A 71,410-nucleotide genomic window follows, 5' to 3' on the forward strand; every position below is an offset into this window, starting at 1 on the left:
GTTCTTTTAAAAGATGTATACATGATAATCTAGTAGTAGAAATAACACTGACTCATACAAACTCAATTAGAAAGGGACAAAAAAGGTAGAAGTAGGAAAAGAAATGAAGAACGGGTAGGAAGGCACGCAGTGCAGACATACATCAGGGAAAAGGTGGCAGCTTTATTAAGATCAGCAGAGGCCTCAGACAAGAAGTATTGCCACTGATAAAGAGGGCTATTACATTGTGATAAAGGGCTCCGCTCTCCAAGAAGACAAAGCAATGAATGATTTTATGTCTATAAATTCAACATCTTATCGCAAGTGGATAAATTTATTGAAAAACACATCTTAACAAAAGTAGAAGAGAAAACAGAAGAAGTCAAAGGGCCCTTGTCTAATCTCAAAATGGAATTCATGATTTAAAATCTTTCAATAAGGAAAACCCCAAATTCAAATAGATTTATTGGCTAGTTCTACCAAAGAGTTGAGTTTTTTCTTTCTCTCTCTCTTTCTCTCTCTCTCCCTCCCTCTCTCTGTCCCTCCCTCCCTCCCTCTCTCCCACCCTCCCTCCCTCCCTCTGTGTGTGTGCTATATGTGGGTGTGTATAAGGTTCACAGTGCCCTTGTGTACATGGGAGGCAGAGATCTGCTCCCCTGCTCTATCACTTCCCACCATACTCCTTGAGAAGTTACCCTCCTGTCTCTGCCCCCACACAAATGCTGTGGTTTCAGGCGTGCATGATCACACCTAGGTTTTTACTAGGGTTCTGAGGATTTGAACTCAGATCCTCATGTTTGGGCAGCAAGCACCCTTACTCTCCAGTCCCTGTAATTCTACCAAAGCTCTAAGGAAAGACAAACTCACATCTTCTGAACACTAAGAAAACTGTTGTTTGAGGCCAATCTCACTCATGAACATCGACGCAAAAATCCTCAACAAAATACTGGCAAACCATATCCAAGAACACATTAGAAAAATTATCCATTATAAAAAAAAAAAAACACGAAAATTGTTGTTTGAGAGTAGAGCGTCCCTGCAAGCAGAGTCTGATTGTGGCGAACCAGGTGCAGCCACATGCTTGCAAGATTATCTGGAGGCCAGAGCAAGAAAGCAAGAGGATTGATGGCGAGTTCCATGCTGGCTGGGGCAACAAACACAAAAGGAGTCTGATAAGATATTGCAAAGAAAGAGAAAAATATAGACTAGCATCTCACGTGAATGAAGATGCAAAGCCCTGAATACAACCGAATTGAATTAGAAATCCAAGATACTAGTCTGTGCAAAGGATAAATATCACTAATTGGAACTTAAACTGTGATTGATTATTTGTGCATTATAAATGAAATAGTGACCAGGCAGTGGTGGAGCACGCCTTTAATCTTAGCACTCCAGAGGCAGAGGCAGGTGGATCTCTGTGAGTTCGAGACCAGTCTGCTCTATAGAGTGAGTTCCAGGACAGCTAGGGCAACACAGAGAAACCCTGTGTGTGTGTGTGTATATATATATGTGTGTGTGTGTATATATATATATATATATATATATATCAAAGCCCAAACAAACAAAAAGAAAAGCCAGGATGTATCAGAGTAAATTATTGAACAGGACCTTAAAAGCAATGCTAGTGGATGCCCATACCCACCTGGGTAACTGTCATTAATAATATAATAATTAATATTAATTAATAATAATTAATAACTGTCATTATGAACATTATTAACTTGTCCATGTGGTAACACCCAAATTCTGGGATGAGTTGGATGGGGCTGGGCTTTATGACACTGGGTACCCAGGAAGATTTTCACTGTAAATTAACAAGTTCACTGCAAAACATATATACTATGATTAGACTCTGAAAGCCTCCAGGCCCTCACCATGGGATTACATTTTTAGAAGCTTGGTCTTGAGTTTGTGGTTCTGCGGAGCATTTTGAGGTGGCGCCGGACTATTAGAAGCAGGCCACTAAGGCACCCACTATGCCCAGCCTTTCAGTGTTATACCAGCCCAGTTCACGTGAAGAGCCACCACTACTAGCTCCCACCATCGTAGTTTAGGCTGTCCTGCTGTCTCTTTTAATTTAACCCGTGTCTATTCATCTACGTTTTGCCTTGGGGCTTTTTACATTTCTTTCATTCTGTGTGTCCTACTTTCCTGCTTCTTCCGTGTCTGTCTTTCTGGTTCTGTTGTCTCTTTTTCTTTTTCTTTTTTTTCCTTGAGCCTAAATTCCTTCTCCTACTTATTCTCCCTGCCCAGAAGTCTTGCCTATATGGCCTCTTTCACTATTGAACTCTCAGCTTTTTATTAGACCAATCAAGTGCCTTAGGCAGGCCAGGTAAACCAGCAACACATTTTTACATAGTTAAACAAAAACTCTACAACATAAATAAATGCGACATATCTTTACCCAGTTAAACAAGTATTCTGAAACATAAACAAATGAAACACATCTTTGCTTAGTTAACAGATATTCCATAACAAACTTCTGTTTGCAGTGCTAGATGGTATTCTGAGTCTGTTGAGAGAAGTAAAGTAACTTTGTAAAACTCTCCTATAGATTTCTGTTAAAACCCCTGCATTCCTTTACCCATGCCATGCTTTCTGTGCTGTTCAATTAATACAGAGGCACAACAGATAGACACAGAACACACAAGCACCCGGGACAGACAGATCAGATGCACTCAGCAGACAGATTATAGATAGACCAGTAACTACAGACAGACAAAGGCATAGGGAGAGAAGGAGAGAATTCAAATTTGGCCTCACCCTTTGTCAAGCTGATGCAGGAGGAAATTGCTTTGTTGTTGTTCCTTATTGAGACATCAGAATATTTTGGTGCCCTCTGAGGTTGTCTTTAATGGATTAACTGATGCTCCAGGGTCCTCTTCTGGGCATCTGGAAAGCAGGGATTATAGAGGACTATCAGGCCTACTGGGCTTTTATGTGCATTCTAGAGGCCCAAGCTCCAGTCCTTGTGCCTTCCAGACAAGTGTTTTATCCACAGAGCCTTCTCCACAACCCTTGAGGTCTATTTCTAACAAAGGACTTGCCATCTAAACTATATAGGGCCTCTTACAATCAGTAATAGGTTGATTCAATAACCCTAAAATGAGGACGCCGGAATGACAGTCAACAATTGAGTTGACACATAGGCAGTAATATTCTGCTGTGATAGGCTGACCACAGCTTGGCAGTTAGAAGAAACAAACTTGGTGAATCTCAAAGGCTTTGTTGGTGATGAGGAGAGAGAGACACACACACAGCTTAATGCTGCCATCCTCAACAGCCTGAGAACTTCCGCCAGACTCTTAGCGACCTGAGTTCAGGCCCAATCAGGACTCATGCCTTCAAAACTGAAAAGAATTTCAGGACTAACCAGTCTAGAATTAGAGTTGCAGAGTTTGTTGAAGACATTTTTTTAATATGGATTTAAGCACAAAGAAAGACAGCCATATCCAGGTGGGTATGGGCTCTTCAAGGGAGAGTTGCAATTAATGGTCTTAATTTCAACCATGGATGCTTTTTTGATGACTCTTAAGTTGCATATTGAAAGATTGCCAAGGAACCCCTCCCTCTCCTCCTCTCCCTCTCTCCCCCTCTCCCCCTCTCTCCATGCCTTTGTGTAAGATGATACCAGTGGCTCCAGAAAGGCCTTGAGTGGAATTGCAATTCTACACAGTAAAACCAGAAGCCACTGGGGTTGCACAAGGGTGTCTAGTACATGTCCTTTCCCCACACATGGGGGGTTCTGGTGAGATTCCTAGGAAATTGTAGGTTTACAGTGGGGAAGGGAGAAAGGCCTTAAGCAGTTGGGAATGATTCTGGCATTGTTCCCCTGCTGGTGACAGGCTTCAACCAGATTCAAGGATCTGATTCCCAGTTTCCCTTCACGTGTTCTCAAGACTTCCCTTGCCTTTCTACCCCACCTCAACGTAACTTTGGGTAAAAGACAACAGACACACAAGAGTACCTCCTCTAGGTCTCTGCACATGGGGCTTGTCGGAAAGAGTAATATGATGTAAATGACCGGGCTGGGGGGGGGGGGGCTTACCTGGGAGAGGCACAACCCAAGTCCTCCGAAGGGTGACTAAAATGGTAGAGAGGATGGTGCCATGTGTCCCCACTGCCTGCTCCCATATGTATATGCCCAGACAGCCTGCATTAAGTAGGCACAGTAACTAATGAGCAAGTATTCACAATAACAAAACAGAGGAACTGTGATAGCGTACTGTAATGACAGCCATTGTGTATTTCTAGAAAATTTAGCATCTTCAGACTATGCGTGACTGCCGGTGCCACAACAATGAAGAGGGAAGTTCTGCTGTGTTAAAACTCCCGGAGCTGCACACGCAAAACCTACGCAACCCTGTTCTATGTAAATTACGCTTTTGCTTTATTTTTTGAAAGAGTCAAAACATCTCGGTTGTAACAGAAAGAAGCAGATTATAATAACATGACCCAATTTCATCACCTTCAAAATAGTCGAAGTGATACTCCTTCCCCATGGTGGGTACTCAGACATGCACATGCAGACACACATACACACACATACATACACATGCACGCACGCATACATGCACACACACATCAAGAGGATCAGGAGGGAAATTGTGGAGGGTTTATTTTTCTTCATAAACTCAGAATTATTGAACACTTTAAAACCTATGCCTATATAACTGATAATAATAAAGACTGGAGAAATGGGGCGTGGGGCGTGTATGGGGGGGTGTCAGCTATAGTGTTGTGAGCTCCACCAGAGAAGCAATGGCTTTCATTTCCAAGAGGAAGTTACTGGTGGTGAGTGAGCAGCAGACCTCAGCCTGGGACTGTCCCCTTGCTGTGTTCTTGTCACAGCGGCACTCCTACCAGTCAGGCATAGAGGACAATGTGAGAAAATCCTGGAAAAGCAGGCATTCCGTAAGACAGGAGTGGAATTGTGACAGCAATGGCCTGTGTGCCCTAATTACAGAAGTCACACTTCCACTCACCCCCCCACCCCACCCCCGCTACAGATGCAAAACCAAATTCCACGTTGTCTAATTAACCAACACACAGACACACACACACACACACACACACACACACACACACGAAACTTTCCAGGAGAGGTAGGTGTGACTCAGCACAATCAAGGAGACCCCCCCTCCCCGCCCTTGCCAGTCCCCCCTCCCCCCAAGCTGTGCCGCCCTGCCAAGGGCTCCCAGGCACGCCATTTTGTTTTCACACATCTCTCCTTTCAGGGCTGGCTTGTAGTATTTACAGAGAAGCCAGCCCGGTAAACAGTTTCACACAATGAGGTGCGAGAGTTGATAGGGTCCTATTCAGCCCTGAACTCCCCTGATGAGCTGCCAAAAGTTGTTATGAATGGCCGGGCTGACAGGGTGATGGCTGATAGAGGAAAAACAAACAGCTCGGGCAATTCATGAAAACACCCAGCGCCAAGACAGATCCGGTGGCGAGTGACAGTTGAGATAATGGAATTCTGGAAGCATCTCTTAAGGGGTCCTCTCCACACAGTCATTCTGCTAATAGATTCCCCTTAATGTATCAGGAGCTTCAACTTACTTCTACCGAAATTATTTATGGTGATGTCTGGTGGGAAGAGCGGGCTCTGGACTTCTGTGCTGTGGCCAGTTCTCACTTTTTCCAGAGCAGCCAGAATCTTAGGAGATGGAGACCGCTGCCTGCCATTTAAAGAAATAAAATATCCTATTTGCAGTTTGATTACCAGATACATCTCTGAGGCATTCATCTCTCGTTTATAAACCATTTGCCGCAGACCTTTGATTAGAAAATAAATATTGGCTTACACACTCAACTGCTAATATTTAAAAAAGAGAACAGTCTTAAATGTGGTTGATGTCAATTTTCAAATTGCAGCCCATTTTGTGTTCATTTCCTTAAATCAGGCGTGGCGAAGCAAGAAAGTATCAATTTGTTGATGCTTTGCTTTTGTGCCCGATGGTTTTTCATGAAACGCATTGTGGTTTCTGTGAAAAAAAACAAAAAAAAAAAACAAAAAAAAAACAGACCATTTCTTGGTGTTTTGGGAAGCAGAAAAATAAAGACGTATATTGGACTGCATATACACGTATTTAAATCCTATCAGGTGAACCAAGAGAGGGGGAAGGGAGGAAAGAGAAGGAAGCAGGGGACAGCAAGCCTGGGGGCAATGGTCAAGGGGTGTTGTGTGTGTGTGTGTATAAGAGAGAGTGTATATGAGAGAGAGTGAATGTGTGTAAGTGTGTGAGAGTGTGTGTGAGTGTGTGTATAAGAGAGAGTATGTGTAAGAGAGACTCAGTGCGTATGTGAGAGTGAGTGTGTGAGAGAGTGTGTGTATAAGTCAGTGGATATGAGTGTGAGTGTGTGCGTGTGTGCGTGTGTACCTATGTGTACCTTGCCGTGTGTGTGTGTGTGTGTGTGTGTGTGTGTTGAAGGGCTGAGGCCAAACAGTTGTCGAAACATGCAGAACCTGGATCCTATCAGCTGCCACCCAAATCAAAACCCACATTTTAACGGGAACCCGGGTGATTGACACACACATCCAGCCTTTGAGAAGCTCCATAATTGACGTGGCTGCTTCTCTTCCAGTGTTTACGGTTGACAGTTGTGAAAGCTTGCAGCTTATCACGGTCCCTGTTTCACAAAGAGTTTGAAACGGTGTCACAAGTTAGTATTTCAAGCTTTTGCAAAGTCAATTATAATAAGTCTTCATTCAATCTTTTTAAAATAATTTTCTTCTCTTTCTCTTAAGGTGTCTTGAGCTTTCTGGGCCTCCTGGGAAGGTCCTCCTCTTCCTCGGCCAATTCCCTTTTACCCTGATCACCACATTCATCAACCCGTGGCACAATGCTAGGCCCCATGTCATCCTGGCATTTAAAACACAGAGCAGGTAATAATGATATGGTTTCCATAACAACCACAAAGACACTACGAAGTCCTGTCTTGACTATAGAATCAATTACTTAATTGTATGGAATTTTATTTGGTTTTGAGACAGGGACTCTTTACAGAGGCCTGGCTGACTTTGAACTCACAATCCTCTAGCCTATGTCCCTTGTGGGCTGGGACTTGTGGACTGCACCCCCACACTTCAGCTCAGGATCAACTATTTAACTATTACGTTGTGCAACTGAGTATCTTAAAGGAGAGCTCAAAGCCTCCTCGGAAGGCAGACAGCCAGGGAACCCTCACGCATGCACGGGGTGCAGTCAGAATCTACCATGAGAGACAGTGGCTTTAGACTTTGTGTTCGTTAATTTCTACAGAGTCTTTCTTAAACTTGAAGGAATCTGGAGATCTAATCCAGCTATCAACCAGTTTCTTAGGGACTGTCAAATTTAACCACATCTAAATTTCAAAGTTTATGGCCTAAAGCCAAAAGTTATCAGGGAAAACATCTGCGATTTATAGTTATTAGAAGGATCTGTCGCCTTACCTGAAAAGGGGTTGCTTGTTTGAGTGTGATTTTTTTTTATTGCATATATTCATTGTGCAACACAGTGATGATTTCCTTACAGGAGCTTTATGTATGTATATAATGTTCTTCAATCATATCCACCCCCACGTTATCCTCCAGTCCCCTTACCCCACTTATTCTGTCCCCAGATAGGGTCCCTCCTATTTGAACAAGTCCTGCCCTCCTCTTCTTCCTTTCCCTCCTCCTCTGTACTCTGCATGAGAGAAAGCACACTATATTTCTCTTTCCTGGTCTTCCTTCGCATGCTGATCTCCAGTTCCACAAACGGTATGATGGTCTTCTTCTTTATTCCGACTCAAACCCCACCGTGCACAGACCCTGCTTTTCTGTGTCCTCTCATCTCCTTCTGGGCATCGAGACTGATTTCACAATTGTCTGCCTTCGGCTAGTGCAGGGTGTGCCAGGGTACCCCGCTCCTGCTGCACACCCTGGAGTGGTACAGCTGGGTCATATGACAACTCTAGCTTTAGTTGTGACAACCTTCACATTGCTTTCCAGAATGGCCATACTAATTGACTGTTTCCCTAACAGATTCCACAGTATCCCTATCCTTGCCAGCATTGTTATCTTAACAGTTGAGTTTATATACGTAATTCATTCAGGAAAAGGCAGGTCCAATGGGAAAAAGGACACTTTGCATACAGAAACAAAGAAGACAAACCGAAAATGAATACATGAAATGGTGCTCAAATTCATTCATAAAGATGACGCACCAAAGCAAACATGGCAGAATATCTTAAGGCTGGCATTTCATCACAAATGATGAGACAATATCAGCTGCAGGCAGAAACAGGCTCTCTCCTCCTCGCTGCTGGAACTGGGCTGCTCTCAGCACGCGGAAGGCCGGATGGTCACTTCTATCAGAACAGAGGATGTGCCCCGCTCTTTACCTCAACAGTCCCACGCTGGGAATTTAATCCAGGAAAACACTTGCAAAAGTGACCAGAGAGGAGCAGGGCTGTAAGAAGCAACAAGTCAAGAGCTGAGCAGCCTATGATGCGGCAACCCAATGAAGGGGAGCGGTCTCTGCCAATGTAGATCCAACCACCCTGTGTGCTTGGCCTGGCTGCTCTGTTTATTACACATACAAAGCAGTAAAGCAGAGACAACTTGCTCCCTTTAGATTAAAAATGCATACCGACCAGTAGGTGATGGACACATTTTTCCAGAAAATGCTTCAAAAGAACCGGCTGATATTGCTCCCTTTGTGATGAGGGAATAGCTTGGCAGTGAAGGGTAGGAGAAGATGGTCTTATTTTTAATGTTTACTCTACCTTTTCCGTTTTCTAGAAGTGTATATGTGACAGAGGCCAGCAATGTCTTGGCACTGAGCTCTTGAGCCGTGTTGTCTTCAATCCCAGCTATAATAATATTAGGAGAAACTCTCTAGAGAGAATTTATTTCCCTCCCCAGTGTTCATCTTCATCACTGAATCCCTTCCAGCAAGGAGACTTCCCACAGAGCAGCAGACATCCTGGAGAACTTTCTCCAGGGGGCACTCAGATTGAGGCAAGAGAATCACAGATTCCTGGTCAGTCTGAGGTACAATAACATAATTTAAGAGAGAGAGTGAAAGACAGAGAAACACAGAGACAATGTATAGATAGGGTGCTTCCTCTAACGCAGGGTTCTCCACCTGGTGAATTCCCTGCTCAGAAAATGGTCCAGCCTGTGTATGTGGACAGGGACATAAAACAAACCATCTGGTTTTTTTTTTTTTTTGGAAAAAGAAGAGTGGGTCACGGGTCACCAATCACCATGGTCCCAGAAGTGAGTACTTTTGTTTTCCGTTGCACTGCAGGAGGGTTTCTGTTTGTTTGTTTGTCTACTTGTTTGTGTTTGGTTTTGTTTTTCAGAAGTGGGTAGTGGGGAAAATCTTGAATGAGGATTGAACATCATCTGACTATTCATTAATCTACCCTCCACCCGTGTATGACTGGTAAGGAGAGAGAAATCAAAGAAAATTCCAGTGGGATATGCCTGCCAGGACTCTTTAGGGACTTGTAGCACTGTGGGCTTCAGAGCTTCTCCATGTCCTAGCAAAGAGGTAAGAGAAGCAAAGATAAAGGCGGTTTTGCAGTTAGAGATTGAGATGCAAGTTCCAGACCAGTGTGTCTTTGAAATCGTGGCCAGGAGACTTCTCTCTGAACCCCATTACATGGCCAGGATAGGCAAGGCTCTGCTCTAGTTCTAAGCAACTTTCTGGTTGTCAGTGGTTATATGCAATACAGGTTTAATCAACTCACATGAAGTCCCTTGTGGATGGCCGTGTACTAGGTGGCCATCCTCCCTGGGGGGGGGGGGGGTTATTTACTGACCAGAACTAACCATGTGGTCCCCAGCTATGTATTCCCACATAAGGGTGTCAGAGAATGAAATTGTCTTGTGAACCGCTGAAAACAAAAGCAAAAGGAACCTGTGCAACAAAACTGGGCTATTGTTGCCACATTTAATATCCTCATCTGCAAAGTGAGGTGATGCCCACCCTACAGTGTACTAGGAGATTGACATAAGGATTCATGAAAGAGGGGCGTAATATACAGTAGACACTCAAGAAGCAGTTATTCTCACTGACACCACTGACTCTCTCCCGGAGAGAACCCTGAAGTTACTCAGTTCGCAGTCCACAGGCCTGGGTGCCTCATCAATACCCCAAACCCCAGAGGCTTCTTGAAGAACTGCTGGTCCTCCATCGGGGCTGGAAGCCTGGGAATGATGTTTCTAATACCAGTAAAGAATCAGCAGCAGCAAGGACAGACAAGATAAGATAATGGAGAGAAGGCCAGGCTAGCAACGGGCAGATTTTCTTCCTTCGGCCATGCCCCTTCAAACAAAACAATCAGAACAAAACAGAAAGGAACAGGCTGCTACCGGAAGCTGCCACCCACATTTTCAGGGTAAGACTTCCCACATCAATTAAGGCAGTTAAAAACATTCCTAAGTGTGGCTCCCTGCTCAGGTGATTCTAATTTGTGGCACAGCCATCATAAGGGGCTTGTTAAATGTGCCCTGGGCTGCAGACACCCAGTGGTGTTGTTAGTGTGCCTGTCAGCATGCCTATGGCCATAGTGGCTCTCCATCATGTGAGACAAGACACGCAGGAGAGCCTCTGGGTGTCACTGGACACTGGGACTCAAGGCAGAAGGGCCTGATCACCTGTCCCCAGCCATCACGTGAATGAAGGCCTGTCCTAACACTTGCCTGGATGCTCACCAGCGGTCAAGGAAAGCCAGCAAATTCCAATGCTCCACACTTAGAGGAACTCAACCATTTGACGGCGGTCATAACAGAAGTGTCTGCTAGTTTCTTCTTTCTGCTGCGTTTCTGTAAGGGGATTGATCCGCAGAACTGCCACCTGGTGGCGTTGCTTTACCCTTAGGTTGGACCATAAGCTGGTGTGTGGACTGGGAGAGTCGGTGGGACATGTAAATAGGCTATGATTAAATTTTAACTCCTGACTCAGAGATGAGAGGCAGATAATTGAAGGTTGGGAACATAGCTCAGGAGAAGAGAGTCTGTCTACTGCATCCAGAGCCATGGGTTCAATCCCCAGCATAGCCAATAAAGAAACAGAATCTACCAGGATGCGTGGGAATTTAAGCTATTCCACCCACACTTGGCTTCTCCCCACCATTTCCATACTTGGCTTAAGCTGTCCACACAACATTCCCTGACTCTCCCATCCTGTTATCCAATCAAACTCTCAGTAGGCCACCAGGCCCTACCTAGGATCTGTAGCCCTAGAAATTACAATGTCTTCAAAGTACCAGGAAGTAAAAAAGTTGTTAAAGTTCATATCTTCCAGTCAGAGCCCCATGAATAAGAATAGTTCATCCTTCCATGCCTTTATAAAAGTTCTGGGGTTTGTTTAGGTTTTTTTCGTTGTAGCTGCTGTTGTTTTTTTGTTTTTTGTGTGTTTGTTTTTGTGACAGGATTTCTCTTTGTAGCCCTGGCTGGCCTCAAATTCACAAAAATCCACCTGCCCCTGCTTCCTAAGTGCTGGGATTAAGGTGTATACTTTCATGCCCGGCCTGAAAGTTCTGTATTTTCTATCGGGGTCTACTAAAAGTAAATTGTGATTAAAAAAATATATAAAGTTGACCCACTGGTCTTCATCAAAATAATTTATTGGTTAGATCATTTATTTTTGTTGGCATATAAAAAACAATAGAAATATTCAGACATACAAATCAGACAGTCCACTAGCTAACTACAGATGACGAAGCATCTTTAATTGCTCCTTGTTCATCTGATTTGCCTTCAGTTTGTTCTTAGAAACAGCAGATGGGCTCACAGAAGCTGTGAAAGCATGCACACACCTGCATAGGTTCAAGCAGGGGTCCCAGTCGTGGGGGGTGGACAGGTTCCCATCGCTAACCGAGACGCTATTTTCAAGTGCTAGTCTAGGGCAAAGGAGGAACCAGTCTCCTCCACTCAGGTCTCACTGGGTACCTTAGCCATGCCTCAGGGCTGGTGCCCAGGAGCAGTTGGCCAACACAAAATGAACTCAATGCGATTTTTGTAGACTTTTTGACTAATTTTGCTTGCACATACATGTTTTTGTCTTCACAGTCTCTTGATTGTTTCTTTCAATTTTTGTTTGTGTGTGTGCTTCCTGTTTTTGTTGTTTTGTTTTTGTTTGTTTTAAAGAGAGAGAAAAAAACAACTTGGAAGTTGGGTGGGTAGGGATGTGAGGAAGATCTGGGAAGAAGAGAAAATATAGTTAAAATATATTGTATGAGTAATTTTTTTTCAAATAAAAAAAGTTTAAAACCAAAACAAAACAGAAAATGAAGAGCAATGCGGGCTGCTTGCCAGTGTGCGCCTGCACAGCTCTGTGGGCTCTGAGACACCCTTCGCCAGCATTCCGCTTGCCTGACTTGGAGCTCAGACCAACACATGACTGCATGGCCATTCCATCATTCCATGGTGACCAAGAACATTTGGGAACCGGTTTTAAGGGCGTAATTATCATTTTTTGTGGTCTTTTAGGAGTTTGAGAAAAAACTTTTGGCAGCCACAACAGCTATCATGTCACCTAACTCCAAGAAAAAGCCACTTGCATGCCCAACATATGTTATCCTCGGGCACTGGTGGTCTGATTCGCAGGGCTGGGCCCCATTTAGGACAGCGGGCCAGGGCATTAAAGCCTTTTGACGTACTACACTGGCCTCTGACACGCTGCCAGTGTAACATTTAAAACTGTGATAGTATATGGGTCAAAGAACGAGCTCATGACACTCACAGATGCTAAGACGGAATGCTAACCATCATTTGATGGCATCTAAAATTGTATCCTTCTCATAACAATGACAACACACACACACACATAGTAACCAATAAACAAACAATACTGGAAGCCTACCGTGCGTAGCCATGGTTTTGAGCAGTTATGTGAGTAACCCCAGAGTCCCCACTGAACAGTCCCTATAAGGCAGGTGCTATTAGAACCCTTAAATTACAGACGAGAAAACCAAAGGCCCAAGAACTGAACTCACCAAACTTGCTCAACACAGGCATCTCCCATGAAAGCCATCTGGACATTTGAATATGTCTCTTTCAAACTCACTCCATAAATCAAATTTTACTTCTGACATACTTTGTGACGAGGAAGCTCTGAGTAGATGCAAGTGTGCTAGGCTCCCGCACGCCGGTCACCAGGCTCGTCGTTCCCTTCAAGCAATCTCTATTTCTTCTTTCCTAAAGCGGGGATAAACTCATTACAAGACTCACGAGTCTTCAATGCTAGCGTGGGCTGAAGTGTGTCTCCCTCTCTGGTGTTGAAGTCACACACGACTTCCATCGGTGACAGTCTGAAGACCGGGTCTTTCAGAAGGAGGTTAGTCTCAAGGGAGACCCTTACAGTGAATGTTGACCTAACCCATTGAGGTCCTTAGAAAGTGAGCTGGACACAGTGCAGGATGCTGGGGACAGAGCTTTCTGTAAGCCAAGGAATCAGACCTCTAGAGAGACCAACTCTTTTAACCTCCACAACTGCGAGGGATCAGTATCTGTGGCTGAGACCACGCAACTCATGACTTTTGGGGGAGGGGCGTGGAGTGGGGAGCAACTCTCACAAATGAATACATACAGTCACATTGAAAGTAATGGCCATGACAACGAGCAACTGCTCCTTTAATGGTTTCGCTGTTGCTTCAGTTGTGAATAAAAACACATGTGACAGAACCTTGAGTTTTGACTTAAAAGCAGTATGTCCTGTGGTATTAAAACACAATCTGAAAAAGAATGTTTCATGTCCAGCCAATAGACTTTTTGTGAAACTTCAGCCGAAGGACTGAATGCTCTCAACTCTGAGCTAATAAGGTCTACCTGCATTGGCTGAAAGCCAGTGTCCGTAACAGCCTGATGATGTCAGGAAGTTGAGTTCGCATGTGACTTCAGACCCTTTCCACTCTTGCAGCTCCTGCAGCAGACACTGTAAATCCAGGCTGTGCATCAGCATCAGCCATGTTGACAGTAACGCTCAAGTTAGGACATGCACACAGTGGAGCTATCTAGGCATGCGTCCATGTAACTGAGGAAAGAGGAGGACAACAGACATTTTCCCGGACAAAGCTACCTAAGATGGAGCCACCATGTAAATTTCTCTAAAGTAGCCAGTCCCATGGGTTTCCTTTTGTGTTGAGAAAGGTTACAAGACCACATATAGGCTCAGAAAAGTCCAGTGCACTGGATTAGGGACAGCCTGAGGACAGGAGGCTAGTGGCAAATGAACTGCATCATCCCCATTCTGGAAGGGGGACACTGGCTAACAAGACTTTGACCCCCATCCTCTAATTAAAGGTCAGCAAAGCTCAGACAACTTGAGTAGTGGATGTAATTCAATCCCTTGTTAGCTCTGCTGAATCCACTAATTTTCCGTATGTGTATATTTCTTGTGACATTTAAGCTTGTTATTTGAGAACAGAAGAGAAACCACTAAGCCATCAAAGGTCATTTGCTGATTGCTTTCCAGGTTACTACACAATTTGAACTCACTTAATAATAGAACCCCAGATACGCAGAGGAAGGCAAGTCACCACAGCAGGTTTTGGGTTGCCGTACAGTAAGTCTGAGGCTCACATGCTGGGAATCAATGGCTTGGTGACTTATAGATGCTGCCTAGCACTTGAAAGATGTGATTGTGGATACATGAGGACAAGCCCTAGAAGATGAACCCTAGTGTTTGAGTCAGGGTCCTTTATACCCAAGCTCAGTTTGCTTCTGTGTCAGGAACTATACCAATTGACAGGGATGCATCAGGCACCGGCTCCTCCATGGCCCACCATAAAAAGTAGCTCTGAGGAGGAGTCACCAGCATTGTTTCCAAGGCACCAAGTCAAAACATCTATGTAAAGATGTTGAAGAGTCTGAGATTGCGGGAATAAGCCCTCAAGGGTCACATTGCCTTGCACGGAGAAACCACCAGCTCAGCTCTAACCAGAGTCCACCCCACAGGCCAAAAGGTGGAAGTAGAGAGACAGTGGCAGAGAACCGGGCTCAAGTCAAGCAAGGGGTAGAGGGAGAGCCCAGCCCTTTTCTCACCAAGGTCACTGAAGAGCCCCACCAATGGTCAACTCATCCCCCTGCCTCAGGCAGACAGAAAAGGGACCTTAGGGTTTTGGCCTGCTGTGAGCATCATCCTGGATTGTCAACTTGATGGAATTTAGAATCACCACAGAGACAACCTCTGAATACATCTGTGAGAGTGTCTAGTGTAGGTTAACTGAGGTGAGATGCTCCATCTTAGATGTAGGGGTCCTGGACAGAAGGAAGGGAGAGAGAAATAAGCAGCCCCAGGCACCGTTCTCTGCTTCTTGATTTTGGGACACCGTATGAATGTCCTCTGTTCCTGTTGCCAGGCCTTCCCAGTCACCAGAGGCTGTGTCCCCTCCAACTATGGCTCAAAACAAATCCTCCCTTTGCTTGCTTTGGTCAGGCATTTTGCAGCATCTAGAAGAGCAACCAACACATTTATGGTGCCTATGGTAGGGAGCAAAGTTCTCACAGAGACGGGACCTGAAGATCTGTCAACAGACCACAGTTAATAAGAAGTGAGTCTGCCACCACTCCCAACCCCAGCAACCACGGCTCTGTTAGGCTGGCTGAAGGGAGTTAATTCACACAGCAGCCTTTTGTCATGCCAGGGACTGAACCCAGAGCTTCCCAAATGCTAGGCAAGCGCGGTGTCACTGAGCTGTGTCCTCAGAGCTCCTTCCACAGCTTCATTTTGAGATTGTAGTTTATGAAGTGGCCTACGCTGACCTGGAGCTCCTGCTCTAGTTTGGTCAGGCCTCAAATGTTTGATCCTTCTGCCTCAGTCTCCTGAGCAGCTGGGACACAACTTGAACCCCAGGCCTAACAGGTAGCTACTTTTTGTACTATGTTAAAAAGTTGAAAAATTGAAAGAAGTCGGTAGTACTCTTTTAAGTTGTCATCTAAAACGTAAAAGCAGAACTAAGTAAGAATTGTGTCAAATTATTTTAACACAGGAAACTATCCAGAAGACTTTAAAAGTCCTTTTCTGTTCTGAAAACTAGCAACAGTCAAACAGACAAAGAAGACAAGCTAGCCACCAGTAGGACTTCAGAAATCATGGTATCCACACAGCTTACATTTCTAGCAGCCTCCTCTATGCTTCCCAGCAGAGCATGCTCAGGGCGTATTTTCTGGTGTTCTGTAAGCAGTACCTCCGTAGACCAGCCTTGCCCACCAGCAGCAGAATGGCCATGCTGTGGGAAAGGCTCAGGGAAGTTGTTCTCTTCTGAGAGGCAAAGCTATGTACTTCTCTGAGGAACAAGAGCGCTGATGCTAACTCAGCATCGCTGTGTCTCGTCTCTAGACATCCCAACTTGAAACTAGAGTTAGCGATGCTTCAGCATGCTGCTTCCAGACCAGTGCAATCTGCCGGTCGGATGCTGGGGTGGGTTTCTGGTGTCTTATCTGGAGAAGCCCTTCAAATCCCTACAGCCTTCAGCTCCTTTATGACTCTAGGAACCAGAAAGTGCCAGGATCGAAGATGAACCCAGACAACATAAGGGATGACCCTATCCATTCCCGTTTTTCTCCTCTGTAGCCCAGGAAGGCTTTGGAAGTCACACAGTCCATTAAAGGTGAAGGATGACCTAGCTGCAAGGACAGCAGGTCAGCCGCTCAACACAGGGCCACAGGCAACCGCGATAAATGCCACCAGGATGTGGAATCGACTTCCTTTGATTTTATTCCCTCTGCCCTCAAACGCTTTTGGTTGTCAGGAGCTGTGGGACTGGAGGGAGGGCAAGGAAGAAATGTCTATGGCTGTAGTTAAAACTGTGCTTCACACTGAAAACTCGAGTCACGTTTTTATCTATTCTGATCTACTGTTTCTATCTGTGTTCCATGACCATGATGGGCGGTGTGGAGGGCACAAAGAGCAGTCGGAAAGCTGACCACTGGGCCATTAAACGTCGTCCATTCCTTTTCCATCAGGAGGAAAATTTGTTGTTCAGATTCTTTGTCCTGGAGACAAGGGTTGAGTGTGTATGTGGCAATGATGTGGCCCGGCCTCAGGCTCCTGTATGCCCTGACAAGCTCTACAGTAGACCTAGTCCTATGGCTGTTGTGAAGAGCCCACTCCAAAATGACAGCACTCAGTGCCACTAGCAGCTGCTTGGTGGCTGCAAACACTGCGTTTCCACCACCTCTGCTCAGTGCTGACAGGAGGGGATACAGATGGATGACCTTGTGGATGGCTTCTCCCTCTGAGGTACCAGGCCCTTGACACCAGTGACCTGGTGCAATTGGGTGGTAGGGATGTAGAACTCTCAGCTCCTTCTCCAGCACCATGTCTGCCTGTGTGCTACCATGCTTCCCGCCGTGATGCTAATGGGCTACATCTCTGAACTGTAAGCCAGCCATAATTAAATGATTTCCTTTATAAGAGTTGCTGTGGTCATGGTGTCTCTTCACAGCCACAGAACACTGACTAGGAAACCACCTTAGGAGAATTTAATATGAAGTCCGTGCTACCCAGGGAGCAGGTATCTGCATACAGTAAATGCTCAACCAATAAGAGATTTTACTGCTAACTCTTTGAGTCAACCTTCTATGTCCACAGGCAGTCCCTACACAACCCCTATGCGAGGAAGGCAAGCTTGATTGTTTTATTTTTGGTGGCACTAGAGATTGAACCCAGAGCCTTTTACATTCTAGGTAAGAGTGCTCCCACCGATCTGCACCCTAGCCTTGGAGTTCAAGCTATTAATAGGCACCGGAATGTGAAGTCGCACATTGATGACAGTAAGGCGATTAAAAATTAGTTCCATTGCAGTAAAACAGACAACCTAATGGGGAGCACAAGACCCCATTTCCGGGCTGTTGGTTGTTCTCTTTCCTGGGGTGGCACCTGTCTGGCTCCTCATTCCTGAGTCAGTCTTTTGGGTCTGCCCTATCCTTCCCACAGGGGGTGTTTATTGAGCTACTGTATTGTTGTGTATTTAGCACCCTGAGAATAGCACTTTCCCAAGTCCTGGAACCTTCTCCCGAGGCACATGCAGGCCAGATGAAGAAATATGTGTCACACAAGCCTAAATATGCGTACACAGTGAGCTGGATGTACCGTGACTATGCAGGGTGCGTGTGTGTATGTAGTCAGTATGGCTACAGAACCCACATGTACAACTGTCCAATTCACACGCTTCCCATACATTGTCTATCCATGTAGATACAACACGACGTCAGCTCTTCAGAGACAAGGTCAGGGATCGGTCTGTTGGTGTTTCATCACCATGGAGATAATGCCCAGAGACACACTGGGATAGAAACAGCCACCTGAATGTTCTCAACACTAGATAGCTCTGGCCAAACAAGCATTTTCTCTGCGCTCTGCCTCTGCCCTTGCTTCCTAGGTGCTCACAAGATCCCGTCCAGGCTTCCCTGTGACTGGTTTTCCCCACACAAGCATGCCGAAGCCTCAGCTGGCATTCCAGAGCCCTGGGGCCGTCCTCTCTGCACCGGCTATGGTCCATTTTTCTAAGAGCACACTGCATCTATGGCCATGTGACTACGTCATGATCTTCCATGCCATAAAGCAGAGGTCTCCGCCTGCATTTCTGGTTTCTCCTATAGACTCAGAGCCCTGCCTGGGAGTTTTGGCTTTCCCGGCTTTTTCCTGGCTCTACACTACGCCCGCATTGACTTATTTGTGTAGCTCTAGTATTTGTCAGCTGTTGTCCTAAACACTGCCACCTACTTCGGTGATAGAGACTACTATGACAGCCCCATACCTAAAGCCAACGGGAACCTGTGCAAATTAGGGAATGACCCTCCCCCCTTGCCTCAAGATGCTTTGTTTGTATTTGCTTAGAAGTGGTCAACACAAATGTACACAATTTTACCATGTCCACAGTACAATGGCTGCCAATGTAAAAAGGACAACAGGAAAGGCATTTCTGGGCATTAAGCCATGCAGTTAGTGGTGGCCCTGACTAGTGAGATATGAGGGCTCTTTCTTCTTTGCTACTCTCCAGTAGGACTGAACTATATGATGCATATTCTTTTTTTTAAATATTTATTTATTATGTATACAATATTCTATCTGTGTGCATGTCTGCAGACCAGAAGAGGGCACCAGACCTCATTACAGATGGTTGTGAGCCACCATGTGGTTGCCGGGAATTGAACTCAGAACCTTTGGAAGAGCAGGCAATACTCTTAACCACTGAGCCATCTCTCCAGCCCCCTATGATGCATATTCTATCCACACACATGAAAATAGCTCTGCTTCTGTTGAGACTAAGATCCGTTAAGTTATGTTACAGGGCGTGGTGATAGTGTTTGATTAGCACGCATGATGTCCTGGGTTTGATTCCCAGAATCACAAAATTATACACACACACACACACACATGTATATATGGAGAGAGAGATATCAATGAACATTACACAGACATAACATGTATTAACATCTATAGATTTTATTTTCTTCAAAAACTTTCACTGAGCAATTGATTGAATTTATTGTAGGTGTGTGATTGTGTACACTGTTAAGGCCAGAGGACAACTTTCAGGAGTTGGTTCTCACCTTCCACCCTGTTGCTGCCAGGACTCTTGTGCCTGCTGCTCTCAGTATTCGGGGTGACTGGCCTCAAGCTTCCAGATGACCTCTGACCTCTGCCCCCTGTCTTCCCGGAGGAGTGCTGGGATTTCCCGTGCACGGCGCTGCATCAGCTCTTCACACGGATTAGGAAGACTGGCTCCTGCTCTCACACTTCTCCAGTGAGTGCTTTTACCTGCAAAGCCATGCCCCAGGCTCATGTCCTTTACAGAGAACCCCTTTCTTTTTTATGAGGTGGAGAAGAGTGGAGGCATCACCTAAGCAAATAGTTGAAGCTAAAAAACATCTCGCGCCCTCCGCGGAGGCGGACAGAGAAGAACTCGCATTAAATGTGTTGATCGAAAGGACATAGACTGGCAGGAGAATCTACAACAGGCCTGGACCCATCATAGACAGCAGAGTCAGGGGAACACAACACAAGACTGGCCCACAGAACAGCAATCGGAGGGATGGGCTCTGACTGGCCTTCACGGAAACAACTTGCCGTGGTCGCCACTGAGATCGGAACACGATTGCTAGACAACTGCATCCCTGTTCAGTTTCCCCATCGACTGATGGAGGGGCAGAAGGTCGCAGGGCCCCTGAGACTGAGTGAAAGCTCAACAAAGCATGCTCGGCTCCTGAGTCAGGAAGAACAGATAAGAGTTCACTCACTCCTGGGGTTTCCAAAAGTTTAAAATTTTCAAAACAAATTTTGTAAAAACTGTTTTGGGGGACTTGAATAAACATATTACCTGTGTAGGGATAAGTAGGTGTGGTATACTAGGGACATCTAGTTTAAAAGATGGGTGATGAAATAATCAAGTATATTCCAGGACCGTTCTGTGAGCAAGAGCAGAGGCTTCAACATATCAGACATTAAATCATGGGAGGTGCAGGGACCAGAAACAGAAGTAACTGGGCACCACATATATTTAATCCTCTTTTCTAACCACTGTAAAGTTATTACATAAAAAAATAAAAAAGCGGCAATGAGGATGCTACTAGATAAAAGACATCAAAAGTATTTTCAAGATTTATTTTATGTGCCTGGGTGTTGGCCTACATGTAAGTTTGTGCACCATGAGCATGCAGTACCCATGGAGGCCAGAAGAGGGCAGTGGATTCCCTGAATTGGAGTAACAACCACTACATGGGTGCTGGGAATTGAACCTGGATCCTCTAGAAGAGTAGCCAGTGCTCCTAACTGTTGAGCCATCTTATCTAGCCCCTCCTCCAAATGATTTTAAAGGAAATCATTTCATTAGGCAAAAAGCAGATGGAGAACTAATGGGCTGCCTCTAGAAAGCAGCTTAGCCTGAATCCTACAAATGGAATGATAAAAGCTGAGCTCAATGAAAATGAAGACCCAGGATAAAGAGTCAGGTATGGGGTAGAAGGGGGACCAGGGCTAATGGTAGGGGACACGGGGCATCTGCCTGCACGTAGCAGTAACACTCCCAAGTCCTGCTATGTCTTGACAACTATCCCAAAAGAGGACATTAAACGAGAGGTCCCAGAAGTGGGTGCCTAATGAACACGGGCTGACAGGACAGGCCCAATGCACTCCAGGGTTGTTGCTTGTGAGAGAGTCTCAGTTGGTAGCCCAGGATGGCCTCCAGTTTGTGATCTTCCTGCTTCAGCCTTTCTGGGGCTGACTTTCCAGGCTCATGGCACCACACCTGGCCCAGGATAATTTGTGGTTAAATAAGGATTTGGTATTGCAATTATTATTGCGCAAATAAAATGTACTGTTGGGGAATGTTTCAATACATCCATGACCATGCTTTGGGAAAATCAGAGCTAATAATGAATGTCCTTGTTTCCATATTTTGTCACTTCCTTGTGCTCTATTTCCCCCAAGGCACCATCTAGCCTGTTCCTGCTCCATGACAGTCTGTCCTTGTGTTGTAGATGCAGTATCCTCTTATTTCTTGGAGGTTACTGAGGTTTTGCAGTCTGTGTTCTACAAATCCCATTTCCTGCGTGTTTGGGCCTTTCTCTCCATATTGGACAATCTCCTTAAAGAGCCGTGTGTTTATTGGGTACAATCTGTAAGAGGAATATGCTACTAAAGGGAATTTGTAAAGAGTTGCTTCTAAGGAGAAGATGAAGAGGGGCTGAGGCAGACACATTTTCTTTACAAACCTCCCAGTGGTACTTATTGTCAACTAATTCATCATATTTTCTTTGATAAAAATAAAAATGGAGAAAAAAGAAGGGCCAACAAAATGGCTCTGCAGGTAGAAGCGCTTGCCTAAGGCCTGAGTTTCTTCCCTGAAATCCACAATAGAAGGCAAGAACTGACTCCTGGAAACTGTCCTCTGACTTCCACACATACCAGGAAATGCAAGCCCCTGCATTTACACACATAAAAACCACACTAGGAAAAGCACCTGCATTCACACATGCATAATAACAACCCTAGGAAATGCACCTGCATTCATAGTAACAACTCTAGGAAAAGAACCTGCATTCACACATGCATAATAACAACCCTAGGAAATGCACCTGCATTCATAGTAACAACCCTAGGAAAAGCACCTGCATTCACACATGCATAATAACAACCCTAGGAAATGCACCTGCATTCACACATGCATAATAACAACCCTAGGAAATGCACCTGCATTCACACATGCATAATAACAACAGAAAATGCACCTGAATTCACACACACACACACACACACACACACACACACACACCAGTAATAATGCATTTATTTTTAAAGCAATTGAAACACCAGAGTATACTAGAGCCCAAGCAGGTATAGCAGTTGCTGTTCAGAAGACGAGGGTTTTCCTTTTTGATGGAGTGAAGATAAACATGGAGGTGACAAATGAGAAAGACCCAGATCACTGAGAAGCCATCTGGACAGTGACTGCTAGCAGGATGGAGTCTGCAGTGCGCCAGACAAAGTGCCTGAAACACAGAAGTCAGGGAGGCACGCGCTGTAAAGACTGGGCGCTCAACCCTGAGAGTGAATGTCTAGGTTTGCACCCGGTGGGAGGCCCAGAAGGAGAAATGCAATGTGGACAGCTCATTGCCGGGGGCCTAGGGCACAGGGAGAACTAACTCCACTCTTCTGAAACAGGAAGGAAAGGAAATCAGCAGGCAGTTTCCAGCCAGGAGTGCCACGGGCACAGCTTTCCTCCCCGCAACCAAAGGGGACAGAGAGAGCCGAGGTGCAGCAGTCATGGGAGCCTCTGCCAAAACAACGCGGTGAAAGAAAGCCTGTACTCCTGAGAGAGAAGTTCAGTACCAGGGCTTGACTTAAGCAGATCCACAGTAGTTTTCCTAAGCAACACAACACACGTTCTACTTAAACTTTGAGTATTGTGTATGTGACACGGGTGAGCGCAGGCATGCTTAGGCCGCATCAGGTGTGCGGAAGTCAGACGACAACTTTTGGGTGTTGGTTCTTACTGCATCCTGCACAGCATGGTCCAGGAAGTTCGATTGGGTGACAAAGGACAGACAAACATACAGAAAGACAAACGTACAGGAAATCGGGGATGGTGTGGGCTGTGCTGGCTCTGAGACACCTACCATTCAGCCTAGAGACCCAGTGAGTTTATGATGTATAGTAAAAAGAGGAGGGATCAGCGCTTCTCAGTAGGAGGTCGCTACTGTAGGGGGGGGACAGTCTCAGGCTGTAAACATGCAGGAGGAAGCAGCTGTGGTCGGTGCCTCACACAGTCAACTTTCCTACCCAAGCTTCCAGAGGATCCACCGCCCTCTTCTGGCCTCCACGGGTACTGCACACACATGGTGCACAGACATGCCTGCAGGCAAAACACTCATACATATAAAATAAATAAAAAAGAATGTAGACACAAGCACAGGTATCAAGGACATTTCTAAATGAAAGTTCTATGTAGAACTTTATAAGGAGAAGTTGAAAATCTTAAGTGGATTTAAAAAACTTTTAAAAGAATTTACAAAACAGAATAGTATTTATCCTTTTTTCTCTAAAACTGAAATTTGCATTGATTCATTGACTCAAGGATGGGGAGGTGGCCTACCGAGTCAGGACTAGGATACTACTTCGTGGAATCAACACGCTATTTACATCCCTCAAGCAAAGCCTCGGGCAACTTTAAAACACTGTTTGCAGATTCTAAAGGCCATCCCCAAAAAGGGTTAGAAATTAAAGTTTCTTTTGAAATAGAAAAGTGGATTTCCCTGAATAACAGCAAACCCCACACCTGTGTATGGACTCAGACACCCAGGTGATTAGCCCGTCTGGTGGGAGTTGGCCTGGAGCATTCAGAGGGAGGAGAGTCAAGAACTAAGAGTCTGGGTTTCACTTTCATATCAACTTTTTAAGCTTTGGTTTTTGGAGCTGGGTCTCACTCAGGGTGTGGCAATCACCATCTCATCAGTGTGAACCGCCCGCCTACTGTGCTGTGGTAACAAATCACCACACTTCAGACCCTGTCTTTCAGAATCAAAGGCACTGGCCAAGTTTTACTTTCTTCAGGAGAGTACGGAGGGTAAAGTCTTGTCTTCTTCAGTGGTAGTGGCTGCCTGCAGTCCTTGGCTTGAGGCCCCATTCTTCAAGGTGCAAAGCCAGAGGGCTCTGCTGAGTTTCTCATTCTGCAACTCTCAAGCGGCCTCCCTCACCTCCCTTTTCCACATTTACCAGTCCTCGCGATTACTCTAGGATCTCCTGGGTAATCCGGAGTAAGCACCCTGGGCAGATGTGACCTCAGTGGCCCTTGCCATTGGTCGGTAACCATCCTCAAGGGTTGTTTTATTATGTAGCTCAGGGTGACCTGAACTCACCAACCTCCTGTCTAGCTTGGGATTCCTTCACCATGCCTGAAAGAGTGCACACTACTTTTATAAAGTTAGATGCACACAACAGACATCATTTTAATGAGACTAGACACTTGTAACAGAAAATGGACTGCTACAAGGCCAGGCAGTCTACAAATGGAATATTCCAGAAGAACTGGCTATCAAGACAGAATACAAATGGAGCTATAACATTTGATAAAGGTGTATTTCAAGCTATGAAGGAGAAAGGAAAAACAGTTCACAAGAGGAGGCTGCAGAGGTCACTGCAAATCAAAGACTTGGTTTTCATCCATTCCAAATATACTGAACATCAATACGATAAAAACCCAAAAGAAATTAATAGTGTGCAAAACTATACAGGAAAATGTGTTTGTACCCCTAGGGTTACAAGGTTTCCTTATATCTCAGTCCACAAAGCAAATCTTGGTAATGTTAACATAAAATGAAAATAAAGGCGACAGACTGAAATCTTTTGAAGGAAGACGTGATTATCTGTATTAGAGACATCCAAGTCTCAGCCTGTAAACCCAGCTATGGCGCGGCTGAGGCAGGGGCGGGGGCTCCAGTTGCCAAGCCTGAATGACTGTGTGAGATCCTGTCTCAAGAGAAAGCAAAAGCAGTGGGAGCTAGAGCTCAGCGGTAGAGCATTTTCCTGCACGGGAAGTTCAAGCTCCAGCTCTGAAAAACAGGAGGCAGCCATGATCCGTCAAGTCTTTGTGGAGCCTGACAGGGCCATGAAACTATAATAAAATGAGACCAGGACATGAACAGACAAAAGAGACTGGCTAACAGCATACTCTGGTGGCCTTGAGGAGTTTAACCCTATTGAGCCTCAGTATCACTACGTAAAATAGGGCTAATAATACACCTTAACTCTTTTTTTTGTTTTGTTTGTTTTTTTTTTTCTAGACAGGGTTTCTTTGTGTGGCCCTGGATGTCCTAGAACTAGCTCTGAAGACCAGGCTAGTCTCGAACTCACAGAGATATGCCTACCTTTGCCTCCTCCTGAGTACTGGGATTAGAGGTGTGTGCCACCACCACCTGGCTATACACTGACTTTTACTTAGGATAAAGATGGAATGAGTTACTAAAGGCATTTTTAATGATGCCTGGCACAGAGTATTGGCGCAATCCACGATGGATCACATGTTCTGTGCCCATCCATGTTCACTCACATGCTTAGGCAGATGTTCAGCATAGCATCATTTGCTACGGCAAAACTGAATTACTTTGAATGGTATTGACAACCAACAGATAAGTGCACTTTTGTGCCTGCTCAATGCTGTGGACAATGGTCTGTATCCTGTCACTTGTATTTTAAATAAACACTGATTGGCCAGTAGCCAGGTAGGAGGTAGAGGTGGGATGACCAGGCAGGAAGTAGAGATGGGGCAACAAGAATTCTGGGAAGAGAGAAGTTTCAGTCTGCAGTCGTCACCCAGACACAGAAGCAACAAGATGTGACGGCCTCGCCAAAAAAGGCAGCAAACCATGTGGCTAACACAGACAAGAATTACAGGTTAATGTAAGTTATAAGAATTAATAAGAAGCCTGAGATACTAGGCCAAGCAGTTTATAATTAATGTAGATTTCTGTGTATTTCTTTGGGGCTAAACGGCTGTGGCACCTGGTGGGACAGAAGCTTCTGTCAAGAGAACAATAAGGATTAATTGTTAAAAGCACTCACATAAGGCTATTAAGATGGTTCAGTGGGTAAAGAGGTTTCTTGCCAAGCCTGACTACCTGAGTTTGATCACTGTGAGCTCCATAGTTGGAAGAGAAAACTCCTGCAAATTGTCCTTTGAGCAAAACACACGCACACGCATGCGCACACACACTTTGGCACGTAATCGCCACCCCCAAATAAATGTAACAAAATTTTAAAACATCATGCATGATCTAGGGCACTAATACGATCTGTAAACACAGACCAACATGTGCATTTGTATAATATGCTCAGAGCATGCTGGCTAGGTGGACTAGCTGATCGTTGAGCTTCAGGTTGGTCAGAGATCTGCCTCAACAAATACGGTGGGAAGTGAGGTGAGACGACATCTGATGTCAGCTGTCAATCTCTGGCCTACACACACACATACACACACACACCACATATGCATGCAAAAAGCAAAACAAAAACAAAAAAACTTATCAAAAGAGACCACCAGGCAGGGAGACAGGGTTGAGGGAAGGTCTAAGGAAGACTTTATCAAATGAAGTATTTTTTTAAGTAAACATGCATTGTTTTGAAAAATTGTTTAAAAATGGATACAAAAATCATGATTACTTAGAATAATCCAAAATAGACATAGGAACAATGGAAAATCAAAAGGAAGTTGTGACATTATTTATCTTGTGACTTTTATTTTATTTATTTATTATTAGAAATGAAAAACGCAAAGGAACCAAACTTTCTGAGACTGTCAGCTTAGCCATGGGCTCTCAAGTTCTTTAAATGTGGCCTAAGAATGTCAAAATCTGACGTTTTCCAATGAGAAACATTCTACAATAAGTGTCTCAATCCCTTGTTTCCACTGCGTATCCCTCCCTGGGAAGGCAATGTTTGCAAATTTAAAACACGGCCCTTCAGTATCACTTAGCTGACATAAACAAATTAAAATAAGGCCAGCCTAAGCCAGGTGTACCAACCTGATCCCCTCTGAAAATGAGAGGCGAAGTCAAATGCCCTTTAATACTATTTATTAGTGGAGTAATATAATACATTTTGACAAGTTGAGCAGCTTTAACAGGCAGCTGTTAAAGTCTCTACAGAGCCTGTTTAGAATGAAACAGGAGCGAGAGACAGTACTGTAACTGGTTCTGCGAACAGCTCAGCCATCAACTATATCCTAACCAAGTACTTTTTATCCAGCTAATTTACGGAGCGAATCCCTCAGGGTCTCCAGCGTCTACACTGCAGCTCATTAGAGCCCAATAGCCAACTTTTCTCATTGTAGCACAGAAAGCATGTGTGCTTAAAATATAATTAAATGGAAAACAAATAAGATCCTTATTCCCTGACAGTCTCAGTATTTTTAAATTGACAAAGGCACGAACTTATATGCGATTATTTAGAAAGCAGGACAAATTTCAGGCACTTATGGCAAGACATTTGCCCAAGCACTCATCCTGCATGCAATTAGGACGCTAAAGACTTGGGCTATGAGTTCCTCGTGGGAATTAAACTTGCAGGTCTCTTACAAACGCATAATGTGGTAAGACTCGCTGTCCAATGAGGTGTCTTATTGAAATGTCCCAGGCCGTTTCGCTTGTCACAGCTGTCCTTTCAGCCGCCTGCACTCACAGTGTATAGCTTTCATTACGAAAATAGAAATTTGTGTCCTAAGTGCTGTTACATTACTAATGCTAAATATTTAATTCCCTGGGGTTCCAATTATGGTTGAGCGCTGGCAACACTGATTCTGCTCTCTAATAACAACTGTAAAGGCAATTGGAGCATTTTTCAATTAATTAAATACATAGTGAACGAGTAACCTCTTGTCATTTTGCCCTCCAGGACCTGAGCTAATTGCTGTAGAATAAAATGTTTTGAAAATTAACTGATATTCGGGGCTGCACACAGTTATACCATTAAGTTACAGTTTGCAGAGTGAAGTTTGTCCTCTGATAGTTACACTCCATGGTCTGCAGCTGTGAGAAAGTACCTGGTATTATGGACTTAGTGGGGCCTCCAATTAGGGCCAAGTTGAAAGCAGGCATGGCCTCTCTGAACCCATCAGTATCAATGATAGTTTGCACTGCTCACAGATAAGCGGAACGGATTTCCACAAGGCAAGTTCTCCAGACTTCATGACAAGCATCAACATTCTGAGGTGTCCTCAAAAGAATCCCTAACGCTAATTATATTCACACACAAAAATTTAAAACTCACGTTTTCAATTTTGTATTTTCCCATCTGAGAAAGTTGCTAATTAAATGTCTGGGAAAGGCCACTTTCTTGAAATATTTTCTTGCAGTTTCTCGTTTTACCCTAAAACAACATCATAAATAAGCCCCAAATTGATGTCTCAGCTAAGAGGGATGAATCATAAAAGCAGACGCCACATTTAAAATAAACCTTTTTCTGAAGTACAATGAAATTTGATTAAAGAGCTGGTCTCCTTGCACAAACGCCGCTGACAGGTGTTCCTTAGCTTCGGCCTTTGATTGGTTATAATCTGAAATCCATGCTGGGAAGCGGTGCCCCCTCGCAGCTGTCTGTCTAGCGGGGATGATCCCCTAAACAGGCTTCACAGAATTCGTCTCTGCAGAAGCACTTCGGCTTGGGTAGAAGGCACTGAAAGGGAAATTAATCACTCTGGGAGAGAGGAGAGAAATAATAGAGAAAATTTAATCATTTCCATACCAATTTTTAGGGTTTAAATCTTTAATATTTCTAAGATTATAGTAACATCTTTGAGAAATGAATCTTAATTACAGGATTAGCATGGAAGTACCAGTCAGTTAATATAAAGAGATCGGCCTAAATTGTTCATCTCTTTTAGACTAAAGTGGATAATGAGGACTTTCTAGAATTCTGAGGTTGAGTTGACTTCTCAAGAACTAATGCCAAGATCATTGGAAAATACACATGGCCACATAGAAAAGAAAAATATAAATTCTTTGAAGGTTATTGAAATATTAACCCATATGGAATATAACATCTTAATAGACTGCTGGCTTGATGTATTCTGTCAGTAACAATTCCTTGTGCTGTTGGGGGAATCATTAACTATTCTTAACATGATAACCCACTGAATCTGTAGATGAGGACCTGCTGAGATGGGTCAGTGGGTAAAGGCACTTGCTGCCATGCCTGATGACCTGGGTTCAATCCCTGGAACCCGAACAGTGGAAGGTGAGAACTGACTCTGACAGGCTGCTCTACATTCCTGCCACGGCGTGCATACATGCAGACACAGGAACACAACAAATACCACCAAGTCCAGATAAACAAATAATTATTTGCCAAAGGTGCAGATTTTTTCAAACTCTCAAAACTATATTTTTAAACTGAAAAGTAAAGAGAATTTTCACTTTCAATATAAGTTGTTGAGTTACTGCTTGTATTGAGAAATATATCAGGAACCGGGATGCAGCTCAGGGAGTTCCTGCCTAGGATGCATGAGGCCTTAGGCCCAATGCCCAACACTGAGGTAAAGAAAAGAAGAAATGGATTGAATTTTATTTCCAAATGCTCATGTTTTGAAAAATGGTGATTTTATTAACTGACTAATAGCATTTGGCTAAGGCTGAGTGTGGTGGCATACACCTATGATCCTTGTATTTGGGAGATGGAGACAGAAGGTTCTCAAATTAAAGGTCAGCCTGGACGATACAAGGAGATGCTCTCTCAAAACAACAAATAAGCAAATATACAGCCCAAACAAATTAAACAAACACCTGATTTTCTAGAAACACTGTGACTACAGTAGCCACTACAGCCAGCATATTCAGTACCAATGTTCCCAAGTTACTGGGCCTGGCTAGCCAGTTAGAATCAGTCACTGGATCCCACACGAATAGTTTTCATCACTGTCCGGCCACATCTCCCCTTGGGATCACATGCCCTTGGATTGAGTTCCCTCTCTCCCCCATCCATGTGACCTAGCATACCACATGTGCAGAGGGTTTGGCAGCCCCGTCTACACAGTCATAACTAGGTCTCACCTGTTATTCAACCACTGTTGTATTTTGGAGTAGTAAACAAACCCTATGGGCCTTGAAAACAGAGGATCCAGGTCCACCTGATGCTGCTAACTGTGGTTTGATCTGGGGCCAATCTCTTGATGCTTAGGCTCTTCTGGTCTTCCAGTTCAGAAAACAAGACAATTTAACTCCTCAGTGTCTGAAGACTTGAGGAGACAAGTCACCAAAGACTCTAGAGCAGGTGAAAAGGAGGAGGCCTATGAAAGTCCTGAAGCTTCCAACCTAAGGGTTACCTTCTGGCATACCCTACAAACCTTTTCATGGTGACCATATCAGGAACAGGATGGGTCACATGCATCCATGCACAGCAGAGAGGCAAATCAAAGCCTTGCAAGATATTTTTAAGAATTAAAGCTTTGCCTTTAGTCCCAACAAAGTACAAGGCAGAAGAAGGTCTGCCTTGGATTTTTAAGCGAAGGCCGAGAGCTGAGGATGTGCTCACTGGTAAAGTGCCTGCCTAACATGCACAAGGTTCTCCATTCCATCGCCAGATCCACAAAGAGAGATAATGGAGAATTGGCAAGACAAGAAAGGCATTGTTTAATACACTGAACTTTTGATACAGCTTGTTTCAAAACTGACTTTTTTATTCTAGCATGTGTTCAACTAGCCCCATGCCTGAGGCTTAAATCTCAGAGTTCCTCTCCCCTGGTTAGAATGAGTCTTGCAGGAGGCTATGGAACTTCAAGACTTGAAAGGCGGAGCCAGTACAATTTCCCATCCGACCCTTGAGTGGTCAAAACAAAACAAAACAACAAAACTCACAGAACTAATGCTGGTCTTTAACTTAGTGCTTCCAAGTGACCATTTCACACCAGAATTAGTTCTAGTACCTGATCTCCATGCTTACAAAGCCCAGGGCCCAGGAGATCTATAGGCAGGGCCAGGAGAAATATCCCTGGCAGCAATGGAGGGCACAGAAGCAGTTTAAGAAGTGTCAAAAAGAACTAAAACAAAAATGATACCAAGTCCTCTAAGGAGAACCAAGTGTTACAGTCCAGCTTGCACTGATGTCAGCACCAACATTTCGTGAGGCCCCACCCATTATTTCAGAGGTAGATAGGCTCCCTTGGCAAGATCTCCAATACCAGCAGCACCTGTTCATTCTCTAGACTTGGCTTCCTGCATAGCTCTCTCCCAGGGCTGCAGATCATAGCGGTTTGGGAGTACTTAGATAGTTTTATGGTTAATACACTGCAGTATAAATAAATATAGCTTAGTGTAAGCATCTCTGCTGAAAATATGTATGCCATAAAATGACAAATAAAATAGGTCAATAACTAAGCCCATAGTAAATAGCTCAGGCACAACATTAGCATGCACCAGCCTTCTTCAAAACGGATGATAAATTCTTCCGAGTAAAATTTCAAAATGAAAAGTTCAATGTGAACTTATATATTCCACTTCATGTGAGAAGAGGTTTTAGGAAAACACAGTGCATGCATTTGTGTGCTCAGTGTTCTATCACAAAGACACAGCAGGTGCCTAAAAAACTGTCCCTGAACACAGCTGTAATTTACAAACCTTGAATGCCAGGTAAGCACAGGAAATGCATCCGGCTGTTGTCAACTTTCTTTGGGGAATGTTTTGTTTAAAGTGAAAGCAAGGGTTTGAAGTGTGTACTGTACTCTGACTTTGATGGCAGTTGGGGCAAAGGCTACTGGGCAATTGTGTCTTGTTTTGGTTGAGTTTAAGAGACATTGCTGATCTGCGGATACTTGGAGTAGGTGATGGGAATGTAGGATACCTCTGTTCAACACCAAGTACATTCTGAAAACCCCAGCTCTCCTTCCCTGAGCACCCCACAGAGTTTATCCTTAACCTTGTACCTTTAAGACAACTGCAAGGATGAGCTGTTTGCCCAAATCTTCATTTTCATGATTCTCTTCCACACTCCTGTCTTCAGGGTGGTAACACTGCTAGAGTCCACTGCTTTGTCTTGAAGTTTTAATGTGCTGTTAGATTCCTGACACTGTAACAAGATCCCAGAGAAAGGAACTTACAAGGAGAAGGTGCTTATTTGGGCTCGTGGTTTTAGAGGTTAAGTCCTGGGGAGTGGGCTGTATCACTGCCTTGGGACACAGCAGGAGGGCGTGATGGAGGCAGACTTCTTACACTGCAAGCTAGGGAACAAAGAAGAGACCAGAGGCCCACAAAACCCTTTGAGATCACAACACTGATGACCTCTAGGCCCTAATCCTCTCAGGTTCTGTTACCTCCCGATAGGACCATCTTGAGGGCCAATCTTTTAGAAGGGGCCTTTGGAGAACATTTCAAATTCAAACTGCAGAGATTTTCACACATCACAGAACCATAAACCGGGGCAAAAAGGAATGTTAAATTACAAGTCTCTAAATGGTTTGTTTTGTTCCTACTTTTCTGCTTTGGTCACAAGTTCATTTTTTAAAAGTTGCTTTGTAGTTCTCAGTTTGGCATATAAAGAACTTAAGAGTCACCCCTGAGAAGCAAACACTGACCAATTTGGGAAAAAAATCAATGACTTCTATTCAGTCTGAGGTCCCAGAGAAAAATGCTAACCCCAAAATTGGAGATAGTCATGTACATTGAGAGAATGACTATTCATAGCAGAGATCCCTGGGAAACAGGCCCATAGTAGGAAAACCCAGGCTAGCACTGGCGAGCTGCTGGAGTCTTACATTCAAATCTGGCCGTAAGAACTGGGAGAGCACAGGCAGCTGGAACCCCACGATGTTGAGATGTCTCTCCTTGAGCCTCATCAAACTCCAGAGACTGGAGATAAATTTTCCTTGGGCTTCTGGCAGGGGAAAAGAAAGTGAGCACTGTGAAATATGCCGGAACATTCTATTCCATTCTGTTTTACTAAGATCTGCCCAGTAGAAGAGCATCTTAACCTAGTCTAACCTGCAAAGTTCCTTCTGTCAGAGCCCAGCTGACCCCCTGGCAGGCTCCTCTGAGCTCTGGCCATCTGAGCAGATAAGGTTCTGAGCTGAAGGCTGCAGTGTGCTCTCCCTCCTCCCCACACATCCTGAAGGCTGTAGTTCCTGCTACTCTGCTCTTTGCCTCAGCCGTCAGGGGGAGATTACAGAGCAGAGCACGGTCAGGAGCAAAAGCACACTTTGAACAGCTAGGGCCGGGACCAAATGCAGGCAGCAAGGCAGACATTTAGGCTAAAACTACCATTACTTGAGTGAGCCTGTCACTTCCAAAGCTCTTGTATTGGAAACTCAGCTCTCGATGCAACAGCATTTGGAGGTGGATCTGAATGGGAAGATGCAGTGAATGGGTTAATGCTGCTATAAAAAGAGCTTGAAGGAGTGGGTTCTCCTTCTCCCTCTCTGCCATGTGAGGACAGGGCATGAAAGCCTTCCCCACCCTCCAGAACTACGGAAGTAAATCCTCTTCCTTCCAATTACTCACCCTGTCACCCTGGTATAGCAACACGGGTCAACTAAGATGCTGCACAGAAAACAACTCCAGTGGAGAAAGAAGAGGGTGTGTGAGGATGGAAGAGAAATGCAAGCAGAGAGGAAATTTCAAAAAGGAACAAAATGCTAGAGATGCCACAGAAATGAAGGTGCTTTACTGTTTGTATCAGACTGAGGAAAGCTTCTCGGAGCAAGGAGACACTGTAATATAAACTGCCAAAACTGAAGCCCATGGAAAAATGAGTAAAAACAAATAAAAAACCAATCAATGAATCCCAACACCCAGGAGACAGAGTTAGGTGGGTCTCTATGAGTTTCAGGCCAGACAGTATAACATAGTGAGACTATGTCTACAAAAAAGGGGGGAAAGCTAAAAGAAATAGTACAAGGACTATAGAGAACATGGAGAGATGTATAGGTAAGAAACTCGGGTCTACAGATGTAAGAAAGGAAGACTACTGGAAAGGAGGAAAGGAGGATGGAGAGGGCAGATGACACTGTTAAAACAATGACTTGACCCCGTTACCGCGGCAGGAGAGATGCCTCAAGTCACAGTGAAGACGTGGCTCAGGGAGGAGACTGAGGGACGCAGTCAAAATCACACACCTATGCCCAGGCCATGGAGAGCGCCAAGGTGAGGGCAGTGTGCCGGGGTAAGCATCTTTGAGGACCAAGATGGAGCCAGCAGCGGGAGCCAGAGACTTTGTGTGACATGCACACTGAGGATAAGGGGGTGAGAAGTGTAGGCTACAAGCTGTCAGAGCTCCTTGGATTGCTAAACAATCGGATGGCACAGGAGCTCAGATAAGATAGACCATGGAGACAGCGGTAGGAAGACACGTCCACGGCCTCCCAGAAGGCAGAAAGCTAAGGCGGTGAGCATTCCCATGCAGCGGAGGAGAGACAGGGCTAGAGGGGTAAATCAGACTGGGAGGGATTGCTTCTAAGGGAACGGAGTATTCTAACAAATAGAAGAAAAGTGGGAAATTAGGGTAACACAACTGATTGGCTGGCCAGAGAGGACCCAATGCAATGAAAATGTGCCACAGCGGTGGAGCTACAGGAATCAGTATTATTACTAAAGATAAAATCAAGATATAATGGGGCTGGAGAGATGGCTCAGCAGTTAAGAGCATTGCCTGCTCTTCCAAAGGTCCTGAGTTCAATTCCCAGCAACCACATGGTGGCTCACAGCATTCTGTAATGAGGTCTGGCACCCTCTTCTGGCCTTCAGGCATACACACAGACAGAATATTGTATACATAATAAATAAATAAATATTTTTAAAAAATTCAGGATATAAATCTATATTTTATATAAATATAAAATCCTAATTTTAGTGTATTTTATAACCACTCTAAGTTATATAAATTTAAAAATAACTCAGCCATTCTGAAGACAAAGACTTACAATCCCAGATAATAAAAGGCTGAGTTGAGGCAGAAGGACTGCAAGCTCCAGGACAGCCTGAAAATTGTGTCAAACTGTAAAAAGGAAAAGGGGGCTGGGAATATATCCTAGTGGCAGAGAGCTTGCCTAGCATATACTGGGGAGGGAGGTTCAAATTCTTCTAAGGGGCCTATACTACAACAAAGCTCCCCAAATTAATGACGTTTAGCAAAGGCTCTCAAGCATTCCCTTCTGACCTGTACTTACAAAATAATGGTATGTACACACTTACCCCAAACAATTTTTTTTTTTTTTAATTCAAGACAGGTTCTCACCATGTAACTTTGGCTGAACTGGAACTCACTCTGTAAAGCAAGGGAGCCTCAAACTCAGATCTGCCTGCTTCTGCCTTCTGCTGGGATTAAAGGTGTGCACCACCATGCCCAACCCAAAGCAATTTCTTAATAAGGACATTGGCTCAGTATAGTCTTACCAAGTAGTCACTCTCTAGCTTTCATGAGGGATTTTGGCTTTAATTTTGAATCTCTTCTCAAAGAACTTTACATTTCTTTGCTACTTTAAGTCTACAATGAACCACAATTTGAAATAGTTTGACAGATTAGATACTTAAGATACCAGTCAAGTACAAAGCATTCCTTACCAAATAACAAAAAGAAGAAATAGATTGAGATTCTTGCCAGCCCCAGTTTTAGGAGGAATAGCTCCTATCTGATTTGCTCTCAAACCACAGCTCTTCTTCACTGCGGTCTTGGGAGGGAACTCAGGGCCTCAAAGAGGCTAGGTGAATGCCTGCTGCATTGTGTAGTGGCATTTCATGTGTATTTTAATAAATAAAGTTTACCTGAAGATCTGAGCATAAAACAGCCCCACTGGCAGCCTTACAGACTAGGTAGTGGTAACACAAACCTTTAATCCCAGTAGCCGACTAGTTTGCCATAGAAACCGGGCAGTTCATATCTTTAATCCCAGTGGTGCACACCTTTAATCCCAGCCCTAGAGAGGATTATAAAATGGGAGGAGACAGCTCTTAGTCACAATATAATTCTGAGATTCCTGGAGGCAGGATCACCATTTTGGACTGAGGTAGAGGGAAGAGCCAGTAACTAGCTGCTTTCCTTTTCGGATCTTCAGGTTGACCTCAAAGTCAGTTCCTGAGCTTTTATTAACTGCTTCAGCATTGTTCTACCCCAGGCTCATAAACCCAAACCTACAAATTCTTTAAAGAAGGACACCTCATTTCTGGTGAGTCCAGAAAAACATCAGGAGCTGTTAAATAGACTGCTGTCTGGCAGATGCTTTGATGCTTCAAGAAATTCTAGATAGACCTGATCTCACTCTGGTAACCTGCATCCTCACTCCAGTTTGTGTCCCTCTTTGCAGGGGCTGTCCTGCCTCCCCAGGTCATGTGCATCTCCTTCAGAACACAAGCCTGACTGGCTCTTGGTCTCTTTATATCCAACACTGCTTCACCACATCTGTCATTACCAGTCTCTCTGTGTCCTGAATTCTGAGTTCCAATAATGCACCACTGTGTGGGCTCCTCGTTTCTTTTGACTTTTCGTCTACACACCCCAGTCTAGAAGCATGAGCCAGGGGCGGGCCACTGTGATGTCTTTTCTGTGGTTAGAGTCCCAGAGACTCAAGTACTATGACACTGGATAGACAACTCCAACACAATTTTCACAAACCAATGACTGCACTAGCTTTAAAGGGTTTGTGTGGGAATCTCACCTTTTAGCTTCTCATTTACTAGAGTAAGGAACATCTAATTATCTTATTCTTTTCCCATAATGGTGGCTTTGACCACATTAGCCCAAGATAAAGCCACTGAAAGACAGGGGTAGCCTACATCTGGTTCCTCACTCATTAAAGTTAGAGGTTTATAATCTGAACTATAGGAGGGGTCACTAGGTTCAATTAATTACACCCAATGTTTCTTAGAAAGAAAAAGATTGGGCTGAGCATGGTGATGCACGCATTAAATCCCAGGACTCTGGAAGGAAAGGCAGGCAGAGTTCGAGGCCAGCCTGGTCTTGAGTGAGTTTCAGAACCAGGACAGCCAGGTGTCACATTATTATATTTTATGTAAGGAATGACATTTTATGAAAGGAAATCAGAATAACAATCACTCCTTAAAACTCCTTTCCATGGGTCTTCCCAAAATATCACATATGGCTTTGCAAGACATTATTATGTCTCAGTAAGTAAAATTTAACTCAGTTAAATTTAAATAATTCCCAGAAGGGCTAGTGGGAATGACAGCTGTTTTTTCCATTAAGAACTGTATAAAGTAGCTACATTATTTAGGGACCATATACCCAAAAAGGACTACTTCTTGCTTTTTAGTTCTTTCTTTCTCTAATTAAGTGCACAAGATGAATTAAACGCACTTTCTGTATCACCACCAACCTGACAGCATGTGGGTAATTCTGCAGGTGAGATGGAGTGGCCAAATGGGCGGCTAAAGATCTAGAAGGCACAATGCAGTTTTGATGTCCAGTCTGTTAAATCTGGAAAACTGCCCCACATTTTCCTGAGTAAACAGTGAACTTCGCAGCAACAATGTTTACATCTTTCTACCCACAGGAAAATTGACCAAGAAGAGAGATGATCTAAAAAGTAACCACCTGAGCATGAATGAACAAAAGCCAGATTCTGAAACAATGTGTGCTTCTATTTAACTACAAATAATTTAAGGTAGCTATATGTTTTTAAATCATTAATTAATGTAGTTGATATAAAAATTCCACAAAAATGTAGGTGCCCTCCTTCCTTCTTCCCTCTCCAAATATCAATTACAGTCTGAAAAATAATCACCTATAGATATAGGCGTACCCCACAATTCCACTAGTGCCTATGCATCCCAGGAAAATAAACTTATACTCTCTCTCTCTCTCTCTCTCTCTCTCTCTCTCTCTCTCTCTCTCTCTCTCACACACACACACACACACACACACACACACACACGCATGCACGCACACTGCCACATGACTATGTATAGCACCTTTACCTGTTGTAGTCAAAGCTCAGAAAGAACTATGACACCCCGACCATGAGGGGTTAAACTGAGGCACTCCTATGTGTTATGAAGCTTCATAACACAAGCTGATCTCAAAGACTGCCCACTGTTCTTAGACAACCTTCATAGGAATGGAGGGCCGACTAACGCTTGCTGCAGCTGAGAGGTGGGGAGGGGGTGAGTAGGTATGGCCACAAAGGAGAAAGATCAGGTCTTCATGGTAATGGAAATATTCCTCTCTTGATTATTCAACATCAATATCCAGCTTGCGACATTAAATATACTGCAAAATACTACTGAGAAAAACCGGGAAAAGGGTTCAAGGACATGTCTATTATTTTATACAACTGCCTTTGAATCTTTAATTATCTCAAAATATAAAATTTAATTAAAAGCAAAATTAAGAAAGGGGGCTAGGTGTGATGGCACTTAAGAGACAGAGGCAGGTAGATGTCTGTGTGTTTGAGGCCAGCCTGTTCTACATAGAGAGTTTCAGAACAGCCGTGGCTATATAGAAACACTGTTTAAAAAAAAAAAAAAAAAAACAGCAAAACACACACACACACCAAAACAAAAACAAGAAGGGAAACATTCTAGTTACTGAATTCGCTTTGCCATGCCGAGCTCTAATCTTCAGAAATCACCCCAGGGCTTGGAGTCTCTGTAATAGTTATGGAGGTGGATGAAGTACAAACTGGGCCACTCATACAAAACCCATAGCAATTTCTGTACCTGGTGGCATCTTTGAATCTCCTGGTTCCTTGCCTGCGGGTGATCTCTAGGTAGACACACACCTTCCAGGTTCCTGCCACTAGGGCTGGAGGCATCCTCTGTAGACTAACCAATCCCCCTTTTCTCCTGGTGGTACAAAGGCTACTACATGGACTCCCTGACAGCTAGGAAGTGGGTCGCCATTCCCCGAAGGCTGAAGGGTGACAGTCTTCTCTACACAAATCTGATGCTCCCACACACGATGAAGGCTATGCCAGGTGAAGCAATTTTCTCCAGAGTCTGAACTGCACTGATATATTTGTTCAGGAGGAAATGTTCTATTGGGGGTGGACAGGAGCAGTATAGAGAATTAAGAAGTGTATGTGGATGCCTGTCATCTTTTTTTCTCCCATGAGTATAACAGAGGCAGGTTAGAAAGTGATTTTGAATCTACCCCATGATATCTGATTTCTAGAAGAATCACAACAGCAAAAGAACTTTTAAAACTTTTCAATCATCAACATTCATTCAATCAAATAAAGTCATTTGAAAAAATTAACAAAATTTGATTTTTTTCCTATTCTTTGATTAGAGCAACAAATATTCAACAATCCTCTGTAATATTAAGCATTTCCAACGAAACCAGTGCTACAGAGTGCTTCACTCCCACAGCAGCTGAGGGCTGGAGCTGGGAGAACACTGTAATCTACAAACACCTACCCCCAAGCACATCAGCATCACAGAGCGCCTGTGTGTTCCGTGTCCTTGACATCCTGATGGAAACAGACCTCAGGAAACCCAATGATATGGACTGAATAAAAATAATAATTATTTGTCATATCACTGTCAGTCTTTAATACCTTGTACACACCACTGATTACAACTTAACTTGGCCATGCTGCTTCATGCTTGGGAGAAGACAAACCACTAATCAACTGTGGACACTAATTGAAAATGCTACTTTGTGGAGGCATTATAATAACTTAGTAATGGGATGAAGTGTTCCCTCTATCTGCTACTTTAAAATGCTCTCCATAACAAAATGTCAGCCAGGGTACACGCAGCCTTTGCAAACACCCAAGGCTACAGTCTGAATAAGTGACTGAGCCTCCCCTTTCGGGAGGCACAATTCTGCAAGTGGTGGAGGTCATATGGAAAATAGAATTATATGCTAATTTGTTCCTATATTAAGTTATCATAGGTCAGGTAAAACACAGGAATGTGAATTCTGGAGAAAAATTAAGTAGATTGGTACGAACTAGGTCAAAGTAAACTGTCTTAATACAAACAAAAAAGATTTTGAAAGCAGGCATCTTTCTTCCTTTATTATTTCTAACTAGACCTATATAATCATATGTGTAATTTTAAAACAAAAATGTTTTCTACAACTACTTCTTTCACAAAGAACTGGGGCAGAATAATTCTGTTTTTAGCAGAAAAAAAAATAGAGAAAGGTCTAATATTCAAGGGAATAATTTTCTCCAAAAAGCAAAACAAAACAAATTTCACTTTAACTATTTAAATTAAGTTTACAAAGATAATTCCCCACGCACTGTCAAATGAAGAGATGTATACTAATTGACGGGGTCATGGGTTACTATTATAATGCTTTATTTTACCCCAAATAAACTAAACAACAATAGAGGTGTTTTTGCTTAACATAGAGTCTGAGGAAAAGATAAGTTATTTAAAAATCTATTAAGGAAAAACTACTTTTTTCCTTAAAAGTTGTAATTCTATGGCTATTTCACTAACTTAAGATCTACAAATGCAATATAAATGGCTGAAGACTTTAGGTTACTGGTTCCAATGGCATACCCCTCATATTTAGTTCACAAGTTCCCTTAGAGGAAGAGAAAAGAAACTTAGAGGGCAGTGATGATATCGAGATAAACCCTTAGGAACAGGAAGTCATAGTTACAGCTTTTCACAATGTACCCTGTTTATTGTAAGACACAACAAAACAAGGCTACCCCTTTCACCCTTAGGCAATTCTTAGGGACAATGTGAAACAGTGTTGCTGTGTTCTTGGGCTCACTTTCTCCACTTAGGTATTGGCTGCATAGTCAATTTCTTCTCCACGTTTCCAAGGCCAGTTCATAACCGAAAGAGGCCAGTTCATAACAGAATGAGTCCAGTTGGCCGAACTTCCTTTAAATCAACTCGTTTTTAATTTCTAAAATATTGATCCTATTACTAAGTTACTATTAAAATGAACTAGGTTCCCACGGAACACCATTGTGTTATCATCTTTGGTAAATGCCAGCAGCTCAATCCACCACACTTTCTCCTACCATGTGAGCCATGTGGATATGAGTCAGACCTAAAATCCTTACACATTCTGATGTATAAATACACGGTATTTATTTCCTGTTTGAAGGATTTCATGTATTGACATGTATTGACATCTTAGTCCATAGGAAGTAGAGGATCACAGGAAAGAAGGTAACAAAATCTGACAAAAATGAAGGTCTGCACCACTACCTAAAAACCAGCACTCGGGGGATTAACCTTCCCAGTGTCAACACAGAGGTGGCCTGCCATGAAACACTGCACACTAAATACTATGACAACCCACGGGAAACGTCTTAATACAAGCCCATGTCATCTATAGATCGCTATGTGTATACCTTCAATTTAACGTGGAAACTGTCAAAATATTAAGTCAGTTAAAAACAGCATTAAACAAATTGGTAGCTAGTCTACAACTAAAACGAAAACCAGAATTAAACAAGAAGAACCCTTAAAACCAAAGCACGGGCATCAAGACTCCGGTTATCACAAGCGACACCGGCATCCTGGCGGGCTCCTGCTGAAAACTGCATTTCCATAGCTAGCTGGAGGAATGAAAAGCTTCTTACAACCAGCTAAAAAGAAAGTCTTTACCAGGCCCCTTGAAAAAAGCTCATTTTCACATTACTCAGGCTTCATTATGCTAAATCAATATTCGTTTAGTCACTGGGGTTATTGACATATTTTAAAATAAAAGTATACCCTTCAGCTACTGCACTCATTACAGGTGATTTGTCTTGTCAGAGAGCAGGGAATATTATCTTAGTCTTTCAGGAGCTGACAGCCCATGGAAATACCTCCCCATGGTTACAACTGTAAATAATTTTAAGGTAAAATATTGAAAAATCAATGACTGCTTCCTGCAATCTGTCACAAACAAATCAATCATAATCTGTACTGCCATCGAGTATGATTTGAAGGAGATGGGAGCAGATGTAATTCCTGGCTGGAGTCTCTCATTTCAAAATCACTTCACATAATGGTGTCATCATTTAAACACTTAACAGTCAGTGCAACGGCCGCTGTAACATCAAGTCGGACCAAACCACAAGGAGGAGGAGGAGAAAATGCCATCGCTATTATGTTAACAAACATTTAATTTAAATGGTTGGTACATTAGTAAGTTTCCTCTGTGAACAATTTTACCTGCCCCTTTCACAGCTCGAGATTAATCAAGCCTGCTTTCCACATCCTGACGGGTGGCAAGTTAGCCCGGGACTCCAGCTGTGGTCTCTAAAATACTTGTGACTTTTATTTGAAAAAAATTATAAGGGACAAAATCTTGAATTAACAAAGATACATGGGTCCCAGAATATTCTATGATTCTATCCCTATAACAATGACAAAAGACAGTGTCATACATATCAAGACCTTACTTTCATGATCTAAAAAATTGGCAGAAAGATATCAGATGCTCAAATGTTGAATTTTACATTTTCCTTCTATTAATAAAAACATTTCAACTTTATAATGTTCTAAATGACCAGCAAGACCGAGTCAGTTTAAGCACGCTGTACTCTACACACAAGCTGCACCATCAACTGCTGTATTAAAAGCAAGAGGAATAGCCCACCCGTTCCAGGTGCGAAGTTGGTCATGGTCACAATACTGACAAGCTGTGCCAATGTAAACTGCTTTCCAAATAAGTGCTCTGCTATCAGCACTGTCTGACTACATTGCAATGGTTCCCCAGCTGCCGACACCCTGCAAGAAGACATGGGGAAAGGAATGTGAAACTAATATTCCTCCCGCTACTCCGGGGATCCCCCCAAACATCACTTTACTTCCAGATTACCCGGAGTCTTTTCTGAAGGTTTGCGATTGTAAATGTGCTCTAGTACCTTTAATGGAAGAAATCAGTGTGAGCCACCACATTTCTTACCATTTTCCTAATTATATAATTAGACAGCATAAAGCCCTTTACTGTTTCATTAATGTCCCTTACTAGATATATATAGGTCAGGGGCTAGAAATTTGTGATGACAGGGAAAAGGTTGCCTTTTTAAACAAGAAAAACAAACAGCTAGAAATGCTATTAAACGACTGAGGTCTGTGTCAACATTCCCAGATAAAGTAACTGCTCTTCGGAAAGGACCAATTCATAACTGAACCTCCGTGGTCAACATGGCAACCACAGGGCCAGAGGACAGAGCTTCTCCTGAAGACAGAGTTGGAGCCCAATGCTGTTTTTCAGGAATCTTAGATTTCAATGCCAGCAGTAGGTTTGAAGACAAAAATGCACATGAGTAAATTATCAGAGATGCATCCCAGAATGTAGCAGAGCCTTCTATTCTGTGTGAGCCCCTGCAACAGCTGCAGAGCACATAGTAGCCAACCTAGTGTGGTGGGAAGGAAAAGCCTGGCCAGGGTTTCTGGAAGCCAACAGAGCTCGGGCTGGAACCAGGCAAAGAAAACATGGCCTGCTATCAAGAGCCAGCCTCTTGCTGGGGTCTCTGGGCTGGGGCGGCTGGCGGTCAACCACCATGGAGAATACACCCCTAGGTAAATGCAACAAAGGAACAGGAGGTAAATGAGGACAGTTGGACAACAGGCTGAGTGCATGTCAATCCCAAACTGAAATGTCATCCGCTAGAGCCGTGCAGAACGCCATCACAGATCTAATTCGCAGAAAGAAGCTATTTTAAGGGTGCTGAGTAGGCCGAAAAGCTATTTCTCAGCTCTCTAAACACAGCCTGTGGCCCTGGAAGAAGCAGGCTCAGAAAGTTAGCAGAGAAAAACAGGATGGTTCCCATCGCTCAAAATTAAAGAAACTGTGATCTATTGGATAGAGTTCTCATGTAGGCTAAAGGTTCAGAATTGCAGAGGAATGTGTTCTTGATGATAGATAGTATTGCCTTCCCGTCTTCTGGATCACCTCCTTCCACGGCGGCCAGAAGTCCAATATGAACTGCGGATCTTAAAGAGAAAACGGCACAGTTAGCTTCCTCTCACCACTCCCTTTCTTCATGAATCACAGTTTAATTACTGATACCTGAAGTGATTTTATTGTGGATGATGCATTTCTTAAAAAGCACATTCTTTAGATATTTCCACTAGAGAACATTTAGTACAACCTTCTCAATTAATCAGCCATAACCCATTACTCCAAAAAGGATGGTTCTTGATATTTTCAAGAGTGTGCTCCAGTACAAATATTTCATACAAGATGAAGAGATCTGATGCATTTGAATACCTTTAATGAAACTTGAATTATAATAGTAAATCTAGCCCACAACAGATATGAAACTTGATAAGCCTGAATGCTCAAATATATCTAATATATATATATATATATATATATATATATATATATATATACACACACACACACACACATATATACATTCCAATAGTTATGCCTAGGAGAAAAGAACTAAACCTCAATCCTCTTACGTTTAAATCAACAACTCTATCATGGTTTAAGAACAGAACAGACCCCTAAGCTTAAAGGTAAATAATGATGAATCCTATTTGTGCCTGCCTAACATTTTCTTTACATTTGTGCTGTGCTTCTAGCTTGCTGTAACACTAGCCCTGAGTTTCTGGAGGTTCCAATCAGTACAGGGAACACAAGTCTATTTACAAACATTTACTTACAAATGATAAAATAGTATTTCCTATTATAGCCAAGACTACACAAATGCCTAATAATTCATAGAGAAGCATTTGTTCTAGCAAAGGCTAGACTAATGAGACTGCCTTCAGTAAAATTATCTTATTGGGGTGGGGAGTTCAGCCACCAACTTAGTCCAGTTCCTTGCTCTATTCTTTAGATAGCACAAATAGTCTGCAAATTCTTTCTCAAAGCCTTTCTTCTCACATATTCCAGAACCCTATTTTTAATAACAATAACAAGTTTTGCATACTTGTATACTTTCTGTAATTAAGAGCTTGATGCCAAAGGCTGAAGATAATGCTAAATTTATTCTTTAAAAAAAATCAGTTCAAAAAAATAACTTCAAAATGTGATTTGTTTTAGCTCTATTATTTCCTTTTAATAGCAATTTTGATTTCTATTAAACATTACAACCTTGTCTTGATTTTACTTTCCAATGCTATAATTCAAATAAATTATTTAATGCAATTCCAAGATAAATGATAAATTATTCAGACATTCCACAAATCAACAATTTCTAAATTTACCAAATTCCTCTTAGTGCACTAATAGAATTTGAATAATCAAAGATCTCAGGTGGCATTCCCCCACTATCCACACTTAGCACCAATTACTAATATGCATTCTTTGCTGAAGCCTCCTTGGTGCTATCTGGGAGCTTCACATCCAGGCACACCCAAAGCATTCAGATAAGCATTGGTGTGTTCAAGAACAAATTTTAGTCAATATGTAAAATAACCCTATATTTTGGAAATGAACTTATCTGAAACATCCAAATATATTATAAAACATTGTACTTATAACCTGACCAGGAAGTACAAAGGAGTCTGTGTAAGAGAACACAGAACACTAGCAATACTTTAGGGATATTAGATATGAACGTCTAATCCAATTTTCTCCAAGGTATCACTCCATATTATGGTAAATAAGCAAATAAGAGCTGTATCAAGGTGTGGAATATCATTAGCCTGAGAAAAGGCAGGAGAAATGGATTACACAAATGACAGCTACGGGAGGAAATTATATTCCCCCTTCCTGAACAAATGTTAGATGCATCCTCACTAATAAAGACACTCAAACTATGTTACAATATACTGGGTTTCAATTTTGAAGCGTCTAAGTTGATTTGCAAGCTAAATTGTTGCTGAGGTATACTAGACTATGAAAACACAGGCAATTTATACAGAAATAAGTCATCAGTATTGCACTTCAGAGGAGAGCTGTGAAAGCAAACTAGTCATTACAGAACAAGGAAAAAATCACCCCTAGGTTTTACGTTCATGGGGAAGTGTCAGCTGCTGTTCTGTTAAAAAAAAAAAAAGCTATTCTCTACCAAAATGATGTTAAAAACAGAAGCTAATGCAATGCAGAAACTGAAGAGAAATATATGAAGACAGACATGCCTCCACTCAAAGCAGGTGGTGCTATTTCAGAATTAAAATGTTGTTCCAACTATGGCACTGTGCTCATAATCTATTTTAAACAACCCATTCAATTCACAAAGGATTACACGATCTCATTCATTTCCAGCTCATGAACTAAAGAACATTTCAGTTTTTCCTAAGATTTCTAGAACATACAAACATTCATAATTGTATTATTAATTAAAATGGATAATTTATTTGCATTAATATTCCACCTTTTAACACAATATATCTAATTTAAAAATAACATGCACAACAGCATAAAAAATAGGGACTGTAGCTGCCAGAGAAAACATTCTGGTGAGGGGTCTGGGGGATAAATAAAGCAATTATCTCAAAATTAACGCTCTTGTTTCAGTTTCAGCAAACAAATTTAAGTAAGTCTTCCTTTGATTTTAGTTCTCCGTGTAATTCTAACCAGCTAATTATCCTTGAAGTCAAGAATGAGCCATGACTCTACACCTGGCCTTTCCCATCATATGCCCACGATCCCCTCCACTTTCATTTCCTCTTTCGACTCTGAGGTTTAATATTGAAGGAAAGCACGGACCCATCTTACACAAATGCTGATTGACAGCCAGCTTCCAGGAAATGTCGAGCTACAAAGAGGAGGGAAATTTTAATGTAGCACTTATGTTAAAGGGTATGAGGTGCAGGGTCATCCAAGGGCAAGTGGCCACCAGCATCCCCCTGTCATTGTTTGCACACTGAGAGATTCATAGTTAAAGGGGATGGTACTATTTTAACGATTATAAATTTAGAACCCGGGTTATAAATTGGGTTCTAAACTAATACTGTATCATCATTTGCTTACTAGTTTAAATATATTATATAGTATTTTGGAAGGAGTAAAGTTTCCCTCTATTTCTATAAATGACGAGCTATTCCATAAACACTGTAGCTATGCACTTGATGATAAGAACAGGGAATTGTTTCAGACCATCAAGGCACTCCCCAAACCTTAAAAGGCATACATTTCTCATCTATTTACCTTTTCATTATATCCCTGTTTTTGCACACTAAACATGTCTTCCTCACTAATGAATGTCTGCTGAACAATACAGCCCTCTATTTTATGCTTTGCTTTCAAAATTAGAAGCTATTATTCCACAAAGACAGAGTACAAAGAGAGCCGACACAAGGTATTGCCAAAAAGCCACAAGTAGTATTAGAACATGCCAGAACACTTAACATTAAACTACCATTCCTCTCTAAAACTTCTGTTGCCAAACTGCTCACACAATCTGGAAGCTCAAAGACAGGTTTCAAGTGTAATTAAATTCTCCAAAAGCAAAACTGTACAAAATTATGCCCTCTTCTTCTGGCTCCATTTACAGACAACATTTTCTCTGGATCTTAATTAAGATAACGATGCGCACCTGTGTCAACATTCTCCAGCAAGACAGCCTTATCAATCATAATCCTTTAAGTACACTCGAAAACAGCAAAGCGAAATGACAGAAGCAATCTGTTGCCTTTCCCAATGCTGGTGTTGTGTCTCTGCCACAAGAAAGATGAGATCTTTAAAATCCAGCAGATCTACTCTGGCAAGTCTTTAAAGTTCTAACTGTAAACAGCTATTACACTAAATAAACAGGCGTCACCTCCTTTGCACTTGATAGAGACAATGACAACTCTCCTCGTCCAGAACCTGAAGAGCAAGCTCCATGCCACATCTTGGCAGTACAATCCTAGGTCTTATTTTAAAGCTCTGTGTTTTAAGAGCTAGGCATAACTGGATCCGTGCAGACATGACAAACCAATAAACCCTTGGCAAGTTTTAAAGTGAAGCTTAACAAGGCTACATTAAAAACAATCAGAGTAACCGACCCCGAGTACAACATGTTCAGAAACATACGAACGCAGCAGTAGGGAAAATAAGAAGTCCTGGCGACTTGGCAGGAGGAAAGATAGGTCCTACCTCTGCTGGTGGAAAAGGAGCTTCAGTAACAAGCGAGCCGGAACTACAGCTAACAAGTGAGCAAGTCCTCAAATGGAAAAGCTGATGAACGGAAAGGAAAACGTGTGTGTGTGTGTGCGTGTGTGTGTGCTGTGTGTGTGTGGGGGGGAGTTCATCCTCCCCCAGGATCAAGATAAAAAGTTAAAACATTGTGTTTACCAAGCGACACTATAAATGCTTTCTTATAAACAGGGAGAAGGGCCACCAGATGCTGTCTGAATTCCGTCTGCCTGCTAATGGTCAGCCTTAGTCTCCCTCACTTATTAACACAATTCTGTCTCTGACGCAGGCGGCTGGGGCCAGCCGAGCAGCAGAGCCATCAATGTGCAAATAAAGCAGAAAATAGAGACATCTTTAAGAAATGAGCCTTAAATTTGATGTAGAACGGAGGTGACAACCACGGAAACAGAACCATAAATTCTAAATGTTTCAGTATCTTGCAGGATTTTTTCTAGTCCTTCACACCAAAAAGAAGACAGTAGTAGAAAAAATAGAGTGGGGAGCAAGATGGGGAGGGGGAACAGAAACAGCCAAGCCGCTCAAGTGGCAGGATTATGTAATGAGAATGTCTGCGTGACAGACTCAGGCTCTTGGTGGCACAAACCTCCTTGGCTCCCTTTCAGAAGTCGTCATCCTGGACGAGAGCCGAGACACTGATTCGGGGGAACACGCGTGGGCCCGGGGAGACACGCCCACGCGCGCCTGCCCGCACGCGGACTGAAGCACTCGCCTGGCGGGACTCACGCTCTGGCGGCCCACGCGCCGGGCCCGGCCGCGTCCACGCCATCGGCTTGGTGCACGTCTCTGCGCGGGCCGCGGACGCTCCCTCGTGGCAGGCCGCGCCGACCGTTAGCCGGGCTGAGCGGGCGGAGCCGGGGGGCGGTGCGGTCGCGGGAGGCGGGGACCCTCGCGTCGGGGCGGGGACGCTCCCTGCAGACAGCCGAGCTTATCCGGAACCCGGAACGGTCAGCCCGAGAGGCAGCCTCAGGCCGTCGCGCGCTCCCCGGGGCTCAGGTCCCGCGCGCCGCTCCGTCTGGCTCACAGCCGCCAGCCTCGGCCGCGGACCGCTTCTGGTCTCCATGACAATACACGGACGAAGCCCCGCCCCTCCACGCCCCCTCGGTGCTGGGACTCTGAAGGAAGAGGCTGCGTCATCCAGAGGTGGAGCTAATGGAGGCGAGCGACCAATCAGAGGCGAAGGCTGTATTAGGGCAGGGCAGGGTGGGCCGAGAGGTTCTCGGAGAATGTAGTCCGCAGGGGTCCAACCTCTTGGGGGCGGAACCTGTAGCCGGAGTGCCGGGCAACGGGGGCCGCCTGCGCGCGTGCGTGAAGGCGCGCCGCGGCGCTGGTCCCCGTGTGGTCAGGGTGGGGTTAGTGTGTGCTGCGGCCCCAGCTCAGCAAACTGTGTGTCCCGCGGGTCAAAATCATTGCGCGAAACTTTGTGTATAGTTATGCTCCAGTCTGTGCGTTGCCCGGTTGTGAAAGGCCACAAAATGCTTGGGTTGTGCCCTATGCCGACTGCAGTCCTGGTTCACCAGCGCCCCTGTCTGTCCCTTAGCTCCAGTGCGTCTATAATTTGCGGCGGCGGGAGGTGGAGACCAGGGGTGAGGGTCTGTTTTGCCTTCTCACTGTGTTGCCGTGCGGGGGTGAGATCTGCCGGTGTTCCGGTGGTGTGTGTTTGCCTGGCCAGCGCCTCGCTGAACAAACAGCGGTTGGGTTGGACACTTCTGCCCAGTGTTTGCAATGGAACTGGGGGGGGGGGGGATGCGAGCGAGGGGGAAGGCGACTTAGTGAAACAAAAGGGAAGATATCCCACACCCTCCGTCACCGCAGACCTGGCCGAGCGAGCAGCCCGCAGCTAGCCAAGCGAAGCAGGAAGCGCTGCATGGGATGGCAGTGGGGCCGGGGGTGACTCGGGGACCTACTCGCGTGTAACTGCTTTTCCGCCGGGCACTTCTTGCCCACTGCCTCCCTTGGTCCAGAGAAAAGTCACACCCCCATCCGGAGTCCCCCGATTGTCCACTCTCGCCTCCTCTAGCCGTCTGGCAAGGGTCGGTGGAAGGAAGGCCCAGTCGGGATCTTTCAGCCTAGGCCTGGCTCTCGCCCACCTGCTGCTGCGGCTGGCACAGAGAGTCAGTCGTCCCGGCCTCCCTGTGCCCTGGGCGCGGGCATCCATTGGCTCTCCCTGGGACCTAAATTCCAGGTCTCCAGCTCAACCTAGAGACCTCCAGCAGGAGGGAGAAGCCGCTGTGGAGCGAGCGACGAACCCAGCTTTCCGGAGATCAAGACGTCCGCCAACTTCGCTATTTGCCCTGGCGAGGAGGACGCGGAGCGTTCACCCAAGCGCAGCCTGCTGCCTCTTTCCCTTTGTGTTCCCGAGCGGCCCGACACACGACCAGGGCCAGTCGTGCGTCGAGATTGCCGCTCCGCCCAGAGTTAGCAGAGGAGAGGAAAGTTGGAAGCGTTCGGCGCGCTTGGGATGTGATTGTCATCCTGGGGCCGGCGCTCGAGAGTCTGAGAAAGAGAAGAGAGGAAGAGTCGGGGAGGGAGGAGGGGGAGGCCGGGCTGAGGAGGAGAGGGGGGCGGCGGAGGAGAGGCGGGCGCTAGGGAGGGGCGAGGGGAGCGCCAGTGAGCGGGAGAGGAGCCGGGGAGGAACAGGGAGAGGGCGAGGCGCGCCTGGCGGCCGGGTTGGCTGCGGCCGCCCAGAGGCTCCTGCCAGTCCCCCCACCGACTACACCCCGGGAAGGAGGAGCTTCGCGCGCGCACAAGGCGTCAGAATCCTCAATTTCCAACTTAGCATCTTGGCAGGACCTTTGCAAAGCCAAAAGCAGAGCCCCCCGGTGCAAAGAGCGAGGGGGGGCGGGGGGAGAGAAAGCCTAGCCCGGGCAAGCGGGGCGCGCAGAGGAGCGGGCGCGGCGGTCGCAGCCGGAGGCGCGCGGGAAGCCAACCAGGAGGCGCCGCGGGCCGGAGCCCGGGAGCCGGGGCTCGAAGAGCTGCGGCCCGGGGCAACCAGAGGCCAGGTGCCCGCTCGCTCGCCCTCGCAGGGCGCCGCCCGGCTCGTTGGCCGCCGCGGCGCGGCGCGCCCCATGCCCGTGTGTGGCCATGTCCTACCCGCAGGGCTACTTGTACCAGCCGTCCGCCTCGTTGGCCCTCTACTCGTGCCCCGCATACAGCACCAGCGTCATTTCGGGGCCCCGCACGGATGAGCTCGGCCGCTCGTCTTCGGGCTCCGCATTCTCGCCCTACGCAGGCTCCACTGCCTTCACAGCTCCCTCGCCGGGCTACAACTCGCACCTCCAGTACGGCGCTGACCCCGCGGCTGCGGCCGCCGCCGCCTTCTCGTACGTGGTGAGTGAGCTGGATGTGCGGCGGGCGGGCAGCCGGGGCCAGGCCTGCAGACCGTGGCTGCGAGGGACACGGGCCTAGGCGCCACCTCGTTCGCCTAGCTTCGCGGACCTTGCAAACTTGAGCGATTGTCTTGCTCGCCTTCACCCGAGTCTTGGACTCCGGAGTAGCTCTGGCAAGAGCCGCGTCTCGCTGGGATTGCCGAGCTGAAAAAGGGAAGGGTTTAGGGGGGAATTGGTCCTCACTATTAAAGAGCAACATTTGGCTTAAAGCTCAGGACCAACCCGCAGATTCTTTTTATGTTTTTTTTCTTTTTGTTTTGCCATTTTAGAAAAGTAGCTCAAAAGAAGCCGAACCGAATTCTGAACAGTAGTAGTGTGCAAAAATCTATGTAAATGAGTTTGGCCTTGCCTTTAATTAATCCTCCAAAATGTTGCAAATCCGTAATCCTATCTTCGCAATCCGATTTAGAAGTATTAAATTCTGAAACGTCCAGCGAGCTGCGGTGTATCCGGGTTTTTTTGGTCGGGTGTGCTTTCTGGAAAAGCGCAACGCCTTCGGTTAGGGATAGCATTTTTGGACCGTTGGCGTGCAAGCTAAAGCTCAGCTTGTCCTTAGAGTTTGAGGAGTAAAGAAAGAGCCTTGCGCCCAACGTGCGACAGCCCTGCCATAGAGCTCTGAGTCTATGCCGAGGCTGTTCAGGCCTCTAAGTGGGCCCTGCTGCAGAGGCCAGATCTAAGCCCTGGGCACCGACGTCTCCCAGCAGATGAGGGCCTCCAAGGTGGTGTTCCAAGCCCTGAATAGCCTCAGGGGTCTGAAGGACCAGATTTAGAAATTGGGGGCCCCACTGCCTTCTGAGGAGGGGGAGGGGGTCACTCTTGTGTTTGGAATCAGCCAGTTCTGTCTGCCTCAGGGGAAGCTGGAGTGCGGGCCGCGCTGGCATGCAGACCTAGGCACAGAGGGAAAGTGGGTTTTAGCCTTTCAGGTGGCGGTGAAGCCCACAGCCCCCACCACTCACCTAATCTCTGCCTATCTCCCGCAGGGCTCTCCCTACGACCACACTCCCGGTATGGCTGGTTCCTTGGGGTATCACCCTTATGCGGCGCCTCTGGGCTCCTACCCTTACGGGGACCCCGCGTACCGGAAGAACGCCACTCGGGACGCCACAGCCACGCTTAAGGCCTGGCTCAACGAGCACCGCAAGAACCCGTACCCCACCAAGGGCGAGAAGATCATGCTAGCCATTATCACCAAGATGACCCTCACCCAGGTGTCCACCTGGTTCGCCAACGCGCGCCGGCGCCTCAAGAAAGAGAACAAGATGACATGGACGCCACGGAACCGCAGCGAGGATGAGGAGGAGGAGGAGAATATTGATCTGGAGAAGAACGACGAGGATGAGCCACAGAAGCCCGAGGACAAGGGCGACCTCGAGAGCCCCGAAGCAGGTTGGTGGAGACGGGAAAGGGTGTGTTGCGTGGGAATTTAAAGGCAAAAGGGGGCCTGGAGGGGGCGCGCACGGGTCCCTGCCTCTGGTGGCAGGAACCGGGACCCCGCCGCGTGGCCTCCACGCCTCTGACAGCCTGGGTTTCGCCCACAGGAGGAGTAGACCAGAAGGCGGCTGCGGGCTGCGAACGGCTGCAAGGGCCGCCCAGCCCCGCCGGCAAGGAGACGGAAGGCAGCCTCAGCGACTCGGATTTTAAGGAGTCGCCCTCCGAGGGTCGTCACGATGAGTTGCCCAGGCCCCCGCGCGCGGGCGGGCCGTCCCCAGTTGGGCCCGCAAGCGCGCGTCTGGCGGAGGACGCGGGTCCTCACTATCCCGCGGGCGCCCCGGCGCCCGGCCCGCACCCAGCGGCCGGAGAGCTGCCCCCTGGTTCGGGCGGGCCCTCAGTCATCCACTCGCCACCGCCACCTCCACCGCCGCCTCCGGTCGTGCTTGCCAAGCCCAAACTGTGGTCTTTGGCAGAGATAGCCACTTCCTCGGACAAGGTCAAGGACGGGAGCGGAGGGAGCGAGGGTTCTCCGTGCCCACCGTGCCCTGGGCCCATGGGCGGGCAAACCCTTGGAGGCAGCCGCGCTTCTCCTGCCCCTGCGCCCGCGCGATCGCCCTCGGCGCAGTGTCCCTTTCCCGGCGGGACGGTGCTGTCCCGGCCTCTCTACTACACCGCGCCCTTCTATCCTGGTTACACGAACTATGGCTCCTTCGGACACCTTCACGGCCACCCAGGCCCAGGGCCAGGCCCCACAGCGGGTCCTGGCCCTCATTTCAATGGATTAAACCAGACGGTGTTGAATCGAGCGGACGTTTTGGCTAAAGACCCGAAAATGTTGCGGAGCCAGTCTCAGCTAGACCTGTGCAAAGACACTCCCTATGAATTGAAGAAAGGTATGTCCGACATTTAACTCGGGTGCGGTACTCCCGGACTTTCCTAATTTATTAAAACCATGGCCTTGGCAGTTATTTTTCCATCACCAAGAGAGAGAAAGAGAAAGAAAAAATAAACTACCCCTCTTATTCAGAAGTTTATAGTTTATGGAGGTGAATGACATAAAAATGTATACATCTCCACACTCGAAAAAAATTGTTTTAGCCAACTGAAAAGAAAAAAAAACTTAAGAGGATTTGTATTAAATCTTATTCTGTATATTTAATGTAGCATTTTTGTATTTAAATTGATAATTCAGTATCTTTGAAGTAAATTATGAAATCAAGACACCTGTACAGGCATTTAATGTTTTTGTAATATAAATATATACATTTGTGTTCCCCCGAACTGTTTCATAGTTTAAAAGTACAAGTTTAATTTAATTTTTTACACCTATTGATTTTTCTGGGTATGAGCTAAAGTATTATTACAGAAAGGAAACAGGTTATACTCTTAGATTTAAAAGTAAAAGAAACTGCAGTGGTCTTTGTAAAATGCAAAAATATTTAATTAAAGGAGATTTTAACATAATCAGAGCCACTCATTACTTCTCAGAAGCCTCAATAAATTGTCAATTGCCTCGGTCAAAGGGTGCAACTGTAACTTCTTTCAGAGTGGGGAATGAAAGGTGCTGTCCACAGACCCTCAGTGTGCCTGGGGAGACCGTGATTAGGCCACAAACCCGGGGAAAGCAGCCCAGTCTGGGAGCGCAGATTTGGATCTCCCTAGCGGACTGCTTGAGGGGGGGAGATTCGACCCTGGAGGAGCAAGAAGAGAGACCCAAGTGTGTGCCAGAAGGGAGAAAAGATGGCAAACCAAGGCAGAGGCGCACACCACCCGAGAGCCATCGCTTAACCCAATTACTTCCAATCAGTGTCGTGTTTTATGCAAAGCAATCAGCTGGTGAACTTTGCTAATGAGTTCGATTTTATGCCGGATTTAGCCCTTATTACTATTTCAAAGGTGCTGTTAGCTAATGCGGGCAAGGAGCGTTAGGGGGAAGCCAAATGGGAAGGCTTCCCCAAGTCACAGTTTCCTCTCCCCTCTTCAAAATTGGGCATTGATCTCTTTAGATTTGATTAAATCAGCCTCTGTTCCATCCGCGATCGTGAGGGTGGCCTGCGGCCTTGTGGATGCAGGCTCAGCCTCCCGGCAGTGACCACAAACCCGCACCTCGACGTTTCCCCCCTTTCACAGGTAGGTGTCACACTTGTCCTGAATTTCGAGCCTGCATTTTGCAGAGTCTGAGAAGGGAGCCTGGGCCGAAGAGGGGTGGGAGGCGGAGGGAGCATCCCAGTCACCAGCGGCAACGAACGGATTCCCCCAAAGGGAGTCGGAGGCCCCTCCCCCCCGTGGGCTCCTTTTTGGTTAAGTGGCTTCAAAAGCTCCAGGCCATTTGCGTAGATAAAGAGGCCATTGTGGACTTGATGAGGCTTGTCATCGCTTTAGCACTTTTCCCAGCTCAGATTGCTACAAAAGTGTTTTTGAGGATTTATTTTTCTCATTTTAGTCCGCCTTATTTCAGCTCAGGGAAAACTTGGAATTCATCTCGGTACCAAACGGGCAAGGGACAGCACCCAGCGCCACCACCCACCAACCCCGGGGTTCTGTCTTGGTTACCCCGTTCGAGTCTCCGTTTTGCACCTGAGATCTGGAGTCGCCAACCCTTTTACTTCATGGGAAATTCTCTGTGACGTTGGGGCGGGGGGGTGTGTGAGGGGGTGCGTTATAGCAAAAACATACCCCAGCGAGGGCGAATTAATTTGACTGAGCGTAGGGACAGAACGTGTTTGCACACAACGGCAGCGCAATTAGGCTAAAGCAGAATGTACATACACATTTGCAATTCTCCTCCATTACTTTTGCCTACTCGGGCTTTAAAGCACACCCCAAACTTTCTTTCACCCTGTTGTAGCTTTAAAAAAAAAAAAAAACCTGCAACAGGACTTATTTCGCTTATCCGAATCGAAACAAGTTTGAAAACTGCATTAGTCAGAGGCTTTAAGGAACAGTGATTGAAAAAAAAAAATCGGAGTTTAAATTAGAAAATTATCCAGGGGAAATGATTATAAAGCTAGTGGTGTGAACAATCAAACATATATGAAGCGATCGCATTTTATTTTGTCCCTTTAATTATAAACGATTTTTTTTGAACAATTGCATTCCAGAGATGACTTGCCCTGCCCCCTTCCCTTCACGCCCCCTCTCCCCAATCTAGTTCACAATCACCCCCCCCCAGCCCCCATACTTATGCAACCCCAGGAGTCATCTTCTTTTCTGAAAAGTCTAAAGAATAGGCAGTTCGCTTTTCTTAAGGGAAAGTTTAAAGACCACGTCAACGCGACGGGGTTTTGGTAGCACTGGTGCTAAACTCTGCCCAACGATTTTTAAAAGAAAATTACAGAGCCCCTTGTGTTCCTGGGAATATGCAAATGACGTGGCTCGTCCTCCCTGTTCCGCGGGCGGGCGAAGGTTGGGTCTCCAGCCGCCTACCCGCCGGGCTGCCTGGGAACGGGAACCGCGCCCGCCGTGGAGCGAGCGCCCTTTCTCCGCATCCAGGGGCTCAAGCGGAGGTTCAGGGCTGGGCAATGCAAGCACCCGGCCTGGCCAGCTGTTGCCGGAGTCGCTGTGCCCTGCGTGCACCTCTCCTGAGCTTGGCGTCTGCAGTCTGTGGTTTTCTTTGCGTACTTCAACTACTACACACACTTCCAAGGAAGCCGAGGTTTTCTTTCTTGCAGAACTAGGTTTCGGTGGTCTGCGGTTTTTCTGGTGTCTAGAGATTTTCTAATTTGGAGGTAGCCTGCCGGACAGATCCGAGTTTAAGACATGTAGAAAATAACACCTGCGTTTAATCCTAGTAGTTGTGTGTCCCGTGACCCTGAACCTCCATTTTGACTTCTCTGGAGCGGTCTAGGAGGCGATGTATCTTAGAGGCGTGGGCACTGGGGGTTTCCTTGTCAGTGCTGGGATTATAGTTTGTTTGCAGGCTTGGATCCGGACACGAAAGACGCAAGACGCGAGAGACGGTGCCTGAAACACCTCTAAAATGCCTCAGAGCTGATTTGTTGCTGGTGTCAACCACCTGCGCCTGGCTGGGCCAGTTTTGGACACCCCCCTTGGGCACTTAGGGACTAAAAGAAGCCGAATCCCTAGCCTCCTGGAACTACTCTTGGGGTCTCTGCAGTCAGTCTCCTGAGGCATCGTTCCTTCCCTTAGCCCTTTGTGCAGGCCAAATCAGTTTATGAGATTTAGTAGTCAAAGAAGAAACAGCCTGGTGAAATCTCGAGGGCGAATTCAGGGCCTTGAGAGGTGGCAAAGGGGGTCCTGCTCCCAGCAGTCCGGTGTTAGGTCCTGGAAAAAGTGGTTCCCAGTCCAGGTGAAGAGCCTCTGCGAGGCTTTTTACGTGGTAAACACTTTCAGACAACTCATTGCCATTTACAACCCAAATCTTGGGGCTCAAAGGAAGACGGGGAAGGAGGGTCGTGTGTGTGTCTTGGGCCCAAGCCAGGCGTCCCAGTTCACCTGCCTCCCCACCCCCAAGTAGCACGCTGAGCTGATAGAAGCTAGGGGCAGGTCAATTCAAAGCGCCCAAAGTGAAAGGAACAGAATTGAACTCTCAAGAGGAGCCCGTGGCTTGCAGGTTAGGAAGGGCGCCGCCTACTGGTCCCCAGAGCCACGGGGTTCGCAGTGAGAAGGAGCTGGGCCAAAGCTAGCCAGGCCCACATTTACTGACTGCCCAGCCCTGGCTCTGCACTTCAGCTGGGCGACCTCAAGATGCTTCCAAGTTGCCTAGGCTCTGGACTCTATGACCTAGTTAGCATTGGCAAGTTGGGTAGCAGGCCCTGGTTAAACCAAGTTTAACTCTGCAGATTTAACTCTGCCGATTCTCGTCCTAGCTAACTCACTGTTTCGAAAGTCAGACAGCAGACAATTGAGAAGTATGGGCATCCAAATAGCCTGCAGGTGGGGAAATTAGCGCGAATACGATCGATCATGGCCCGCTTCGTTTCACGTGTACCCCGTTTCTGCTTCTTTCGGTCCTTCCACGCTCTCGCGCGACAAAGTCTTGTCTAATTTGTGGTTTGCCAGTTCGGGAGGAGCCTACCAGGCCACTAACCCGGCAATACAGTTTTGGCCTGAGCTTGGACCTTACAAAATTAGGGAAGGATTACTTCCCCTTCGCTTTGCTTCGAACCCTCTCAACAGTATCTTTAATGGCGTCAGAGTGGCAAAGCTCTTGCAGAGCTCACCGCGGCTAGCGCATAAGGTGCAGAAGTGCAATAGGGTGGACGATGAGGAGGAGAGTAGGGAGTACCCTCGAACAGGCTCTGAGCGTTTTTTGCCTCTCGACCATTGAACTGGACAGAAATCGGACCCGAATCCGACCTTGCCGTCTGCCCTTTTCGCTAGCCAAAGCTTTGCCACGGTGCCTAGGCCCACCCTGCATATCTACCTCTGTGGCCAGGTTAAACCCGCTCTCCTTTTCGTTTTCGCTATAAATACAAACCTAAGCCACCGGCAGTGGGCAGGCCTGGATTGTGGCCTAACAAGAGAACGCCTTCAGGGGCCGGTCTGCAACTCTGCCCGGCCTGCCCCACGGGGCTGCTCTGGGTCTTCCGCCTCTCTTGGGCTGCAGTCCCCCCAACTCTGGATTCCCCAAGGCTGCTCGCCCGGCAGCGCTAGTTTCTGACGCCGGAACGAGTCCCGCGCGCCCAGACGTCACTTTCCCACTGAAATCTGCTTTTATTTGCTCCGAGCAAACCCCAGGCTCTCAGCGCTCCCGCCTGATGGATGCAAATGTAAATGTGCACTTATTTAATTGGATCAGGCCCCAAGATAAAAGAGATAAACGGCTCCCCGTTTGCTAACTTATTTTCCGAGGCATGCAGCGCCGCGTGGAGGGGAAGCTAATGAAGGAGCCGCCGCGCGTTGCTCAGCTCTGCAGCTCTTCGCCGCGGTGGTGCACAGACAGACCCGCGCTGCGAGGCCTATGCCACCTCATCGCCTTCTTTTCTGCAGGTCCTCCAAGCCTGGTGGTGTTCCCCCTAGGATCCCCTATGAGACCTAGCTGGGAAGACGAGAAGGCCAGAGGCTGTTGTCTCCTTTGCAAATATCGGGTCCTTGTCGGTCGGTCGGTCTCCACCTCAGTTTGCCCCCCACCCCCGCTTTTTTGCCCAATCCCAGTGCTTGGGTCACAGCAACTAAGCGCATTAGGTAGAAACTCCTTTTTTTCCCCAAGGACCTCTTCCACTTTAGGTGGAGGGTGCAGAGGGAAAAGAACCCGGGGTGTGGATGCGGGTCGGTGGGGAGAACAGACTTCTCCTGCCTTCAGAGTCAGGTGGCACCGTCCTCAACACGCAAGGACCCCTTTTCTGTCCTTACAGGGCCTTCTCTCGGAGCCTGAATTTGCTTTTAGAATCGCCTGGAATCCCTGGATTAACTCCTCTTCCCCTCAAATACTGTTTGCACTCAATACACAACAGTTTCAAGGTGTTTCGGAATCCGGAGGGGAAGGACTGCCTGACTCTTTCCTCCTTGAGACAGCGGTTGGCACCTTTAGAGCCAGTGGATCCTCCTGTGCTTCTCAAATCGGGCTTCTGGTTTCTGGGGAAAGTTTCTCTTCTGAACTGAAAGATGAGGGTTGATGAGAGGGGGTGTAAAGGAGGGAAGAGGGGCGCCCTGGGCGGAGACGCTCTCCCAGTAGACCCAGCTCCCAGAAGCTGGGCTGGACAGGAAAGTAGGGCTTTTAGGGGCAGGGCTGGGGAGCACCGATGTCGCTTACACGCTGGGTCCCAACGAGCTGATGGATGGGGCTTGTCAGGAGAGCTGTGTGCGCCGAGCATTTACCTCGCTAAACTGAAATTACTGTCTTTTCAGGAGCTAATTTGTGTAACTCCCATGGAGGGGCCTGGAGGGGGCTTGATGAGGCATAAAATGATGATTAATGAATTTATTGGCCGCTGTTCATCAAACAAGGGCTCAGAGCTTGCGTGCACATCCGGAGCCTGACGGAGGCGCTCAACCCAGCTGGGATTCAGCCTCCGGGTTCCAGGGCCTACAAGGGTTTTCCCACTTGCCCAGTTTTAGATGCGTTGCTTCGCTTTCACCCAGAATGCTTCCTGTGGGCGGTCCTGGACACCAGATTCAGAAGTGGGGATGGAATCCGGAGGTTCTTGGAAGAGGAGAATGGGTTCTAGCTGCCCGCCATCGCCCCCTGCGGGCAGGATGCTCAAGCCTGGGATAGCGCTGGGCCTGATGCGGGAGGACACAGGTAGGCAGAAGCCTCTGGAACTCCTAAGTGACTGTGGAGCCTAAGATAACTTGGAGTTGTGAGCATGGACTGTATCCCGGATATATCACCACTACTGGATAGCTTCTTGGGCAGGGATAGCTCAGAGTTGCCTTCCTTAAGAGCTCTTGGCTAGTTTCAATAACCAGTCCCAACCCGATGTTCTCTGCTGTGAAAAGGGACTGAGACACCCACGGATGTGTGTGTGTGTAGAGAGAGATACGGTGCATGGCACATGGTACCCTTCAGTATAGCTATTAAGGTATGCTTTCTTAGAGACTCACAGCTTCCCGGCAGACACTAGCTCCGGCCTGGGATGAAGGCAGAGGAGGGAGATGCAGGATTCTGCCTGAATGGCTGCTCCTCCTTGGCACTCTTCTACACTTCCTCTGGCCAGGAACACGAGCAGGAGCTTGAAGGGAAAATTTGGGGGAGCCTAGGAAGGCAGTTAGCCCCACCAGTGATCTGCTGGGTTGATCTGGGCAAATCGACAGGAACTGCCTGTGTCTACTTCACTACTCTGGGCTGTTTCGGAAGCTCCCTGCATCCTTGACCAGGCAGCCCTTCATCCACAGGCACCTGCAGTTTGAAATACAACTAGAAGAACCTATGGGCTACTCCCTTTGGTCTCAATCAAGAATCTTCAGCCTCTAAGGCTTCTAAGTTTATCTGGGATTCTTTCTTCAGAATTCAACGCCTTCACCTCACCTTCCTCGCACCCATTCACACGGTCTCTCCCGGACTTCCAATCAATTCTACCCTTGCTTCCAAGATGCACCCTCTCTTGGAAGAGAAGGCAGGAAAGACCTTGGCATTGACCTCTTCAGGATGTTCTTACCATGGTCTCCTTGTTAATGTAGGTCTACCTCACCTCTTCTGTCCTTCCTGTGCCTACTGCTAACTGAGAATCTATGGTGGGCTAAACACGTAGCGTGAGCAAAACAAGGCTCTACCCACTTTTACTTCAGAGGGCCAGACAGTAGCTCAACAAGTGAGCCACGATGACCTTCACACACTGTATGAGGAGGGTTATAGGTCAAATGAAGAGGGTAAGGGATGGGTTCTTTTCTTGAGGGAGCCCAGTGAGCTCCTTTGGAGGTGGTCATGTGACAAGAAACTGGAAGGATGCTGGGAGCCTGCCAAGCAGAAACTTGGGGGAAAGAAGAGCTCTAAGCACAAAGAATAGAAAGATAATTGTAAACCTTCCAGAGGGGGGCAGATTTGAGGGAGACCTTTGCAGGAGAAGGCCAGGGTCAACAATTTACATGGGGCCTTGTAGGTCCTATGAGATCTTCGGCATTAGTGATGAAAGACAGATAATGTGGTGTTCTGAGTACCTAGCTCATATTTATGAGCCTCCCAGTGTATGAGCTGAGCTTCTGGGAGGATGGTTTGAAATAGGAACAAGAGGCCAATAGAGAATGCTGAGGGAAGAACACACCTAGGACCAGTGTGGTAGCTAGAGCTGGCAAGAAAGTAAAGTCTTCTCCCCCAGGAAGCAAAGAAATCCCCTTTTTTTCAGATAGAAGAAAGCCAGATATTCTTTGACATGGCACCCACGCTGCTGGAGCAAACAGCTTTCATGGATGTGTTGGGAAGCCCGTGACAAAAATGCTCAAACGCCCAGGATATGATGCCTGTGCCCATGGATGATTCCGAAGTGGACACTTCCTCTCCCAAAGCCCCAGATGTTAGCATGTTGTGATCAGAGCTTGCCTTTTGTTCACGCCCCTCCCTCCAGCCCCAAGAAGCTGAGGTCTGGGGAAAGAGAAAGACTTGCCTGAGCTCACTCATAAAGTGAGGTCCTAGGCAGGGGCACATCCCAAATCCAGTCTCCTAATTCCGGGCTGGAGTTCTGCCCTGCCTCACTCAAGCTAAGTTCTTCAGGATATCTGTATTTTAACAGAGAACTCTCAGAAACAAAATGCCTTAACAGAGAGGAATGAATTTATAATGGCGGAATCCCAGACACTGTGACAGGCTGTCAAGGGAGATATTTTTAGGCTGGGCCTGGAAACATCTTAGCCTTCCTCAAACGCTGCTGGCGGAGGGCTGCTTCCTCAACACTTCGTGTGTGAAGTACAGATGAGGGAAAAGCCAAAATGCGCCATCTCACCCAGAGACTCGGCAACAAGGAGGGACCGCGGCTGTTTCCCTGCTCAGTCGCCGTCTGCCCTGGGTAATTGCTATCTGATAACATATGCTCAAGTCTCCAGTCTGAAGTATCTTCTGTCTGCCTACAGTTTTCTCACACAGCAGAAGCAAAAGTTAATATTCCTTTGCCCATCATCCTACAGAGGGAATCGTGCCGAACAAAGGTTTGGGTTGGGGCAGGCTATGAGTCACCAGTCTTGCAGGGCATTTTTTTTTTTTTTTTGCATTTCTTATTTTGACATCTCATCTTAACAGCCTCTTCTCATTGCCTCTTCTGACTTCTGGCTTGTATGTATGGTCGCCAGCTTGGGGATTTGTTTTATTCTGTAAATTATCAGGTCTTTGTCCCCAAGGGAACCCACAGGCCCTTAGGAACAATGTCTCAACATCTTTCAAGTAGATTCAGGCATTTTTGGCCCTAAATTATAAATGCCTTCATGCTTCCAAAATGTTCCAAGCACCTTCCCAGCTGACGGTTTGACATCAGACTCATCACCCAGTTGTTCCTAAGGCTTTTCCTTTTAGATCCAAACCGCAAGAGTTCTTGTTATTTGTTTTGCTTGTCCTGTATTTGTATTGAGTATCTAAATGGTGGTGGTGAGAGGCTCTTTCCAAATACTCATGTGTGCAGCGGCAGACACTGGCAGCTGAGGACCAATTTATGGTTCCCATGAGTTGACTCATAGCTGCTCAGAGAAAAGGGCTCATATGAATAACTAACACCCCTTTGCTCTCACGAAGAGTGTGGCAGATAATTCCTAGGCTTGCTTCATTTTGGTGGATGGACTTATTTTTCCTCTCTATAGTCTTTCTTCTTTTCTTTCAAAGGATTTATTTTACTTGTTGGTTTGCAGAGATATAATAATATAACCAGGGAGGGGAAGGTGTGACACCAGGAGTGTCTGTGGGCTGTGGTAGTAGGGCTGTGGGGCTGCTTGCTCACATCAGTGAAGATCAGGAAGCAGAGAGAGGTGGATGCTGTGCTCCCTTCCCTCTCTCCCTTTCCCCTTTTTATTTGATCTGTCTATTTCCCTTCCTTCAGTTTGGCAAAGGTACAGGTAAGAAGAAAGGCCATCTGATGAAGTACCGCAGGGTTCGAGGATGGCCCCTCCTTGGCTCAAGTCTTCTCAAAGCTGACTCCAGCTCTACCTTCCACCTTCCAGATCTAAGTCATGGACCACTCTCCGTCGGGACTGGTGTTTATATACTCAATTGCTTCAAATTTCGTACCATGTACTAATTTAGACGCAGATGTTTTTATGGCTACTGTGATAGGTGCAGATGACAATGACAGGAAAAGAATCTAGGTGAACTTGTTCCCTCCCTGAATTTTAAGGAAGCCAGTGTCTTTCAGGGTCTCCATCAGTTCCTATTTCTCCTACTTTGAATGTTGTCCTTAAAGTCATGTAGGTATCTTTTGTGAATACATGAAATCATCTTATGATACGTGGGCTTCTTGTTGATGTTTGGCTTGTGCGCATGTGCCTCTCTCTCTCTCTCTCTCTCTCTCTCTCTCTCTCTCTCTCTCTCTCTCTGTGTGTGTGTGTGTGTTCTCTTCTCTTTCATCTTGAGACAGGGCTGCCTCTTTTGTTCAAGCTGACCTGGAATTCCTGGGTTCAAGATCCTCCTGCCTCGGCCTTCAGAAGAGCTGGGGCTCCAGGCCTGCTGCTGCATCAGCCCAGCAGGCATGTTGTCACCGCACTTTGGGAAGGAGTACCAGTTTCTTTTACAGGTGTGGAAACTGAGGATTGGAGAGAGAGGTGAAGATTTGGTGGCAGAAACTCATCACCCACTGCCTGTCTCTCGCCAGCTTTCTGAGAACTCCATCCTTTGCTCCTTTTCTATTTTTTCCCATTTCCTTTTCTTTCAAAAGTTTTTCCTCTCAGATCTTTTTAGTGTGTATGAATGTTTTGATTGCGCCCCTGCCTGTGCACCACTCACATCCCCGTTGCCCATGGAGTCCCCAAAAAGCTTTGGATCCCCAGGAGCTGGAGTTACAGACTGTGAGCCCCATGTGAGTGCAAGGAATTGTACCAGGGCATCCAGAAGAGCAGCCAATGCTCTTAACCGCAGAGCCATCTCTCCAGCCCCTGAGAGGACTCCCAACCTCATACCAGAATAAGCCTCTGGGCATCCAGGACCAGACAGAAGAACCTATGACCTGCTTATGAGGAGCGTGAGCCCCTCCTACTCCTTTGGTCTATGATATCATTCTGTTCTGCTGTCTGGAAACCTGTAGAGGTGAAAGGCCTTGGCTTGTTTTGCCTTTTACAGCAAAGGGTTGAGGGGAGGATAGGAGCTAGATATCCACCTCGGAGCAAAACATACAGAAGTAGTGGGGTTGGTGGTTCTGGGGACCCCAGGGTGGATCCAAATGGATGACAGCCATCTGCTTTCAAGAGGGTCTCCCTGCCAGCATCCCCATGATCCCTATATTTAACTGCTCACAAGCAAGACAACCACTGCAGGACAAAGGGACCTTGATTAGTGTGATGGCTTGAATAAAAATGGCTCCCATAGGCCCATAGGAAGTGGCATTATTAGGAGGTGTGGTCTTGTTGGAGGAAGTGTGTCACTGGGATGGGCTTTGAGGTCTCAAATGCTCAAGTACACCCAGTGTGGCCTTCACTTCCTGCCGCCTGAGAATCCAGACGAAGAACTCTCAGCTACCTCTCCAGCATCATGTCTGCCTGCATGCCACCATGCTTCCTGCCATGATAGAAATGGACTAAATCGTTGAACTGTAAAACAACCCCAATTAAATGTTCTCCTTTATAAGAGTTGCCGTGGTCATGGTGTCTCTTCACAGCAATAGAAGCCCTAACTCAGACAATTAGTGTTCTCCAATGAAGGACAAAGGGTAACAAAGTGTAATGTCACTTAAGTCAATGCCTTTATCCCATTCCCCCTCCCTCTCTCCCTCCCTCCCTCCCTCCCTCCCTCCCTCCCTCCCTCCCTCCCTCCCTCCCTCCTTCCCTCCTCCCCCCTTTTCTCTCCCTGCATGGGTGACCAGGTACATCTTGTGCTACCTAGCCTGTAGGTAAGTCATGTCTCCAGTGGTGTTACTGCCACACCTGGCTAGGCATGCAGAACCCTCTTGCTCCAAGTCACACACCCAACTCCTGAATATACATCTTCAGCTCAAACAACCACATGCAACTCCAATATGTTCCCAACAGGAGCTACCCTTCCCACCTTCAGATCAGCTCCTTCTCCCATCCGCACTCAGGTTCCAGTAGAAACATATGGATCTTTCTTACCCCATACCTCCTTCAAATTCACCCTCAAGTTCTCTGTAGCCTCTTAAGCGACTTCTGTCCATGTTCTTGCTATGCTCTAGCCTGAGCCTTGTTGCCTGGCGGGATCTAAAGCAGGTCCTCCCCATGGTTTCCTTGCTCAGTGGTCATTGCAGCACTAGTGCAGAGCCCGTAGCTTGCTGCCCTGGGTACTCAGCACAGATCGATGGAAGTGAAGACAAATCCATAGAACCCAGGCCAGTGTGTTCTCTTTCCCAAAGAATGTGCTCCTGAACTCAGAATGAACTCAGGAGTCAGACTGATGTGTGTTCAAGTCCTGGCAGCAACCCGCTGTTGTTTGATCCAGGAAAAATGGCCAAAGGTGTAGACAGAAAGACCCAGAACCTGGACCTGTGGGAGGAGGCCACACAGCATTTTTGCCCGTCTGGTCTCCTCCTCCACGTGGACCACTCACCAGCTATGGGGTTTAAGGTGAGTTCCTTTGACCCTCTGAACATCAGTATCTTCATCAGTAAGAGTGTGTGTGTGTGTGTGTGTGTGTGTGTGTATGTGTGTGTGTGTGTGGTGGTGGTGAGACAAGGCATACAAGCCTTGTAATAAATGCTGCCTGGGATCATGACTACCCAACGGGGGTGGCTTTTTAGTGTGACCAGCGATTGAGACCTCCTCAGACTCTGTAGTCTGTCTTCTTACTCTTTGCCACCTCGCATCTTTTTTGCTGATCTACCATGTTTAAGATGTCTCGAGTTTAAAGCAAAATGAGACGTGTACTTTAAGAAATACTCCTTACAACGTTATTTCATTACTTAAACTGCCTGCTGACTCATGCGTCCCTTGGTAACTGACTCTTTCTTTACCAATAACTTTAATTACATCAATCACTCATGCGCCAAACAGCTGAATAGTGGAAACTCCCAGAGGTGACACCGTGAACTTCTGTCACACAAGCAGGGGCTTGAGGCTGCAGAGCTGTTCTTTCTTTCTTTTTCTAAAGTAGCACTCGGAACTTCAAACAGGAGGCGTACGTTTAGTTTTTTTTTTTTTTTTTTTTTTTTTTTTTTTTTTTTTTTTTTTTTTTTTTTTTTTTTTTTTTTTTTTTTTTTTTTTACAATTTACTACCTGTCTGTCTAGCTCCTTATCTGTCTGTCACTAGCAATCTTCAGAGTGGGAGGAAATGGCTATCCATAACTTCTTGAATTCAGTCAAATCTTTTCATCTTCTGACATGTCTAAGTCATGAGTCCCAAGTCTGCCCTGAGGGTTAAAGACAAAACACACAAGAGTTCCAACACCCATTCTTTTACCGAAAGCTGCTAATTGCACTGTTCAAGAGTGAAGATGTTACCTAAACAATTATCTTGTTAGCAGTAATAATGGCTACCTTATTAAGCACTTCATACATGCCAATTATTACGGCAGAAGATGGCAGAAGGATGGCGGCAAACCCTGATGAATTATTGGCCCCATTTACGGATGAAGAGATGAAGGCTCCACTGGAGGGTTATCCTGAAAGGAGACCAAGAGTCTGAGGATGTCTTACTGTCATTCTCTGCATGGGGACAGATCCAGGAGAGAGTGGCAGGTCACTTTGAGAACGAGCTTGCTTTTTTCCTGACTCTCAGACTGGAAGAAAGCGGAAAAAGGAACTTACTAAGCTCAACATTTTCTGACTCTGGAAGCAAGCAATGATCATCATCAATTTGGTGAGAGGAGGGGGATGTGCAAAGGGGGGTTACCTTGCAGAGCCCCGCCCTAAAGTGCACCCTCTTTCCTTGTCTCCTCCAAGCCCTCTCACCAGGGACTGAGTCATTAGCCTCTTAATTATTTCTGTCTCCAGGCCAGCAGAGGAGCTGTAGAAGAGTGTGCAACACCAGAGTAACAAAAACCCAAGCTCCAAGAAGACCGAGCTTCAAAAGCACTTCTGTCATTTGAAGCCGTTTACTCACTTGGTCCCAGGTTCCAACATAGGCCCAAGTCTCAGGGCTTCTCCCGGTACATCGTGTTGGAATTACATGGCTTGAACACTCATTTTTCCCCAGACTGGTTTCCTCTGCCTCAAACTGTGGGCCCAGATAAACACATCCCTGGTTGATTTGTCTTGTATTTTGCCACAGTCACAGGAAAAGGAACTAGTGCAACCTTGGGTGCCCTGACACTCAGTTTTTTTCACCTACAGAATGGGACACAGTCATAGTGTTAAGGATATTTCTTTTTCCAAGGCAGGGTCTTGATGTTGAAGCCCAAGCTGACCTTGGACTCATGAGCCCCCTGTTCAGCCTCCTGAGTGCTAGAAGTACAGGTATACCCCGCCACACCTGGCTTCAGGGGGCATCTTAAACTCGATGTGCCACTCGCTGCCTCGTAGGGCTGCTGGGAGGACTCAAGGTGATTGTCGCAGCCTGTTAAGGAACAAACAGAAGTGGAGAGCCCAGACCTCCCCTGAGAGAGCTTGCAATGAACCCCGACTTGGCCCAGCAGGGCTGTTAGTCCCTCACCAACTGCCTCCGGGCTCTCTCTTTTCTAAGGGATGCCTCATTTTGTTTGGGGTGACAAAATACCCAGCCCCGGAGAATAACTTACCTCTATCCAAACCAGCTATGATGACTCCATGTCCCTTTGCAAGAGGCTCACCTTCCAAGCTTTCCTTGTAGCTCATGGACGGTGGGACCCATCATTCTGGCCAGGTGCATATGAAGAGAAACCTTCTGCATTTCTGAACCTTAGGCTGCTAAAACGAGGAGGGAGACCCGAGAGCAGCGGTGCTAAGCCCTAAATGGAAGTTTCTCTTCTTCTGTTTCAAAGATATCTTAAATTCACATGTTCGTATAATTTCCCAGCCTAAACCATTAAATGGCTCTCAGTAGCCCCCAGAGACGGTTTCCTGATAGGCATATAATGACTGAAGAATCACTGATCCCACTGAAAGAAGTAGAACTGGCTTTCATTGGCAGCTCCTAAAATATAGCTACAGAGCAACACATAGAAAAAAACCCCACCAGGTCAGAGTAGTGGATACAGGGCATTTCCTTTGTTTGGTTTTCTTTTTAAACAAATACTCAGACTCCATCTTAGACCCTGATTTTCTCCCTGGACACACTTCTTTCCTTCCCTGGATCCATATACTTTGGATGTTGTTAATTCACTTCAGGGTCCAAGGTGCAACAAGTGACTGAGCATAGCCAACCCTCCATACATACATACATACATACATACATACATACATACATACACAGTCTGGCCGGCGGAGTTCCAGGCCTGCAATATTGTTGTTGCACCCCACTGCGCTTGGATCTCGGGACTGTGACAGTGGAGAAGGAAGCTTCAGTGGAAGAGAACAGAGCTGAGACATGGAAGGGGACCCCATCTTAGAGGCTTTGACCCTTCACATTGAGCTTTGCCTGAAGACTGCTGGGGCTACCTCTGGACTTTGGGTTGAGGGAGTCAATATTTCTGTTTATTTAAGTAGCCCAAGTTTCACTTTTTATTCCTTGTAACCCAAAGACTCCCAGGGATAGCAGATCTTCTCAGACGTAGGATCATCCGAGAGAAAGATATCCAGGCATTCTGGTTGTTCTCCCAGGTGGCTTTGGTTTCCAACACAAAGATACACAGAAGCGAAAAGTATGAAAAGTATCACAAGGGATACTAAGACATGGCACAGTTTACCTTCTGTGCTCCCTGATGGTGGTAGCCCCAGACAGGCTGTGTTGGATGGCGACCTCTGCTAACCTTTAATGGATGCTTATCATGAGGGAGAAGTAAACACTTGTTGTTTGGAGGCTTTGAGACACTGGGCCATTTGTTACAGCATCAAACCTTATCTTGTCCCTAGAGATATACTCCAAGTTTTTATTTTCACCCTGCCTCCTTCCGCTCCTTCTCTTTTCCATCCTGTTCTCCCTCATCCATCTTTCCCTCCCTCCTCCAGCCCTCGTCCTCTGCCCCCCCCCCCTGCCCCGGCTTCCTTGCTCTGCCCATTAGAATCATTTCTTAACTTCTTTCTGTCAACAGATCATTAAAAGGCTTCTCTGATTGCTCACCCCCTGCCTTCCCAGCAATACCCAAGCAGACGTTGGCAGGAGATAGTCAGCCTGCCCCGGCAAAGTTGTACCCCTGGCATCCTCACCGGTGCCAATCAATTACAGCTGTCAGTCACCCATTCATTCTCGCCGGCACCAGTCCCCGCAGGCCAACTTCCCAGCCATATTACTAGACTCACCAGCGTTCCAAGCTCTGGAATAAAACCCTCTTCAGAAATTCCTGTTCGTTATCTTCTAAAAAATCCACAGGATTCTGAAGTTTGTAGTGCGGCGTTAACGGCACATTGTTCTTCCAAGACAAAACACCGGCAATGGAAAATACCTTAGCCTTAGCTGTTAATGAACCAATTCTTCAGGAGCTGATGGGCTCCTGAAGCCAGTGGCCCGCATGCTCCTGGACCCCTTGCTGTATCTAGCAAGTTGCTGGCCCACGGCTTTGGACGAGACTGAATTCCTTTGAAAACGCAAAAGTAAAAATAAATCATTGCCGAGACTCGGATGTGCTTCATCAACCCTCTATAAGACACTTGTAGGGTCTCAAAGCATGTTTTTTTGTGGGAGCAGTGGGGACTGCAGGGACCATTTCTGCCACATACCTTCTGCCCAGCCAATTGTTACCGCGTAGGAATGCGGGCATAATGTTGCCATCCCCCCTCAACCCCTGTCCCCAAGGGAAACTTGGAATCTGTATACATTTCCAATTATATCCTATTTTCCCTAAATCACCATGAAGTTTCAGCTCAGTTGTTATGGTTTGGATGTGATGTGACCTCCCGCACCAAAGGCTCTCATATTAGAGGTTCGTCCCCTGCTAGTAGTGCTGTTTTGAGACGTCATGGAAACGCTCAGGGAACCTGAATAAAAAGAGGTCACTGCAAGCAGATCCTCGGGCCTTCCTTCCTCCTTCCTGATGTCTGTAGTCTCTGCTTCCTGTCCAGGGAGGTGGAGAAGCTCACAGGTTACAGACGTCTCAGTCACGCACTCCCGTGGCCATGATGCTCCGCCCAAGCGCACAGGACCAAGAAACCCTCCGAGACATCTAACCCAAATGGACCGTTCCTCACTTGAGTCATTTCTGGTGATAAGAAAGGAAATGGACGGTCCCAGTGACAGCTACGGGGAGACACTTAACAGCTCATAACTCCAGATGTGCCTTTCCCCTTCTACCCTGCAGGAACCCTGTCCACCCCACAGATTAGGAAAAACAAACTCAGAAAGATAAAGGGTCTTACCCAAAGCCACACTTTGAAACTTGAACTGCCAGTCAGCAGCTGTCTCCTCATAACTCCCATAGGTGACATACCAGTGAACTGTGCGTGAAGGAATCACACATTCATTTCTATGGCATAGGTTAGCAGTGGGGATAATATCCAAGCCACGGACTTCCGTCCCCATTGTCTCTTCCTGACAATTCTGATTCCTGTGACTGGGTGGAGAGAAGAGACTTGGCCTGTGGTTACGACTCCCTTAGCTCCGTGGTAGATCCTTGCCTAGTATGTGCAAGATCCTAAGTTCAGTCTCTAGCACTGAAAGAGGAGAGGGAGAGTTGGAGGGGGGAGGAGGGAGAGGGAAAGAGGGAGGAAGAGTGGGAAAGAGAGCGAGGGCAGTAGAGTGGAGGGAGGGAGAAGGAGAGATTGATTGATTGATTGATTGATTGATTACAGGAAGTGGTGGTGTTTTATCCCACTACCAGCATCTCCTCCCACACCTTGCCCGCTGTCACCAAGTCCTGCCATCTTGGAAACCACACATGGAAAATCAAAGGACCACAAGACAGAACACTTCTGGTTCCCTCAATCTTCACTTGGAGATGACCTCCCTCCCCGGGAGCTCCATCTCTGGCTTGGCATCAAAGACAGATAAGCTTCCAGGGTAGTTGAGCTGTTCTTCATGTTCATCTTTGTTTCTTACAGCAGCGGGCAGCATCTTAACCAATGCAAACACAAGCATGTTACAGAAAACAACCATCCCTTCCCGGCAGCAAGAGGAACTTGTAAGGAGCCCTGATTCATTCGGATCCC

General features: G+C 46.1%; 1 protein-coding gene and 2 long non-coding RNA genes across 5 annotated transcripts in view; 1 reads left to right on the plus strand and 2 right to left on the minus strand.

The window, feature by feature from the left end:
- The window catches only part of LOC126502474 (uncharacterized), an 18,114-nt gene extending 11,068 nt beyond the window's left edge, over positions 1 to 7,046 (minus strand). Inside the window, exons 1-4 of the long non-coding RNA XR_007591962.1 lie at positions 6,486 to 7,046; positions 5,787 to 5,966; positions 5,542 to 5,660; positions 2,743 to 2,871 (exon numbers count right to left, since the gene is read on the minus strand). This is a non-coding gene — a long non-coding RNA (uncharacterized lncRNA). The remainder of the gene's footprint in view (positions 1 to 2,742; positions 2,872 to 5,541; positions 5,661 to 5,786; positions 5,967 to 6,485) is intronic.
- Positions 7,047 to 19,384: 12,338 nt separating this feature from the next.
- LOC126502473 (uncharacterized) lies at positions 19,385 to 48,445 on the minus strand. 3 transcript variants are annotated; one of them, XR_007591961.1, is made up of 7 exons: positions 47,841 to 48,444; positions 43,755 to 43,795; positions 42,453 to 42,583; positions 32,698 to 32,816; positions 31,870 to 32,012; positions 22,114 to 28,649; positions 19,385 to 22,072 (listed from the first exon to the last, which is right to left on the minus strand). It is a non-coding gene; the product is annotated as an uncharacterized lncRNA (long non-coding RNA). The 3 variants fall into 3 exon arrangements; XR_007591960.1 differs by having other exon boundaries at positions 42,453 to 43,795; positions 47,841 to 48,445; XR_007591959.1 differs by lacking the exon at positions 47,841 to 48,444 and having other exon boundaries at positions 42,453 to 47,291.
- A 2,104-nt stretch (positions 48,446 to 50,549) lies between these two features.
- Positions 50,550 to 54,225, plus strand: Irx5 (iroquois homeobox 5). The gene is made up of 3 exons (XM_050143463.1): positions 50,550 to 51,227; positions 52,267 to 52,672; positions 52,825 to 54,225. Exons 1-3 carry the CDS (start codon positions 50,982 to 50,984, stop codon positions 53,625 to 53,627), a joined length of 1,455 nt encoding a protein of 484 aa, XP_049999420.1. The 5' UTR covers positions 50,550 to 50,981; the 3' UTR covers positions 53,628 to 54,225.
- Positions 54,226 to 71,410: the final 17,185 nt, after the last annotated feature.

Source organism: Alexandromys fortis, unplaced genomic scaffold (assembly GCF_014885135.2).
Source record: "Alexandromys fortis isolate MF-2015 unplaced genomic scaffold, M_Fortis_MF-2015_v1.1 scaffold_1, whole genome shotgun sequence".
NCBI lineage: Eukaryota > Metazoa > Chordata > Mammalia > Rodentia > Cricetidae > Alexandromys > Alexandromys fortis.

What these genes read in the sequence shown, in the direction of transcription:
- Irx5 (XM_050143463.1), top strand. Translation starts at nt 50,982, where the DNA reads ATGTCCTACCCGCAGGGCTACTTGTACCAGCCGTCCGCCTCGTTGGCC. An exon ending in CCGCCGCCTTCTCGTACGTG is followed by an intron (nt 51,228 to 52,266) that starts GTGAGTGAGCTG and finishes TATCTCCCGCAG; the next exon opens with GGCTCTCCCTACGACCACAC. An exon ending in CCTCGAGAGCCCCGAAGCAG is followed by an intron (nt 52,673 to 52,824) that starts GTTGGTGGAGAC and finishes TTTCGCCCACAG; the next exon opens with GAGGAGTAGACCAGAAGGCG.